Below are 62,205 nucleotides of genomic sequence, written 5' to 3'. Positions count from 1 at the left end.
GATTATGTCGGGCAGTGAGGTTTCATTATGTTTGTCCCGTAAATCCACCCTTCTTTGTTATGACCTGAAACTTAGCATCATTGGGAAATGCAGCTTAAGTGAGATGTAAGACCTGATGCATTTTTTTCAGCAAGTTTCTGTTGTGGTGTCTGCATGAATCTCAGTAAGTCAAGGAACCTCTGTCTAACTTTCTTGGTGATTCTATTTGGATCAAAATGTATCTCTCAGTAAAGTCAGGTAGGACATTAATCTGATCTCTGCTCATTCCATAATCAGCCAAGGGCTCAGCTATAAAGTGAGCATCATACCAATTTAAATTTTAGATGAAAATAGGTATGTATCCTGGGAGTTGGTAATTCAGTTTGCATGCAGTGTGTGCAGCACCATGGAATTTGCCAATTACGTGGCAATGATCCCTACATGATGCTTCCATTTCTTTATCTAGCGGCTGCCCATATATACAACAATCAACTGCATACTTGTACAGTAATTTATCCTCCTGCATTTCAGTCAAAGGAACAAATTTGTCATAAATACCATCAACCCTACTTGCAAGGCTTCAAGATCAGAGAGCAACCAATCCACAGGTTTATCCCCAATGCACAAATCAAAACGATTAAGATTTCCATCATACATGCATACAGCTTGATAAGTAGATGTAAAAGGTACATGTTGTTCTGTGAGAGTGGTATGAGAGGCAGTTGGATCACCCACACAGCGCACCATAGCAGTGAGAAGACATTCAGTGTCTGCATGAAAAGTGAAGGGTACTTGTTCCTTATGGAGGAAATTCTTAAACTTCAAGATTTTATTCTCCTCAGTATGCATTACAACACATACCAGGTCCATTGTAGAGCAATCTTCCAGCTGTTTTGTTGAGCTCTCACCCATTTTAAATGAGTTCAGTCACCTAGTGTGAAACTACAATGCCCCCTTATTTTTAGACATTTTGGAGGAGAGAAGACGGGACATGCTTTTAATCCAGCAGTAATGTTCTCTGCCACCTTCGGTGATTAACAACAAATCAGCATGTGTCGCATGCTGACTAGCGGCTTTAGGAAAGTAAGTGGGTCCAACAACTGTTTGTGTAACAACACTGTCATCTAACTTGCATTCCTTCAGGCTATAGACATGAGCAGATATATGGGGGTTCTGCCTCTCGCATTTACCGATCTCCTGAGATCTCATGGGAATTTAATACCATTGTGTTTATAACAGCCCCTAATATGCACACAGTATTGTTCTGGATGCTCATTATTCTGTTCCTTTTTTCTTTTTCAAGCAAGAAGGGACCACAGAAAGCAGTGCTGCTCTTTATTTTGGACATTAATAATTGCCTTTTTATTAGCTACATCCTCTGGAAGGTGAATATACGAGGACCGCCCACGTATTTAGTCATACACACGAATGTGAATGTCCAAATATAAAACTGTACAGGAAGTTTTACCCTAATATTTTTGCTGGAAGTCAGAGAGCTGGACCTGATCGACTTCAGGGTAAATTCATCAAACCATTTAGTGATTGAGGTGCCCTGCATTATTTGTGGGTTATGTATGACACTGTCCTTTGAGTCATTCTCCTTTGGTGGGAGGGTGAACTCGCAGAATATTGTAGTGAAGCGCTTATTGGCGGGATGCCACAGATCCATCAAGATCTTGGAAAATTCCCTTTCAAAACACCTATTTATGAGAAAAATTGAATCTTGGTACACAACTGTGTTACTGAAGTGAGCGAGCAAGATCCTGTCTCCAAGTGCACCTTGAATCTCACAAAATGTTAATTCTGTGCACCATATCTGAACATCCCCATCCTCACTGTCGAAATGGGTAGAGGTCTGCTGCTAGCTGATATCTGACACCACTGTTACCACAGACACCCCAGTCCAATGGCCCATGTGTTGGTGATGGTGATGGTGCTCACGACAGTCCAGCTGTCAGTGCAGGTGCTGCTGCCTGCAGTGATCTGGCCATCTGCACTGCTCCTTGTGGTGCAGACATTACCGCTATGGTTCTGGCTGCTGCCACTGCTGGTTGCAAGGACCCAGGTGCTGGGGACAGGAACCACGTGCTGGGGACAGGAACAAGCTCCAAATCATCAGGCATTTATGAAACAACTGAGAGCAACAGCCTATAAGTATCAGAAAAAAATTTAGACAACCGGTCAAGCAATTCTGAAACATTCTGTAAGTATCCAAAAATTTATACACACAGAAAGATACTTACTTAAGAATTCTGCATCGCTCAACTGATTCGTGACTGGAAATCCTGATAGACCACTTACAAAATAAAAAAAATAATAAACAGTGCAACCCCCTTCCTGTGAAGTTTTAAATGAGTGGTCTTTTGCCAGAATGAACTAAGTGACAGTTTTGAGGAATAAAGGACTGAAGTTATGAGTTTGCAGCAACTTACGTATTCAAAAATGTTGATGGTTATTTGTGAGGTATGGTGTATAATGGGTATGAAAAATTTTTACAAGCATTTTGAGCCTTGCAACACATTATTTAATTACAGTATGGAACTTAATGCAACAGAGAAACAACGTAAAATATCCATGTATGTCAGGTTATTTTGTTTTCACACCACATTAATGCACTTCAGATACAAAATATAAAGTAAAGTTTTTTTGTTTTGTTTTTGTATTATATTCATACATAGATCTATTTGGCAACTGAAACACACACAAATAATTTAAGTATTTATGTAATACAGCATTATTAAACAATTTCTGTAATTAGGAAAGAACATTGGAATATACTTAAGGCAATTCTTATGCTTCCCTATTACCCATATGAGTACTGTGTTACTCATCTTCTACATTACTGTCACTGCTAATTTCTGTTACTTCAGCCATTTTGAGACCCTTATAGAATTCGTGATACATTGGGGTACATACATTAGGAGGCTCTGAAAATCTCTCAGGTTCTCAGGGCAGAGAGTGTGCACTGATGGACACAGTGTAGGCAGAACAGTTTGACTGAGAGAACAGTGGTGAGCGTTTAGTCGTTTATTGAAATTCACTGAAGAATATTCTTCCATGTCATTGTGAATGCATTTGTACTCGATTATCCCCAGCTTCTCTTTTGAAAATCTCATTTCCTTAATCCTAAGCCACTCAGCCTTTTCTCCAGAAAGATTTACTTTTCTGTTAGTCACTGCTTTTCCAGTACCATGGTACTTTTGAAGTCACTGCAATCCATTTTTACAACTTCAAATTTACCTTTCTTCACTCTGGCATTCTCAGTAATACACTAAAGCTGTTGTGAGGCAAATATTTCTGGATAATGCTGTAGTTTCCTCTCTATATCCCCAAAATCACCATACTAACATCCCTGGACCAATATCATGTGATTTTATATAGTTCAATACACAATAACTGACCTCTTGAGCTTCTCTTGAAGCAATACTTTCATTCCAGCAATGATTTTCTGCCTTTCCTCTTTTAAAGTCATGAATTCCAAGATTATTGCAGGAGAGTTGACATTTATAGTATGCAACACCTATTGCCAATTTCGGCAGCAATAATGCTTTCTACTAATCAAAAGAAAAAACTGTAAAATTACCTTCTGTCTTAGAGTTCTCCATATCCCTGTTCAGACAATCTCTTGCAGCTTCAGCCTCCCTGTGGTGCAATTCCTGTTCCTTTCTTAATCTTTGTAGCTTCTCAGTGTCTACCACACCAGACGTAAGTGTCTGTTCTGCTGTAATTATTGTGTTTAGCCTCTCGCATGTTTGACATGTATCCTTTTGAGGAGGCTTGAAACTGAGATTGAAGTCTCGTCTAAATACTCTTTTGTACAGTGACTGACTGGAAGGTTTAACATTGGGATCTTCTTCTTTCAGCTTAGCAATTAATAATCTGTACATCAAACCAAGATTCAGTCTACTGTCCAAGTACTTTTTTGACAAATCTTTTCTGTAATGGGTGACACGATGTAGTGGGAAAACTATTAATGTGATTATGCATGTGAATAATCATTGAGTCAGCACTTTTATGTGAGGTATGTGTTTTCTGCACTGGTCACATAAAGAGCTTGTCTTTGCTTTGGCTATGGCTTGATGCACCCTGCTGCCAGAAATCTGCAGGGTCTTTAGATAAGTTTCTTTGCATACCTCCACATTGTTTCCATCCACACTAGAAATATTATAGTTCCTAGAAAACTTCTTGTCACTTTTAGAATGCTTCCTTTTGGTGGGAGCATTTTTAAATGAACCATATATTATTGATGTCTGCACATGCTGAGACCAACTTCCATAAAATGTATCAAAAAACATTCTTTTCTCTTCACGATTTATTTTTTTTCCAGCATTTTCCTCTATGTGAACAATTAAAATCAACAAATGTCTTTCCTGGGACAGTCTCCCCTTCACTGTTAACATAAGCTACCCCACTATTTTGGTTCTACTTCCTTACAGTTTTCTTCCTCTGTTCCTTGTTTCCTTTTTTTCTGTTATTGCCAGAAATTTTATCTTCATTTGAAAAACAAATTACTTAGATCTACAAATTAGTTTTAAAAATTGATTTATTAAGAATGCCAGTTATGAGACCAAGTTAAGATATTCCATTCCATTATTTTTGAGGCTGACGAATATGCAAGATGCAATTCTTTAAGGAACTCTTTTGTCAGAGTGAACCATCTCCACATTAAATCATATTTCTTGCCCTAAATAAAGAGCTATTTCTATCCCCTCATTACTGTGTGGCAGCACTGGCCGAAGTATTGACGTACACTCCTATCAATTGTGCAGTGACCATAGATGTACCACTTATGGTCATGGTTCATTCTGGCATGTGAGATAAACAATATAACCTCAAATAAACGAGTTTTTTTTCTACAAACGAAAGTATAACTAGTTATTAAAATCCACTTACCATCAGATGATTGACAGGGGCCATCACTAGCTTCATATACATCAGAAGAACCAAAACTAAATGGCTCGTCTTCACAATTAGCATCATTTTCTGCCATTGTGTGGGAATGTGTGACCGAGCTATGTACAGCACTAGCCATTTTGTGATGTCACATGGTTCACTTTGGAATAAGAGAATGAGTAGCACCGACCTTCTGCCAAAAAAACCCCTCGCTGCAGCAGCAAAATGAGGTGAGTTGTCAGATAGTTTGTTTTGGCATAAGACAAAATGAAACCCCATCGTTTTAAAACTGTGAATAACTCAATTTTTTTTTTTTAAAAGTCACTTATTTCAATCTCACATAAGACCACTCAAATGTAGTCCTTTCCCAAAAGCCACAGATTCCATGAATTTATTATGCCTCATTGCTTTGTCAAGTTGCTGCCTTGTGTTTTCCACATTCTTCACTGTTCTGGTGATAGCTACCACACCTCCAGCCATGGAATCAACCACTGAAAGACATGCCAAGGCTGGAACCAAGAACAGAAGAAATCCACCTGATGTACTTGGCAGTGGTGGGACTGTAGGTGTTTAAATCAGTTTTCCTTTTGAGGCTCTTTTAGCTGCAGCCAATGAAAACTCAATACACTTTTTAAATGTTTTTGCTTTTTCTTTTTCTTTGTCTTCTCCTTATTCTGGAGCAGGTGATGATCAGGGTTTGGAATCTGACAAATCTAACCCCTTACCCAATTTCAGTTTTCCATGCATTGCTTTATCTACTAAAACTGCAGCCAGATGCTGATCAATACCAATATCCCTTCTTGAATGTATTTTCTTGGTTTGGTTGGCTAATATTGTATCTACTGCATGACATCCTGGGAGATCCTTATTTGCTGCCTGCATGATTCCATGACATCAACAGGCTTTGTGTAAAAGACTGACCCCTTTGCCACCATGTGCGAGTTGTTTCTCAAGTTTAGTTCCAGGTCCACAGAAGTAATATTTAGGGATATGAAGTTTCATTGGCAGGTTATTGAAAATACCACTACCTCTGCTGAGTTGCTTCCTGTCATGTTATGCTACTGTGCTGTTTGCGATTTACATGCATTGTTACATAGCAAATCAGCACCATTCATCCACCTGTTATGTGGTGGAGGGAATCCTAACCATGCATTGTTATATGGAAAATTAGTGTCATCCACCCATTTGTTATGTGATGAAGAGAATCCTAACCATTTAACACGATTTTTTTTTTTTTTTTGCCTATCGCCTTATGACATTTCTAATGTGTAAAAACTGCCAGCAGTTTCACTACCACTGTCATCCTTTAAGATGTAAGTTCTAGGGTTTGTTCATTGCACCTTGGGAAATGTAAAAATCTCTGTTGACCAGTATAGAATGTATTATTTTTCAAATGCTGTCTCATGTTTTTAAATATGTACAAAATCATTTACATTAAATTTCTGTTTGTGTTTCTCTGTTTTAATACAACTGTAAACAGCTTTTAGAAGCTCATTATCATGTATGTTAACAGGCCTGATTTTTATTGCCCTGTGATTTTTAGGAGGATATCAGTCCATTTAAAGGAACTGTGAAGGTTAAAATGCATCCACATTTTCCCTTTTATTGTCCAGTCTAAATGCTCCACAATGGATGCTTTCATTTGAGAGAATATTGAATAGTGATGTATTCCATACCATTTCATTAATGCCTTGAAATATATGTTAGAGTACTTGCCACAATTATCTGTTTGTAGATTGTGTGGGGTGCGTTGGTTCCTGTCTGTAGCAGTTGTTTAAACAACCATGCAACAGCCTTCCTCTTCTTTGTTTTCACAGGTAGAGCCCAAGCAAATTTCATGTATGTATCAATGACCATTAAAATATATTTTAAATCTTTGTTCTCCCAAGAATACTTGTATTGTCTCATATCTACAGGGTCTGTCTGCCATAAGTCATTCAAATCTTGAATTATGACCTGCCTACATGGAAAAGTCTTGAATGCTGGTTTATGGAGTTCTTGAACAATTGTCTTCATAATTATTCAGTGATATGTGTTTCTCTTAGCTCAGAAATTATAGAAATAATTTCATTCAAATGTGCTGCAGAGAATGCTGTGGGCAACCATAATTGTTCAACTAGTTTGTTGGGGTCATCTCAATTGATGTATTGGGGTGGTCTGTTGTTAATTTTCTTATTCTGAATATCAATAATTTTACTGACAAGTACTTCCGCTAATGCATGTTTTATATTTTTGTATTTCAAGCTGGTGGTAGACTTTTCTCCCACTCCATCGTCTTTCTTGTATACCTCTGTTGTAGGTAATATCTGACCATAATTTTCAATAGCTTTTGGTGAGTAGTTGTCTAGTTTTGTAGTTTTCATGCATATTGCATTCAGCAAATTGGGCATTTATTTGTATGCTCTGTCTCCAATCTGTATTCCATTCTTAGCTAAACTTATAGGTTGAGTGCACAGCATATATCGTTTTCCCTTGCTTACCCCGTAAGTTCTGTCTCTCTGACTATTGCTGTAATGTTAAATGAAATCACAAATAGCATCTTCTTCATGAGCTTTATTGAGCATATCTTGGATGCCTTACAACATGCTGTTCAGAAGAAATCTCCACCCCCTCATACTCTTACAGATTTACAGACAGCCCTGCAGGATTCATGGTGTCAGTTCTCTCCAGCACTGTTTCAGACTTTAGTTGAGTCCATGCCACATTATGTTGTGGCACTTCTGTGTGCTCACGGGGGCCCTACATGATTTTAGGCAAGTGTACCAGTTTCTTTGGCTCTTCAGTGTATTTATGGATGTGATTGCTGCCAGTGAATGTTCTGCAATTGCATAATAATAAAATAATGGCTCTTTCTGTCTATTTATGCACAATACATTACATTAGTTTATGTTGAAGGTCAGGTGCCAATCACTGAACCAGGCATTGATGCTTTGCAGTCCGTCCTGCATTTTGCTACAATTTTCTAGCGTTACGACTTCTCTGTGTACAGTAGCATTGGGGAGGGGTGGTTAGTGCTTGACATGTCAGTGGTATTTGATAAGCCACATATATCCCTGGGGTCATGCCAAATGATGGGCACCTCTAGCAGCTCAGTCTTTGTTGACTCAGTATGGGTTTGGCAGTTCTGAGTTTTCTGAGCTGGGGAGTGGTGAACACCACCAGTTCTCTGTAGCTATAAGGTCTGGGCATGCTTCAGTGACCACTGCGTGTTATGGCAGTGGAACATTGTGTATCACAGGGATCTTTGCTTAATTGCCTGGATCACGATGATGGGAAAAAACTCTACAAAAAGCCCTCAACCCCAGGGTCCTTCACACTAATGAGATGCACAGCTGTTGAGGCAAAACATTCTTTAGTGGGAAACCTCTGGGGAGCCTGCCACACTTCAGCTCTATGAATACAGCAATATTTGACCACAATACCATTACTGTCGACATTGCTCCATTGTAGCTGCAATACAAGGTGATGTTGTGGTATAGCTGGGCAGTATTGCTGACGTTACAGGTAGTTGTTGAAATACTGCCCAGAGATTGCCGGTGTCAGCCAATAAATGTGAAAAATATTTCATATTGCTGGGCAGAATCTGTCTCTTTCCCTGTCTGTAATTGGTTCCCTCTTGGTCTTGCCTTTGTTTCCTGCTTTTCTCACTGCAGCCATATGCTGAGCAAAAACAATTTCATTGAGCTTTTGTTCAGACGTTTTACCACCTGTTTTGCAGTTGTTTGTTGCGTACTCACAAACAATGAATGTCATAAATGTGATTCATCTATGGCCAGAGAGATGGGATGTCGAAAGCAGTGTATACAAAATCCTCAGTTAGGAAAACAACAGTTGGCAAGTTGTTGCCATGAGCTTGGAATCACACTTGAGGAAACATACAAACAACTCTGAAGTCTTTTAACCTATGCTAAATGCAAGGCAAAAAAGCTGCATAGGGAGTATGGAAGTGGAGTATGCTCTTCTTCCACATGGTTTGCATCTGATACCATGGGTTTGTCTTGAGATGCTCCTGAAGCAGGAAATAAATTTTGTTGTGAGCTTCATCATGTATGCTTCTGTGTGCTTGTGAAATAGAAATCAAGATTGTATTCTCATTTCAAACTTACTTTAACAAAATCCCTCACTCCTTCTGCCAAAACATTGCATATTTTGATACTGAAGTGGCTGATCTCTGTATGTTTGGTGCAACATGTCCCTATCAATCTGTTCGAAAATACTGTTGATGTGAGCTCACAGTTCTGGTAAGTTTGTTGCCAGAGGAGGCATAAACACTGAATCTTTCATACAACCTCATACCAAAAAGTTGCATGGGGTTAGGTCATGAGAGTATGGAGGCCATAACATAAATTGCTGATCATCAAACACACCATGACTGATCCATTGGTTTCTCAATTTCCTGTTGTAGAATTCATGAAAATCTCAATGGAAGTAGGGTGGGGCACCATGAAGTCCACACTGTCAATCTCCAATTGTGGTGAGAGCCAATGTTCTGGCAATTCAGACACATGTATCCTGTAACAGTCTTTTCACAGAAGAAAAAAGAACTCTAACTATAAAACCATGAGACTGCACAGAATACATTAATTTTTGGTGAATCCTGAATATCCTGTGCAATAGCATGGGAATTCTCTCTCTCCTGGATTCACACATTGTGCCTGTTCACTGTCCATTCACAAAAGTGTCACTTCATCATTGAGGATGAATTTCTCACAAAACCCATCCTCTTCCGTAAGCTGTTGCAACTTTGCCGAGAATCCAAAGCATGTGACTTTGTCATTAGGAGTCAGGACTTGTAGCAAATGCAAGTAGTAAGGCTTGAGATTTAGTCATTTCCTTAAGATCTTCCAAACAATCGGTTGTGGTATGTTCAGCTCCCTGCTTACTCTGTTCATTGACTTCTGTATGTGGTCAACTGTTTCTTCACTTATTGCAGGCCGATCATGGATTTCCCCTAGCAGAGGCATCCTGAAGCTTTAAAGAGTGCATACCATCACCAAATGGACTTGGCAGTTGGTGGATCTTTGTTGAACTTCATTCTGAAGTGTCATTGCACTGTTACAATGGACTGGCATGAATACATTTCAAGCACAGCATATGCTTTCTCAGTAGCCGTCGCCATCTAGCCTAACTGCACACCGCTGCTCTGTCACGGCAGGAATCTGAAGTGTGGCTACAACAATAGAATACTGTCTGAGTTTTTCTATATGAATGCTGAATTTTATGAGAATATGTCAAGTAATGTAGCAACAGTAAATTTATGAAATCACTTCAATGATTTATAATATCCATATTTTTTCTTTTTTTTTACTGAGTGGGAAAACTAAACTAGTAAGAAACTCTTGTGTTATTTGATGCTTTTGGATTCAGCTGTTAGTTGCTAGATACGTACTGTTACAAAATGCAGCTGAGAACCATGGGCTGCACACATACTTGCTCTGGGCCACATGTGGCCTGTGGGCTGCAGTTTGACAACCACTGGTCTACAGCCACAGGCCTCTCCTTCTGCTCACCTGCCTTTGCAAACACTGTTTAGTGAGAAGTGGATGATGATCTTCATGAAAGCAACCACGGCCTGGATCTATCTGCCAGATGGAGCAGATCCCAAAAGGAGGCCACTTGAGATGGATGTTCAGAGAGGCTAACTGGATGCATTATAGCCAGTTAGCTGTTTTTGAGCGATATGAATACGTCCAGGATTGGATGGATCACATTATAGCAATGGTTCACCAAGCTCTGCTGCTATCAGAAACACCTAGGAGGTAGCCTGTCCCTTGGTGGAATGATGAGTGTCATTCGGCAGTCAGGGATAGGAGGATGACTATGGAAAGTCCAGTCAGTGCCCTACAGGTGAGAATCTTCCAACGAGGGCAAAGGCAAGGAGAATAATTCAAGAGAGTAAGATGAAGTCTTGACAGGAGTTCCTGAACTCTAGCAGTAAGTCCGCTTCTGCAAGTAAAGTATGGAGAAATTAGAAGGATTTCCATATTATGAAAACATTATAGCCAGGGTCTAGGTTTCTGTCGTTATTAGGTGACACAGGATATGATTGATTTTGATGTTCATTCCAACAACATGGAGGAATACATCTGATCTTTCTCTCTGTCAGAGTTGGATTCCGCATAATCCATAGCTCATGATACCACACTGAATCACAACCTAATAACGTACATCATGCTAAAGCAGTTGGACCAGCAGTCGAATGAAGTCCTCCTTCAGTTTTTTAATGAAATATGAATGACAGGAGTATTTTCCAACTTGTGGAAGGAAGCTATTTTAATACCAGGTAAGGATCACACTAACCCCAGTAGTTATAATAGTATCAGTCTCACAAGCTGTGTAGGTAAGAAACTGGAGCATATGATCAACTGGTGCCTATGGGTAGTGTGGTTTCTCAAAACCAGGTCAGTACTAAGTTGCTCCCATCGCAGTTTCGCAAGGGATCACTTCACACTCTATAACCTGATCCTGTTAGAAGATGCAATTCAACAAGCTTTCCTGCATAGGCAATACCTTGTCGGTGTATTCCTTGATTTGGAAAAGAACTATGATACTACTTGAAGGCATAACATTTTGTTGCAGCTCTACCAGTGCAGTTTCTGTGGACGTCTCCTCACTATCCTACAGTCCTTTCTCTCAGAAAGGTATTTTAGGTACATGGTTGGGAATTTTCTGTCTGTTTTAAGCAGGAGGGTGGCATCCCTTAAGCGAGTCTTTTAAGTGTAATGATGTTCGCCATAGTGATAAACGTTATTACATCCACAGTAAGGAGTCCCATACACTGTTCCTTATTGATGGATGAATTCTTCATCTTCTGTGCCTCCTTCAACATTGAAACAGCTACTTTACAATAGAGTATTTGACTTTTTGCTGGTACTTGTATTAAATATTTAATTATGTCGTTTTATGGTAATAAAATGCTTTTTTCCTCATGAATTTCAGTATTTAAGAAAAAAAATAGTTTGGAAGCCCACTAAAATGTTCCATTTGACTCATGTGAGGCCTGTGACATCACTGGCTAGCATGCTGTTCCTATTGTCATAAAACTCATTCACAGTGATACCTTATTTTGGAGTTTATGTTTTGGAAAATGGAATACAAATGGTGTGTAGTACCACATTGTACAAATAAACACTCCTGAAAAAATTTTTTTTGATCATTCCAAAGAATGAGAAGATACATAAATTATGGTTGCAACTTGCTTACAGGGATCCAAATGATATGGTGATCACTGTGTGTGTTTATTCTAGGATGATTCTGAAGTTAGTAAACACATCATGTGAACAAATTTTCACATGTAGCAGCATGATAGACAGTGTGCAGAACTTCGAATACAATGTTTGCAAGAATGGTACTCATTCATGGCATTCATTTTTTTCCCACTTAATACTACTGTCCTCTTAAGTTTACTTTATTTGTAATACTATTATGTAAGAGCCTTAAATTCTATATCATATGACATTCTAATATCTGTTTTCATTTATTAGCTTCATTATACATCTGATCAATTTAACATGATCCCAAACAATCTGAGAAACCATTTAACAATTTACAACCACATTATTCTTCCCAAAAAGTCATCAAAGACAATAATTTATCATTTTCAACTGTCTCCACTGACCCTGTGTTGTGAATCTGTGTGATTTAACAAAGAAAAAATTGAACATTGCATGGAACCTACGAGGAAATGAAATAAGATCAGAGCATTTTGATACAATGAAAGTTGGTCCTCCTTCAGCAATTTTAAATCATAGTGTTTCATCAGCAGTTAAGTACAGTATGTAGTAGAACACTAGATAATTTAAGATTCTTCTGTGTCAACTGCATATTTCATTGACATAATATTGCGGTGGCTAAAATTACTGATTTGGACAAAAAGAAAAACTGCAATGTGTAAAGCTGTTGAAGGCAAACATGATGTTCCCCACAAGTTCATTAAACTATCTGAAAATTGAGAAAAGAAGTACCTGTAAAACAGTGGTGGTTCTGACAACAACCATGGAAATTAACAGTCAGAGTTATCTTCTGAATGGAAAAGTTTCCACTGTGTTTTATTGTTCAGGCTTTTACAGGTTGGCTTGGAAAACTTTTTCGGCATGCTCCAAGCAAATAATCCAGTTCCAGTTTCCCCTCTGTTTTAAGACAATTCTGCGACTTACTGCTGAGTCACAATACTTTCATCCTATTTGCCATGCAATACAGGTTTCATGTTTCTATTTCTGGAACATAAAAATCTGGAAGAGACCATAAATACATCAGCTTTCAGAAGGTTTCCACTATCAGTCTTCACAAAATTACTTTCCATCGTTATTTAAAAGTTGTAAATGTGTTTTTCATCTCCAAATAGCTCATTGGATTGCAGAAAAAGTACATAAAAATATTAGTAACTTTGGTTAACACTCCTATAATACAGATATAGCTTCATCTTCCTGTTAGCTTGTGACATCACCAGAGTTTCAGTCAATAAGAACATTTTCAATCATTTGACCAAATCCTGAAATGTAATGATTTTTAAGCTTTGAGTACATAAAAACGACACATATTTTGTGGGAATATTGACTGAAAATGCTATTTGAATGTTATAATCATTCAGAGTAACAACAATCTGAACCATGTTTTTAACATAGAAAAATAGCCTCTTGGTTTGACAATCAGGCAATTAGAGGAATGAGAAAAGGCCACAGGTTTTAAGTTCACTTTGGAGAAAAGGGTTTGTTTTGACTTTAATCACTCCTAGTCACTTTTTAATTTACCTGTTTTGAAACTGGAGGATACTATTATCACTTTGAAGGAAAAGCTGAAATGTCTGGGCATCACTGTTGATGAATGGCTAACATAGCTGCCACACCTTAATGAACAAAAATTAACAATGTCTCAAAGCTATAATCATCCTCATATGTGTCTGTCATTGGTCTTAGGGAGCAGACAGAGCACATGTGCTCCAATTTTATAAAGCCTTCAGGGTAGCCCAGCTCCAGTACAGATGCCAGTTGTATGGCTCAGCAAGGCCTTCATACCTCAAAATGCTCGCTGCCATTAGGAGTATAAACGAGTTTCAATGCAGAATACATTGTTGCAACGAGTCCCCTTCCTCACTTCATCTCCCTCTTCCCTTCTATGCCAGTCGGGTGAGGTATAAATTGCAAAAAATAAAAAATGTGGTATGGGTCACTATACTATTGGCTGGGGGTATCAAAGCAGCCTGCATGGTTTACATGTTTTCCAAGATGGTGGATACCATATGACCTAATAATCAAACATGGCGGGTCCAAGATGGTAGAAGGTCAAAGGGTCACCAAGGTATCAGATATGTAAAGTGTTATGCTAGTCCGACACTATGATGTTACATGTAAAATTGGTGGGAAATTAAAAAATCCATTGTTTCTGTACCAACATCATGTTGAAAACCATGTGATAGGTCACACACAATTATTGTAATTTATGACATACTATGTCTGCCACAATCACACGTGGCTACTTCTATATTTATGCCAGTCTTATATTTATTACTATAATTTATGATGCAATATAGATGTCAGCTGTTTTTCTGAGATAGCATTCTCTTGAATTAGTATAATTTAAGACATACTATGACGACACTGTCAAACACTGCTGCTCAAAATCAAACACTATGACACATAGGTCAGTGTAAAAATGGTGGGTAAAAAATCACTTACCCCAAGTTTAAAATGGATGAAGCCCTCTGATACAACCTTCATAGTTGTCTGAACTAGACCACTTGACCTAATTTTAAACCTATATGTCTCACTTGTGCAACGTGCATGGTTCTCAAATGACTGCAACTGCCGAGCAAATGTAGGAAAGAATAGGAAATGTGGGAGGTATACACTTGCATTTCTTTATTTGTTTAAAAATTGCCACTCATGCTGGTCCATTTGCAGAACACATGCTGCACTGGACAGTGTCCTGCACTGCCCTGTTCACCGTGGCCTTGGACTAACTGCTGACAGGTGCACAGCATGCCTCCACCATGCATCACTCAATACCCTGTCATGACAAGCCCCTTGCCCACTGTGGTCTGCTGGCTTCATCACCCCACCCACCACTGTCACATGACCCCCACCCCTGTGTGCTGAAGCAGCTGGCTTATATCACTTCCTAATCATCCTCCCACAATATGGTAGCACCAAGCAGAGATAACCTTACAAGCAAAATGATTTTTAAAGTGGAATTTTGTCTGCCCATTCAATAGAGTGGTTCCAAATTAGTCTAGTGCAATATTCGTTTAGTCAGTATGTATTATCAGGGGCAATAAACTGTATGTTGGTTCCCTGGTTCTACTTCTAGTCGATGGTAACCACTCTTTAGGTCTATCGTGGAAACGTACTTTGACTGCCGTAAAATATTCACAGTTCCTGTAATGTTAGGTAAGCAATGTGCACCTGTCATTATTCTGCTATTTAATAGTGATAAACAAAACAGAAAGTATACTTTTTAACTGTGTGATGACCTCTTTGGTAGGAGATGTCAGCAGCTCCCAGTGGACTAGTAGTTTTCTCTTTTATGCCATCAGTAATTCCAGGGCCATAAATCCTTTCACAATCAGTTGTAAGTGCTGGCAGGCTCTACACAGTTTTCAATACACAGGAGTTTATCTCCAGTCAGAATTCTGTATTGTGCCATGAGGATTAAACAGATCCTGAAATTCCAACAACAGCTTCTCCATAGCTACCCTCTCAGCTCCCTTCAAAGCCTCCACTTTTTACACATAATGCAGCTGTACTAGTGGCTTGCTTCTGGCAATGCTATATTCTTGACTTGTCCAGGTTATCTCTGTCTAGCACATTTAAATTAACAACTAATAACCCCTATTCAAAATGTACTGATGGGAACTGCACTCTCACTGTCTATATCCTCTTTGTGTGTGATACTTCAATGCATAAAACATCATGGTGCATCCAATACATCGTTCCCCTTTAGTGGTTCTACTACACATAACATGTGAGCAGGTCGTTATGTTCCCATGCACACCCAACATAGTTGTTTGATGCCATATGGCACTTTATCATGTGATTTTTCCTGCAGTTTAATTGGTTTGTCTTTCATGAGGAACTAACATTATGACATTATGTCAGTAGTGATAGTTTCCCCCAGCTGGAACAATGTTCCACTGAATTCTAATGTGCATCACCAAAGGTCAGTTTTAGAATCCTAAGATTGTGCAGTACCCTTCCTCTATATGGGACACAACTTCCACATTCTCCCAGAACCATTCCACTCCTGCTTGGAAACTCAATAATGCTAAACTTGGTAACTCCACATCACCATCCTCAGGCCTGGGGGCCAACCTTTGAGAGCCTCCCAATGCTGTAGTGAAGTACCACCGAAAACTCCAGTGTTGAAATGAGCTAATTGTGTAGGCAGCAGCTATATGAATTAAACTCACTGTTGACATAACCAAAGTGATACACGTTTAGTCCTGCATTCCTTCCCTCCACCACACTCCCACGCCCCTAATTGCTATTCATCAAGAGGAAATGTTGCAAACAGCAGACAGCGCCATCTCTCAGGAGTGTTTTGTATTAGGCCTATATTTATAATTGGATAATTATCATATTTACTACTTTTCTAGTATTTTTAAGGTGCATGACATAAATAAAGGTTATACAACAATCAATTTGGAGCAATTCCATTACAAAGTCTATTGACTTTTTATCTGGTCCCCACCAACAGAAGTAAGCAACAGCTGCTGCTGGTTCTCACTGTCAGCACTCATGACTTGATAATATGCAGAGAGTAATGTTATAGAATAATTCCTCCCATTGAAATCATAAGTATATAAACTTAATTTAATATCGATATCCCTGTAATTAATATAGCTATCAAAAGAGGCTATATACCTTTTAGTGAAAAATTTTCTTACAATTCATTTAGGTGGAAATTACTATATCTTAAATGGTTCAGGAGATTTCTGAGGTGACCAACTTCACTGAATCACTCTCAATAACACATAATGCAGGGATCCCAAAACACATCTCTGGGTATGCCAGAAGATGCTATCTGTCAATGATTTTCCATCCAAGATAACATGCTGCTTCCTCTCTGTTGAAAGTGTTAAAGAGATGGTAAAACACAATGTTTTGCTGTACAGCTTGTAAGATTTGCAACCAGATTAATAAGACAATGCAAGTTATTTGAGGGTATGTGTAGTGTCTGTGTCTGTTTTCTGCTGTTGTATGAAGATAGCACTGAAATAAGTGATGTAGTTTAGTTCAGCAATTCAGCATGTGCATCTTACAATATTCATAATACACCATGTGATGAAACATATCCGGACACGTGGCTGAAAATGACTTACAAGTTTTTGGCGCCCTCCATCAGTAATGCTGGAATTCAGCACGGTGTTGGCCCACCCTTAGCCTTGATAACAGTTTCTGCTCTCGCAGGCATATGTTCAATCAGGTGCTGGGAGGTTTCTTGGGGAATGGCAGCCCATTCTTCATGGAGTGCTGCACTGAGAAGAGGTATTGATGTTGGTCGGTGAGGCCTGGCATGAAGTCGGTGTTCCAAAACATCCCAAAGGTGTTATATAGGATTCAGGTAAGTACTCTGTGCAGGCCAGTCCATTACTGGGATATTATTATCGTGTAACCACTCCGCCACAGGCCGTCACTATGAACAAGTGTTCAATCATGTTGAAAGATGCAATCGCCATCCCTGAATTGCTCTTCAACAGTGGGAAGCAAGAATGTGCTTAAAACATCAGTGTAGGCCTGTGCTGTGATAGTGCCATGCAAAACAAGAGGTGCAAGCCTCCTCCATGAAAAACACGACCACACCATAACACCACTGCCTCCAAATTTTACTGTTGTCATTATACACACTGGCAAATGACGTTTACTGGGCATTCATGATACCCACACCCTTTCATTAGATCGCCACATTGTGTTCCATGATTCATCACTCCACACAACGTTTTTCCACTGTTCAATTGTCCAATGTTTACGCTCCTTACACCAAGTGAGGTGTCATTTAGCATTTGTCGATGTGATGTGTGGCTTATGAGCAGCCACTTGACCATGAAATCCAAGTTTTCTCACCTCCCACCTAACTGTCACAGTACTTGCAGTGGATCCTGATGCAGTTTGGAATTCCTGTTTGATGGTCTGGATAGATGTCTGCCTATTACACATTACGACCCCCTTAAATTGTCGGCAGTCTCTGTCAATCAACAGGCAAGGTCAGTTTGTACGCTTTTGTGCTGTACATGTCACTTCATGTTTCCACTTCACTATCACATTGGAAGCAATGGACCTAGGGATGTTTATGAGTGTGGAAATATCACATACAGACGTATGATACAAGTGACACCCATTCATCTGACCATGTTCGATGTCTAACGACTACTGAGGTTGCTGATATGGAGTACCTCACAGTAGGTGGCAGCACAATGCACCTAATATGAAAAACATGTGTTTTTAGAGGTGTTCACATACTTTTGATCACATAGTGTAAATAGTCACTAAAAAAGTAAAAATAGTAGCGTTTATGAGCCCATAACTCTTAAAAATAAAGAGGTAAAAAACAGTGGACATGATTATATGACTGATTGATATGTTTACTTATCTGTAGTACAATAAAAATTGTATGGATGTCATCAATTGTTGGTAAAGTGTTTCTTATTAAAGAAACATACATGGATTCATACAACTTTTTTTTGGTTCTTATAATTAGTCTTACCTTATTTATAATTTTGCCATATACTGTAGCTTAATTCATGGGGTATTTATGAATTATAGGTGCCTATCTATAATCATTTCAAATATCCATTTACATTGTAATAGCTTTACTTAATAAATATGTTTTTAGCTTTTGGGTAAAGGTATAAAGTTCATTTACACCTTTAATTTTGCATAGCAACCTGTTGTACAGTTTTAGGCCATTATATAGCATACAGTTGTGTGTTTTTGACTTGTTTTTCCTGTCTATGTTTAAGTTGTGACTAAATCTAGTTTCATTGTCATGTGTTGAGCTGTTTGCAGTACACAGATGAATATTTTTTCTTATGTTCATTATAGTTTGGAAAATGTATTCACTTGGGAGAGTCAGAATTTCTAGCTTTTTGAATAAATCAGTCCTGCAGGCCCTATTGCTAAATTTTTTATTATCCTTATAGTTCTTTTCTGCATCTTAAATACAGTCTGAATGTTCCCAGCACTTGTTACCCACAACATGATTCCATAAGAGAAGATTGAATGTATGTATCCAAAATGTATCACTTTGATGCATGAAATATTGCAAATTGGTGCACATATTCACAAAGTTGTTGTTGTTGTGGTCTTCATCCTGAGACTGGTTTGATGCAGCTCTCCATGTTACTCTATCCTGTGCAAGCTTTTTCATCTCCCAGTACCTACTGCAACCTACATCCTTCTGAATCTGCTTAGTGTATTCATCTCTTGGTCTCCCTCTACGATTTTTACCCTCCACGCTGCCCTCCAATACTAAATTGGTGATCCCTTGATGCCTCAGAACATGTCCTACCAACCGATCCCTTCTTCTGGTCAAGTTGTGCCACAAACTTCTCTCCTCCCCAATCCTATTCAATACTTCCTCATTAGTTATGTGATCTACCCATCTAATCTTCAGCGTTCTTCTGTAGCACCACATTTCGAAAGCTTCTATTCTCTTCTTGTCCAAACTATTTATCGTCCATGTTTCACTTCCATACATGGCTACACTCCATACAAATACTTTCAGAAATGTCTTCCTGACACTTAAATCTATACTCGATGTTAACAAATTTCTCTTCTTCAGAAACGCTTTCCTTGCCATTGCCAGTCTACATTTTATATCCTCTCTACTTCGACCATCATCAGTTATTTTGCACCCCAAATAGCAAAACTCCCTTACTACTTTAAGTGTCTCATTTGCTAATCTAATTCCCTCAGCATCACCCGACTTATTTCGACTACATTCCATTATCCTTGTTTTGCTTTTGTTGATGTTCATCTTATATCCTCCTTTCAAGACACTGTCCATTCCATTCAACTGCTCTTCCAAGTCCTTTGCTGTTTCTGACAGAATTACAATGTCATCGGCGAACCTCAAAGTTTTTATTTCTTCTCCATGAATTTTAATACCTACTCCGAATATTTCTTTTGTTTCCTTTACTGCTTGCTCAATATACAGATTGACCAACATCGGGGAGAGGCTACAACCATGTCTTACTCCCTTCCCAACCACTGCTTCCCTTTGATGTCCCTCGACTCTTATAACTGCCATCTGGTTTCTGTACAAATTGTAAATAGCCTTTCGCTTCCTGTATTTTACCCCTGTCACCTTTAGAATTTGAAAGAGAGTATTCCAGTCAACATTGTCAAAAGCTTTCTCTAAGTCTACAAATGCTAGAAATGTAGGTTTACCTTTCCTTAATCTTTCTTCTAAGATAAGTCGTAAGGTCAGTATTGCCTCACGTGTTCCAGTGTTTCTACGGAATCCAAACTGATCTTCCCCGAGGTTGGCTTCTACTAGTTTTTCCATTCGTCTGTAAAGAATTCGTGTTAGTAGTTTGCAGCTGTGACTTATTAAACTGATAGTTCGGTAATTTTCACATCTGTCAACACCTGCTTTCTTTGGGATTGGAATTATTATATTCTTCTTGAAGTCTGAGGGTATTTCGCCTGTTTCATACATCTTGCCACCAGATGGTAGAGTTTTGTCTGGACTGGCTCTCCCAAGGCCGTCAGTAGTTCCAATGGAATGTTGTCTACTCCGGGGGCCTTGTTTTGACTCAGGTCTTTCAGTGCTCTGTCAAACTCTTCACGCAGTATCATATCTCCCATTTCACTTTCATCTACATCCTCTTCCATTTCCATAATATTGTCCTCAAGTACATCACCTTTTATAGACCCTCTATTTACTCCTTCCAGCTTTCTGCTTTCCTTTCTTTGCTTAGAACTGGGTTTCCATCTGAGCTCTTGATATTCATACAAGTCGTTCTCTTATCTCCAAAGGTCTCTTTAATTTTCCTGTAGGCAGTATCTATCTTACCCCTAGTGAGATAGGCCTCTACATCCTTACATTTGTCCTCTAGCCATCCCTGCTTAGCCATTTGCACTTCCTGTCGATCTCATTTTTGAGAGGTTTGTATTCCCTTTTGCCTGCTTCATTTACTGCATTTTTATATTTTCTCCTTTCATCAATTAAATTCAATATTTCTTCTGTTACCCAAGGATTTCTACTAGTCCTCGTCTTTTTACCTACTTGATCCTCTGCTGCCTTCGCTACTTCGTCCCTCAAAGCTACCCATTCTTCTTCTACTGTATTTCTTTCCCCCATTCCTGTCAACTGTTCCCTTATGCTCTCCCTGAAACTCGGTACAACCTCTGGTTCTTTCAGTTTATCCAGGTCCCATCTCCTTAAATTCCCACCTTTTTGCAGTTTCTTCAGTTTTAATCTAAAGGTCATAACCAATAGATTGTGGTCAGAGTCCACATCTGCCCCTGGAAATGTCTTACAATTTAAAACCTGGTTCCTAAATCTCTGTCTTACCATTATATAATCTATGTGATACCTTTTAGTATCTCCAGGGTTCTTCCATGTATACAACCTTCTTTCATGATTCTTAAACCAAGTGTTAGCTATGATTATGTTGTGCTCTGTGCAAAATTCTACCAGGCGGCTTCCTCTTTCATTTCTTAGCCCCAATCCATATTCACCTACTATGTTTCCTTCTCTCCCTTTTCCTATGCTCGAATTCCAGTCACCCATCACTATTAAATTTTCGTCTCCCTTTACAATCTGAATAATTTCTTTTATTTCATCATACATTTCTTCAATTTCTTCGTCATCTGCAGATCTAGTTGGCATATAAACTTGTACTACTGTAGTAGGTGTGGGCTTCGTATCTATCTTGGCCACAATAATGCATTCACTATGCTGTTTGTAGTAGCATACCCGCATTCCTATTTTCCTATTCATTATTAAACCTACTCCTGCATTACCCCTATTTGATTTTGTGTTTATAACCCTGTAGTCACCTGACCAGAAGTCTTGTTCCTCCTGCCACCGAACTTCACTAATTCCCACTATATCTAACTTCAACCTATCCATTTCCCTTTTTAAATTTTCTAACCTACCTGCCCAATTAAGGGATCTGACATTCCACGCTCCGATCCGTAGAACGCCAGTTTTCTTTCTCCTGATAACGACATCCTCTTGAGTAGTCCCCGCCCGGAGATCCGAATGGGGGACTATTTTACCTCCGGAATATTTTACCCATGAGGACGCCATCATCATTTAATCATACAGTAAAGCTGCATGCCCTCGGGAAAAATTACGGCTGTAGTTTCCCCTTGCTTTCAGCCATTCGCAGTACCAGCACAGCAAGGCCGTTTTGGTTATTGTTACAAGGCCAGATCAGTCAATCATCCAGACTGTTGCCCTTGCAGCTACTGAAAAGGCTGCTGCCCCTCTTCAGGAACCACACGTTTGTCTGGCCTCTCAACAGATATCCCTCCGTTGTGGTTGCACCTACGGTACGGCTATCTGTATCGCTGAGGCACGCAAGCCTCCCCACCAACAGCAAGGTCCATGGTTCATGGGGGGGGATTCAAAAAGTATAACATGCTATATGTAGCTTCTATGCAAAAGTTGTGCGTGTTATACCTATTTCAATTGTCAGTCTACACTCAATCCCGAGAATTTGGTGCCATTACAGGTTATAATATATCATCATTAATTTTTAATCTAGCACCATTGTGTTGTTTCTTCACCCAGAAGTCCATACAACTAGTTTTATTTTCATTTAGAGTTACTTTATTTTTCAGTGACCCATTGTGGACATCTTTGAGGATAGCATTAGCCTATTTTGTCACCTGTGTTGGAGTTTTAGCTGCGATCGCTATGTTGCGATACATCTCGGTCACCTCTTGTTCGCATTGATGGCACTTTGAACAGTGGATGTTACATTTCAGATGTGTTACAATCCGTGGCTCTACCCTTCATTCGATCCCTGCGAAACCGTACACTTCAGCAGGATAATGCACGACCGCATGCTGCAGGTCCTGTATGGGCATTTCTGCATACAGAAAATGTTCGACTGCTGCCCTGGTCAGCACATTCTCCAGATCTCTCACCAACTGAAAACATCTGGTCAATGGTGGCCGAGCAACTGGCTCGTCACAATACGCCAGTCACTACTCTTGATGAACTGTGGTATCGTGTTGAAGCTGCATAGGCAGCTGTACCTGTACACGCCATCCAAGCTCTGTTTGATTCAATGCCCAGGCATATCAAGGGCGCTATTACGGCCAGAGGTGGTTGTTCTGGGTACTGATTTCTCAGGATCTATGCACCCAAATTGCGTGAAATTGTAAACACATGTCAGTTCTAGCATAATATATTTGTCCAATGAATACCTGTTTATCATCTGCATTTCTTCTTGGTGTAGCAATTTTAATGGGCAGTAGTGTATAATATTCTTCAAGGAACTATTGAGTTTATTGAGAAGCGTCTCTTTTGCATATTGCTTCAAGTTTATTGTACATAGCCCTGGATGTTTCACAACAGAACACATGTGACTTTATGTTTTTGCCATATCTCCTCATTATGTAATGGTTCACCTTGCTTTACCGCTACTGCCATTTATTTTATTTTATTTTTTTTTCCTCCTATGCAGCATTTACTTCTTCTTTCAAATGATTACATTGTGTCCGCAGTATCACATAGTTCTTGTGTAGTAAACACTATTGATTTCAACGTGCCACAATGTACTGTTACCCTTGAGCACTTGATTATCAAGCATGAAATTCTCTGTTTTCCTCAGCCATTTTGAAGCGTTTTTCTTCTTTTTCTGCATTTATTTGTTGATTAAGCGACATTCTAGACTTTTACTTTCAAATGTGGCTGTTTTCCCGAGTTGTAAAATGTAAACTTTCACGGCCGGAATCATCACAATTAATAAAATACTCCAGGCTATTATGCTATTTTGCTGTTTTCACTTCAAAACCCAACGTTTCGTCCCCATCTGTGGAGGACATTTTCAAGGGGGTTGTAGCTCTGTTGAATGTCTGATTCACACCATGGCTTGCTACTGACTACAGCAAAATTCCGCTTCCACGAGCTTCCGCGCAATGGCGTAATGTCACATGTTTTGAATACCCAAGCGCAACTCACCGTTGTCGGCTGCTGTAGTTCACTGTTGCTATCATCCCATGGTGGAGGACTGGTACACATCTTCTTCAGCACCAGAATCTGAATTTCACGCCCTCCCCCTTCCTATTAAAATTCCTGGGGTGCTTCACAATATCTATGGTCTCCCTTTATAGCCTTTCATGGTACCTGTTTGTGCCTTCCAGCACGTGAGTCCAGTCAAAATGAATGTACTGGTCTCCTGGTTGTATAGCATGTTCTGCAACAGATGATCTGTCAATCTCCCCTCTTCTGCAAATGCCCTTGTGCTCATCAAGTCGTTTTTTGACAGTTCTTATTGTAGTACCCACATACACCTCCTCACAACTAGACAGAATCCTATAAATTCCAGCTTTTTCCAGCGGTTGGTGAGCATTCTTGGCCAATTTTAGATGATCTTGTATCTTCCATGTGGGTGAGTAAATTACTGTGATGTTCCACTTTCTCAAGATTTTTCCTATGCGGTCAGTCACATCCTTAATGAATGGGAGGAAAACTTTTGATTTCACCGGCGCTTGAGCATCACTATGACTTTCGCGTGGTGTCTTAACGCTCTTTTCACCTCAGCAAATAAATAACCATTCTTGAGCAATGCAGTGGCGAGAAATTTTAATTCTGCATAAAGCAGCTCTGCTTCAAAGCCTCGCTTTTGTTGTGGGTGGTGGTTCGAATACTGGTGTAGGTAACAGTCTGTGTGCGTGGGTTTCGGTAAACTGTGTGGCCCACTTACCATGTTCTTTCTTGAAAACTAGAACAGCTTGAAAATTTAATCTTCTGCTTGCCTCCTCCCCCTTTGTAAACTGAATCTTCAGATTGATCCCATTCAGATGTTTGTGAAAATGATCCAGTTCCTTCCTATCATGCAGCCACAAAACAAACGTATCATCCACGTAATGGAGCCAGATATTCGGTTTCTTGTTTGCAGTTTCCAATGCTTGCTTCTCGAATTTTTCCGCAGAGAAGTTCGCTGTAACCAAGCTTAAGAGGTGCCCCATAGAGACACCATCCATCTGTTCATCGATCTCTTCATTCCATTTGACATACATAGCTGTGAGGCAATATTTCAAATGGAACAAAGAGTTCTATGAACAGATGGATGGTGTCACTATGGGAAGCCCCTTAAGCCCAGTTATAGATAACTTATTTATGGAAAAATTTGAGGAGCAGGCACTGGCAAGAGCAAGCAAGAAACCGAATATTTGGTTCCGTTACATGGATGATATGTTTGTTTTGTGGTGGCATGGCAGGGAGGAACTGGATCATTTTCACAAACATCTGAACGGGATCGGTCCGAAGATTCAGTTTACGAAGGCGGAGGAGGCAGGCAGAAGATTAAATTTTCTTGATGTACTAGTTTTCAAGAAAGAAGATGGTAGCTTGGACCACACAGTTTACAGAAAACCCACACTCACAGACCGTTACCTACACCAGGATTTGAACCACCACCCACAACAAATGCAAGGCATCATAAAAACGTTGGTGGATAGAGCAACAAAAAGCTGTGAACCAGAGCTGCTTGACACAGAATTAAAACATCTCACCACTGCATTGCTCAAGAATGGTTATTCATTCACTGAGGTGAAAAGAGTGTTAAGACCACCACATAGAAATAATAGTGATGCTCAAGCACTAGTGAAATCGAATGTTATCTGCCATTCATTAAGGATGTTACTGACTGCATAGGAAAAATCTTGAGAAAGTGAAACATCGCAGTAATTAGCACACCCACATGGAAGATACAAGATCATCTAAATTGGCCAAGGATGCTCGCCATCCACTGGAAGAAGCTGAAATTTACACGATTTCGTGTACTTGTGAGAAGGTGTACGTGGGTACTACAAAAGAACTGTCAAAAAACAACTCGAAGAGCACAAGGGTAACTGCAGAATCAGGAGATTGACAGATCAGCTGTTGCGGAACATGCTATACAGCCAGGAGACCACCACATTCATTTTGACTGGTCTCATGTGCTGGCAGCCACAAACAGATACCGCAAAAGGCTATACAGAGAGGCCATAGGGATTGTGAAGCACCCCATGAACTTTAATAGGAAGGAGGAGGGCGTGGAATTGAATGAAATTTGGATTCCAGTGCTGAAGAAGACATGTACCAGTCTTCCATCATGGGATGATAGTGTCAGTGGATTACGGCAGTCGACAATGGCCAGTTGCACTCATGTATTCAAAATATGTGACATCACACCACTGTGTGGAAGTGGAATTTTGCTGTAGCCAGTAGCGAGCCAGGGTGTGAATTGGACATTCCATAAAGCAATTATCCCCCTTGAAAATGTCCGAATGAGGACGAAATGCCAGGTTTGGGAGTGAAATCCCTTAGACCATGGCATAATAGGCTGGAATATTTTATTAATTGTGTTTTCCCAAGTATCTACAGCAAGCAAAACTAATACCCATACTTAAAAATGGTGGTGTGGAAAATGTTGAAAACTATGGACCAATCTCTGTATTATCAATCATTTGCAAAATTATTGAAAAACTAATGAAAAATTGATTAATAAGGTACATAAATAACTTTAATCTTCTCTGCAATGAACAACATGGATTCAGGATCAGAAGAGGTAAAGAATCTGCTACAGCACAGTTTACAAAAGACATTCTTGAGGCACGGCAAAAAGGTTATCATGTGAATGGAACTTTCTTGGACTTACCGAAGGAATCTGTAAGCTGACCAAAGAATATTATTATAAATTAGAATTATGAGGAATAAGGGTGGTGGCTAAGAAGTGGTTCTACATCTACATCTACATCCATACTCCGCAAGCCACCTGACGGTGTGTGGCGGAGGGTACTTTGAGTACCTCTATCGGTTCTCCCTTCTATTCCATTCTCGTATTGTTCATGGAAAGAAGGATTGTCGGTATACCTCTGTGTGGGCTCTAATCTCTCTGATTTTATCCTCATGGTCTCTTCGCGAGATATACGTAGGAGGGAGCAATATACTGCTTGACTCTTCGGTGAAGGTATGTTCTCGAAACTTTGACAAAAGCCCATACCGAGCTACTGAGCGTCTCTCCTGCAGATTCTTCCACTGGAGTTTATCTATCATCTCCGTAACGCTTTCGCGATTACTAAATGATCCTGTAACGAAGCGCGCTGCTCTCCGTTGGATCTTCTCTATATCTTCTATCAACCCTATCTGGTACGGATCCCACACTGCTGAGCAGTATTCAAGCAGTGGGCGAACAAGCGTACTGTAACCCACTTCCTTTGTTTTCGGATTGCATTTCCTTAGGATTCTTCCAATGAATCTCAGTCTGGCATCTGCTTTACTGACGATCAACATTATATGATCATTCCATTTTAAATCACTCCTAATGCGTACTCCCAGATAATTTATGGTATTAACTGCTTCCAGTTGCTGACCTGCTATTTTGTAGCTAAATGATAAAGGATCTATCTTTCTGTATATTCGCAGCACATTACACTTGTCTACATTGAGATTCAATTGCCATTCCCTGCACCATGCGTCAATTCGCTGCAGATCCTCCTGCATTTCAGTACAATTTTCCATTGTTACAACCTCTCGATACACCACAGCATCATCCACAAAAAGCCTCAGTGAACTTCCAATGTCATCCACAAGGTCATTTATGTATATTGTGAATAGCAATGGTCCTATGACACTCCCCTGCGGCACACCTGAAATCACTCTTACTTCGGAAGACTTCTCTCCATTGAGAATGACATGCTGCGTCCTGTTATCTAGGAACTCCTCAATCCAATCACACAATTGGTCTGATAGTCCATATGCTCTTACTCTGTTCATTAAACGACTGTGGGGAACTGTATCGAACGCCTTGCGGAAGTCAAGAAACACGGCATCTACCTGTGAACCCGTATCTATGGCCCTCTGAGTCTCGTGGACGAATAGCGCGAGCTGGGTTTCACATGACCGTCTTTTTCGAAACCCATGCTGATTCCTACAGAGTAGATTTCTAGTCTCCAGAAAAGTCATTATACTCGAACACAATATGTGTTCCAAAATTCTACAACTGATCGACGTTAGAGATATAGGTCTATAGTTCTGCACATCTGCTTGACGTCCCTTCTTGAAAACGGGGATGACCTGTGCCCTTTTCCAATCCTTTGGAACGCTACGCTCTTCTAGAGACCTATGGTACACCGCTGCAAGAAGGGGGGCAAGTTCCTTCACATACTCTGTGTAAAATTGAACTGGTATCCCATCAGGTCCAGAGGCCTTTCCTCTTTTGAGCGATTTTAATTGTTTCTCCATCCCTCTGTCGTCTATTTCGATATTTACCATTTTGTCATCTGTGTGACAATCTAGAGAAGGAACTACAGTGCAATCTTCCTCTGTGAAACAAGTTTGGAAAAAGACATTTAGTATTTCGGCCTTTAGTCTGTCATCCTCTGTTTCAGTACCATTTTGGTCACAGAGTGTCTGGACATTTTGTTTTGATCCACCTACCGCTTTGACATAAGACCAAAATTTCTTAGGATTTTCTGCCAAGTCAGTACATAGAACTTTACTTTCGAATTCATTGAATGCCTCTCGCATAGCCCTCCTCACACTACATTTCGCATCGCGTAATTTTTGTTTGTCTGCAAGGCTTTGGCTATGTTTATGTTTGCTGTGAAGTTCCCTTTGCTTCCGCAGTAGTTTTCTAACTCGGTTGTTGTACCACGGTGGCTCTTTTCCATCTCTTACGATCTTGCTTGGCACATACTCATCTAACGCATTATGTACGACGGTTTTGAACTTTGTCCACTGATCCTCAACACTATCTGTACTTGAGACAAAACTTTTGTGTTGAGCCAACAGGTACTCTGAAATCTGCTTTTTGTCCCTTTTTCTAAACAGAAAAATCTTCCTACCCTTTTTAATATTCCTATTTATGGCTGAAATCATCGATGCCGTAACCGCTTTATGATCGCTGATTCCCTGTTCTGCGTTAACTTTTTCAAATAGTTCGGGTGGTTTTAGTGGTACCTAAATAAACTGTGTGGAATGAGCTGAGGTCTTGTCAAAAGGATTTCTAGTAAAACACTTATCAGATTCAAAATACAATAATATAGGCACCCCAGAGGGGACTGTATTGGGCCTAGTCCTTTTTCTTATTTATGTTAATGATCTTCCACAGAGTGTCAGATGTGGACTAAAAATACATTCTGTTCTTTTCGCGGGAATTGCGATCTTTACAAGATGTGTTTCAACTATTTTTTTACATGCGAAGTGCACACATACAATGTTGTAGCTTGTATGCATGGATGCTGGAGTCTAAATTTGTACGAAAATGACATTTATTGGACTCAAATGGTTTGCAGCTTGCAGGGGTAGCTTGGATTTTAGAGAAGGGAGACAGAAGTGCGAAACCACACAAAGAAAGTGCGTGGGTTGATTTTTATACACTATACAAGGAGATTGATGGGAAGGAATCTGCATTTTAAATTTTGGAAAGTGTGAGCATCAGATTTTTCTTTTGTTACGTCAGATTGCTCTCAGAATTACTAAACAGAACACAGTGTTACGAGCTGCCATAATATCACGTGAAAATTTGGTTTAAGGTTAGCTTTAGTTGCTAGTCCAGTGCAAATTTTTGTGCATCAGTCATGTCTCCCTCAGTATCTTTCCCTTCAGGAGATATAGGTTTCCTTTACATGTTGTATTTGTGTTTTAGTAGTTCATGTGCCTTATTTGTACTGGGGTTAGTCAGTGAAACCACATAAATATTGTCCACTGAAGCTTGCAAAACTGTTTCATACACAATCCAGAGTGTTACTTACCAATAAATAAGCCTGCTACAAACACATATTTAAACAAACAACTCTGATACATTACTTCATGTATACTTCACAAAAAAGTTTATGCTACTGTTGCAGTGCCTTAAGGTTTCAGTCCATTCCTTTATGAAACATAAATACCTGACAACATACAGATAAATTCCACTTACTAATCAGTGTGATTATACCCACACAACTTCTTTCACTTCAAGTTGGAGCCATATTGCAATCCATGTCACTGTGAAATACTAAATATGGTACCAGTAGGGTAAAGTGAGGTTAACTGGTCATGGAGGTTAACTGAAGCACTCTATTAAAAATTAACAAGGAGAGAAGTTTTAGTCAAATGAATATTTGGTTATCTAAAGTTGACAGCCCTCCATCACTTCATGTGATGTTTTGGTGCCTAAAGCTGGTTAGTGCAGTGTTAGTAACCACAAGATTTGAGGTAAATATTTTGCTATTAGTGTTTTTCTTCTGCCTGCACTCATTGAGCATCAAATAAGTTGGTGATGCTTTCATTTAAAAGTATGTTTTTAAAGGCCTCATTACATATCTTATTTCCAAATGTTCTTTTGGTTGAGGTTATGCTGTTGCACAATATATTTCATGAGTGCATGTGGGGTTAAGTGCCCACACATTTTGAGGTTAACTGATCAGTGGTCCAGTTAACCCCACTGAAAACTTGCGTTATAATTACCCTTATACTTACTACTGTATATAAACAGAAGCATTATTAAGCATAATAATTACACATTCTGTGAATTGCAGGGTTTATAATGCCAAGAATTAGGCAGCGAACTACCAATCACAGAGATTATCCACCAGAACTGCTGAAAGACACAGTCAGTCAACATACCCATTAATAAGTGTCTTTACGAAAATTAGAAAGAAGTGTGGGTATTCCTAGTCCAATTCTTAAACAATTCATAGAAAAGGCTGTTTGCCTAGGAGTTGACAATATAAATTTTAGGCTATCAAATGAACATCTACGAATTTTCACAGTAGAGGAGGAAGAAACACTCGCTGTAGATATTACTACTGCAGGCAATATCCATTATGGCTTAACCTCCAAAACTGCAAGGATTGTGGCTTATGAATATGCTACGAGGAATGGAAAATCTGTACCACAGAACTGGGAAAGAGAGAAAATGGCAGGACTGGAATGGCTCAGGGCATTTATGAAACGAAACAGACTTTCATTACGAACACCAGAACAGACAACACTTGTGACAATGGTTGCAATAATCAGTGCTTCTGGAACAGCTGTACCAACATTCCTTGTGTTTCCTAGGGTGCATTTTAAAGATCACATGCTGCATAATGTCCTACCAGGCTCTGGGGATGGAGCCACTGCCTCAGGTTGGATGAACAGTGAACTATTTTTACCAGTCCTGCAGCACTTTGTAAAACATGAAAGGACTACAAAGGAACATCCTAAGCTTATGATTCTTGACAATCATGAAAGCCACACAAGCATAGCAGGAATATCATATGCAAAAGAAAATGCAGTTATTTTGCTTGCTTTGCCTCCTCACACAAGCCATACGCTCCAGCCTCTGGATGTGGGAGTTCTTGCATCTTTCAAGAAGTTCTGTAATACAGAATGTTGTGATCTTATGGCAGATACAGGAAGATCTATCACAATCTATGATGTTGCTGGACTGGTTGGCAGAGTTTTTCCCCTTGCATTCACCAGCCGAAACATATGCAGTGGTTTTTGGGCATGTGGTATTGAACCACTAAACAGTGGTTTATTTAACTAATCAGCCTTTGCCCACTGATTCTAACCAGAGAAATGATATGCCATCTACTTTCACTGTTGCTGTTTCTGACAAGACCATAAGTACAGATTTAAATATTCCTCAGCCTTGTAAAGAAGTCAAGATGAATGTCAAAAGAACTGAACCAATCTCTCCAGAAGGCATTCGGCTTCATCCCAAAGCCCCTCTTCTAAGAAGAAAACAAACCAAGAAATCAAAATCAGTGATTCTGACAGACGCACCCGTGTAAAATATTCTTGAAGATGAAACTAGATCAACAGAAGAAAAGAAAATTAAGAAATCTAATACGATGGTAAGAAAGAAGTCTGATCAGAATAAGAGACCAAAGAGAAAGCTCTTTAAGTTGGAAGAATCAAAAGAGTCTGAAGGATCTCTTCTTTATGATGAGTCTTCTTCAGCAGTGAGTCTGTCTTCAGATGAAGACAGTATGGTGTATTCTTCAGGAAAGTTTTTGATTGTGAAAGTTTGTGGTAAAGACTCTACTACTTTCAGACATTATGTTGCTAAGGTTCTTAAAGTCCTAAAAGATGGAGCTGAAGTGTCATTTTACAAATGCTTGACTGGAACAATGAAATTTATGACAACAGATGAAAGAAGTTTTGTACCAGAGACTGATGTTGTACTGAAATTACCTAATCCATTTAAATTAAAATCTGCTTGATATGCAAATATGTGTTCTTTCAATTGTGATTTGTGTAACTTCACATTTTATTAGCTGTTTATCAGTCTTTTGTTGACTGTTTTGCATATATAACTAATTGTTTGCATTTCTTTATCCTGTATTACATAGTACGAAGTACCGAGTATTGTAATATATACTGTGTTTTTTCAGTGAATACCAATAAAAGTCAGTGGTCCAGTTAACCACATTGAATGGCTTAGTTAACCTCCTCCAGGGGGTTAAGTGGAACTTGCAACTGTGTTACATTTTGGTCTCTGCTTTTCAAAATATTTTGGTTGAGCTCTTAATATTTTTTAAAAACATTCAGTAAATATCAACAAAAATAATGCTGTACTAAATGTTTATTTATTGTGTAAAATATAGATACAAAAAATTAAAATGTAAAAGTGGTCGAATTAACCTTACTTTACCCTACATTTAAAAATGAACTTTATAAATTTGGTAGAGGGCAAGTAATTTAGTACACTGAAGTCATATAATTCAGACCGCTGCGTCATTGCTTCAATTAATCTTTCGTTATTATTTATAAAATTATAATTTTCACAAAAAAATAACCAAACAAAACAATTTATAACAAATAACAAACAATCAACAACTGAGATCAACAACGAAAATCACAATGAAACGAAGTGTCGAGATGTGTACAAGGCCATGTATTGGATGGAAATGAGCTTTGGGCTCATGTGATCAGCAACAAATGGATAATGTCAGCCATCAACATTTTCTTCGCGAGAAACCTGGATGGTGCTGTGACGTAACGTGATGGGATAGGACAGCCAGTGTGAATGCCACCATTTGAAATGCATTTCAGAATGCTTTGATGGGACATGGTGTGATGTGACATGACATAATGGACATTGTGAATCAGTCTTATGTGCTCTACAGTATATAGCATGTAAGTTGAATCATCTTCAGTCAGAAAAAATCTCAGACACTATGCTCAAACTCAAAATACTCAAAAAAATACTATCTGTTTAGCGAGATGAATTGTAACATTATTTTCCGGCATGGGATTTGACACCCAATTGCAAGACAACTGCAAGTTCCATAAGAGGAGTGGAACCATTGAAAAGTACTAATCAAGTATTATTGAGTGATTAGTGAAAGGTTATTTGTAGTTGCACGGCACCTTACTTAATTTTTGAAATGATCAGAATTAATGCAATGCTGACAGAACATTCAGATTCTTGTATACTAACATCTTCAACGCTCTCAAACACTTGCACAGTGGATTTGAGAATGGAAGTAACAAGGTTTCTGCTAGAGGTAAAATTTCAAATTGAGTGCAGCTCTTAATAAGGAAAATCAACAATGTTACAGTGTCTTTTAGTGCCTTTGCATGGTGCACAGCTCCAAAATTCAGTATAGAATACCTTTAATATTTCGAGGTATTTAAATGCTGTGCAGTGCAAAAATGAAAATATATTAGCTTTCAAATCGGTCTTCAGGTCATTGTAAATAACATCCAGCACATCAAAGAAGAACACTGATATTATAATTTTGGTGGCATGGTACAAATATTGGAGAGATAACAGGTAATTAGCAGATGTCAAATATCAAAATGTCACTTGCAATTTCACTTGATCAAGTACTGTGTGTCTAATATGAGAACCGGATCAGATTTTTTAATAGAGCTCAATATGCAAATCAACAGTTACTCAAAATTTACATTTGATATCCGAAAGTGGTTCAACAATGGATTTCGTTTATGAATGCTATTCTGATCATAAGTGTGTTTGATGCCCCTGTGTTATTTCTGCGCAAAACCCTCTTGTAAATCCAACAATTATGGTTTGTCTTCTTCTTATTGGACTCTTGGTACAATTATAATGTGATAATCGTAATGATAAACACCAGTGTGTATTCGAATACCATAATCTAAGTTAAGACCAAAGTGTAAACTATGCAATTAGCATTTTGACAGGAAAATGTGGAAATATGGTGGAACTGCCATATTGGCAGTTGTGACTTAACTGTGGTTTCATATTAGTTACATCTAGCTTAAGAAGAAAGAACACTTTTCTACATGCAAGCATAATAATAAAAAAGAAAAAGAGTGCTACTTTAAAAATTAAATTCAAGGAGCACAACTTATTCTCATCAAGCCCTGCCCTTACTACGAAAAGACATACCATAAAGAAGAAGAATCCAATAAGTATTAAAACCAAAACACAAAAACAGCATTTTTCACATTAGAAAACATCAAAGAAAATCCAATCATTCAAGAAAACAAGAAAGAAGTTACCACTAAAGAGAAGAAGAAAGAAGTCATCACTAACGAGAATAAGAAATAAGCCATCAGTTAAAAAAGAAGACACTCCTATTTTTTACATACAACTGTGACAAAGAAAAGATTTCATTAGAAGTTGATGAAAAAGTAGTAAATTCTTAGGTAAAAAGGTTCTTCATTTAAATAAGTTAGGATCCAAAATCCTTATTAAGATGTTTGCTGATATATGTGAAATTATAAATAATAGGAGAAACTTATATGGAACAGTGGGGATGATAAACAGCATTTGATAATAAAATGGCAAGACCAAAATGCTACATAAGAAAGAGTATTCTTGAAACAGTAAATTAGAAAGAATGCTCTAACTAATGCATTGTTAATAATAGCTGCTGACTTCAATGTGAATGCAATGATGCATAATAACTCACAGACATAATAAAAAGCTTTGGCTTCAACGTAAACATCATGCAAGCCACTAGAGTACATCCAAAGTCAGCGACCTGTGTTGATAATATTTTAACAAATTATATCTTTGAAGATAACTAGAAGTTCCACTTGAATTTAGGAATCTCTGACCAATCTGCATTATTCATTGAACTACTAGAAATAATCTTTACATATGCTTGTGTGCATAAAATAAAAAAAATGAGAACTATCATGTACAAGTTTCTAGAAACAATCAGGATAGATATGGTGATAAGTGTGAAAGTAATACATCATATTACCACAGTGACAACTAATAATAAAATAGAGAAACTGCCAATGTGTTGAGGCATGGTACAAGACAAGAACCAGTAAACTTACATCACGTGCTGCAATCCTGAGTGCCACAAGACTGGGGAGGGCAATGACCAATTACCATGAGCAAATGCAGAGCATTGAGTGAGACACACGAAGGAGTAAATTAAGCACTTGCTTGTGGTGGTTGGCCTATACCCTACCCAGTCTCGTGGCACTTAGGATTGCAGCACATGATGTAAGTGTTGTGGTTCTTCTGTTGTACCATGCCTCTATGCCTAGGCAGTTTCTCTGTTGTCTTATTAGTTGTCACCATTGTAATATGACGTATTTCTTTCACACTTTTCACTGTTTCTAGCCTGACTGCTATTAGAATTATGTAAATGATAGTTCTCATTTGTCTTAGTGTACACATACTGGCATATGTAAAGATCATTTTTTAACGCACTTATCTTGTTTCTTTTCAGTAATTACACCCGATGATGGGCATTTTAGCCAAAAACCGATCATGAATTTTTAAAAAAAAACCTTCCAACTGAAATGGTGATTTCCATGTCAATTACAATGCTCAATTGTGGATGCTCCCCCAACAGGATTGTTCCTTTCGACATGCATGAGTTGTAATTCAGCATAACACAGGCACTGCAATATTGTATTTATCCACTGACACCAGGCAAGTGACTTGCAAGTAAAATTTCTCAGTCATATGGTAATACATGTAATGGATGTACGAGTACAGGTTGTAGGCACATGGTTGCCGACATGTGGAAATTTGGGTCTAGCTGTGTCAAGTTTCAAGAACTGGCTTTAAATGATTACTATAGGAAATATAGTGCATCTTCCCACGTATTGCTCATGTAGGGATCATGACAATAAGATTAGAATAGTTACTGCATGCACAGATGCATTCAAGCAATCATTCTTCCCACACTTCATACGTGAATGGAACAGAAAGAAACCCTAATAACTGGTACAGTGGAACGTACCCTCTGCCATGCATCTCACAGTGGTTGTCGGAGTATAAGTGTAGATGTACTCATGCCTGGACAGCCAAATGGTAAAGTGACTGCTCATGGTAAATGGGAAATCCGGAATCGAGTCCTGGTCTAGCCCAAATTTTCTTTGTCTTCATTCCACTCTACAGGTGATGGTTTTCCATATTTGCAATTGCAAATACATTTAATTTATTTCATGATGGCTATAGTCACTGCAGTGCATGTTCCTTTGGGCATGCTTGTATGTCTAAAGGAACACTGCATTGTGATGTGAAATAACACAGGCACTGCAATATCATATTGTATGAAGTAAATCTCTTTGGACACCATCAAGAAACTGAATACTTCACAGATTTTAAAAAGTCTCAGTAAAGGCTGTGGAAATTATTACATTATCATTAAAAATAAAAAAAATTCTGGATGGGATGGGATACTCACTAAAGTGATTAAAACAGTGTATCATATAATAGCACACCCGCTAACTTAAGGAATCAACTAATCTTTTGAAGAGGGATCCTTTTCAGATGTTTTGAAGTATGCAAAAGTCAGCCTCTATTCAAGAAAGGATCGAGGGTGGACATAGCGAACAATTGCCCTATTTATACTTTTCCAGTCTTGTCGAAACTGTCAGAAAAAGTAGCTGCAAACCATATCCAGAATTTTATTGTAAAAAATAATATTATTGTACATAATTAAATTGGATTTCAACAAGCAAAACACATTCTAGATGTAGTGGTTCAAATGGCTCTGAGCACTATGGGACTTAACTGCTGTGGTCATCAGTCCCCTAGAACTTAGAACTACTTAAACCTAACTAACCTAAGGACATCACACACATCCATGCCCGAGGCAGGATTCGAAACTGCGACCGTCGCAGTCGCACGGTTCCAGACTGTAGCGCCTAGAACAACGTGGCCACTCCTGCCGGCTCTAGATGCAGTAAATAACTTTATTGGAAAGATATACAAAGCATCAAAAAATGGTTCAAATGGCTCTGAGCATTATGAGACTTAACATCTGAGGTCATCAGTCCCCTAGAACTTAGAACTACTTAAGCCTAACTAACCTAAGGACATCACACACACCCATGCCCGAGGCAGGATTCGAACCTGCGACTGTAGCGGTTGTGCAGTTCCAGACTGAAGTGTCTAGAACCGCTCGGCCATACCGGCTGGCTGCAAAGCATACTCAGAGGAGTGAAGTTGCAGGTATGTTCTGTGACCTTACAAAAGCCTTCGACTCCATAAACTGTGCCTTGTTCCTCTAGAGATTATTTGTATTTGTATTTCTTGATTCATCCTGAAAATTGCGATTAAGTACATAATTTGTAAAAACGCTGTAGGATAAGTCACATTTGATACAGTACATAGAAATTTATACATACTGTCATTTAGAAAACAACAATTGATACATGCTGAATACCAATAACATAATTATAAGAACAATAAGTAAATTTAAGAGGTAATATGGTTAGGAATAACTATGTGATCAATCACACTATATTTCTTGGTGTTCCGAAAACTCAGAAACAGAATAGAAGCAGTGATTGAACAAATACTCTTTTAGTTTCATTTTAAACATAGATAAATGTTGTATCTGTTTAGATAGGATGGCATGTGCTTATACAACATAATGCATGTATAATAGATTCCTCCACTATAAATGTCCATACTTGCTGTATTGACATGCAAGTAATGCATTTTCCTAGTATCAGGAGAGAGGAAATCACAATTATACTTGAAGATATTTTCTGCTTTTAATATGCTTACTGTTATGAAGATTAGCACTTCATAAATATATAAACAAGGAAGTATCAGAGACTTTTAAAAATTGGCCTACAAGAGTTTCTGTATGTAGCATGTGTTGTTGTTACAACAGTCTTTTATTGTAGCCTAAATGTTTTTCTGCTACATACGAGCCTCCCCCAAAAGAAAATTCCATACATCAGTAGTGAATGGATAGTGCAGTGGTCCCTTGTGACTACTGATACGTGACTTGTATTATGTGAGAGTATTCTTAAAGTATATGTAAGTGTGTTTAACTTTTAATTTACATTATTCTTGTGTCTCCATTTCATTTTATTCTGGCTACATATACCCAAAAATTTTATCACCTTCACAGATGAGACTGTTTTTCAGTCAATGTTAAAAATTGATGTTTGTCCACAACTGGTCATTAAAAAATAAAGTAACCCTAAATGTAAAGAAAACTAACTATATTAACTTCCAATTGAACAAAAAACACAATGCCACTAGAATAAAAGTTAATAATAATGAATTAGAATGTGTTACAAGTACCAAATTCTTAGGGATGAATGTAGACAGCCAACTGAAATGGACAAACCATGTCAACATTTTGGCAAAGAAATTATCCACAGCATGCTATGCTCTTAGAATCCTTGCACCAGTATGCAATAATACCTGTCTTAAAATAACATATTACGGATATCTACACTCAGTCCTCAGCTATGGGATCATGTTTTGGGGAACAAGTGCCAGTAACATACAAAGTACAAAAAAGAGCCATAAGGATAATAACAAATAGCAACAACAGGGCCCACTGTCTAGAATTATTTAGAAAGCTAGGAATTCTAACTGTTTCTTGTGAGTATATCTTTCAGAACATAATATTCATTAAGAAAAATCTCAACATGTACAACACAAACAGCCTAATACATGACCATGAAACAAGAGCTTGTCACCACCTCCATCTAGATAGAAAGAACAAGGCAAAGACGCAAAAAAGTATATTTTACAATGGGATAAAACTGTACAACAAATTACCACAAGAAATTAAAGAAATAAATGAGCCCCTCACTTTCAGACAAAAGCTTAAAACCTTTTTAGTAAGTAAAAGTTGTTATACTGTAAAAGAATATTTAACATAGATGTAGATTATTAGCAACATATGACATTATCACCAAAATATTATGTAATTATAAATATATGTATGACTAGTTATAAAAACTACACAAAATATGAGAAACCTGTTTAATTGTAAATTTAAATGTGTGCTCATGTGTTGTAATCTGACGACATCCATACAATATTTATTGTTCCATGGATGAATAAATAAATAAATAAATAAATAAATAAAATAAATAGATGTTGTTTGGTGGAGTTCCTGTGAAGTGTGGAAATTTACGGATACAGGTTTCTTTCAGAATTTATTATTAGCTTATTTGTTCTGAACTAGTGTGTTAAATCTTGTATTACAGCTGCAGCTGTTTTCAGTAGACTGTGTTCATCACATTACTTAATTAGGATATTTGTGTCATCTGCAAAAAGTATTGTTGTCCCTTTAGTTAATTTTTCTGATAAATCGTTAACATAAAGAATGAAAAGACTGGGCACAAGGACTTGCCATTGAGGAACTCCACATCTGATCTTTTATTTTGCATTAATACTAAAACTAGAAATTTAGTGCATTTTTATATCTTTGTATTTGATTTGAGTGATGTGCTGACAATTTTGCAGGAAAGAGTGGATCCACCTGTTTGATAAACCTCATATTCCATAATTTCTTAGCTTCTGCAACTGAATGTCATTATTAGTTACATGGAAACTTTTACTAAGGAGTTTGCCAGAAACACGTTGCTTATTATCTACTGCAGTTAGGATTTCATCTGGAAAGGTAAAAACAGCTGACTGTGTTGATCTGCCACTTGTGAATCCATGTTGCAAATAACTTATTATCATTTTTTTATTGAGGAAACCTGTTAGTCTCCTAAGAAACAGTTTTTCAATAATCCCGCCAAAACCTGACAATATTGATACAGTCTTATAGTTTGCAGCCTCACATTTGTTTCCTTTCTTGTACAGTGGTGTTACTTTTGCCGTTTTCAGATTTGTCGGGAATGTACCAGTCATGATGGATGATTGAAAATATCTATTAATGCATCTATGATAAATACTACACTTGCTTTGATGATAATATGTGTTATTTCATCAGCACTCGCTGAATATTTATTGGGTACTAGAAAGTGTATCGTTGCAAGAAGTGTGTTTTTGTGTGTTTTGGTCTTCAATCCATATCCAGGATTTTATAGTAAAAAATAATATTATTGTACGTAATCGATCTGGATTTTAACAATGAAAACACACTCCAGATGTAGTCAATAACGTTATTGGAAAGATATGCAAAGCATAAAAAAATGGTTCAAATGGCTCTAAGCACTATGGGACTTAACATCTGAGGTCTTCAGTTCCCTAGACTTAGAACTACTTAATTCTAACTAACCTAAGGACATCACACACATCCGTGCCCGAGGCAGGATTCGAACCTGCGACCGTAGCAGCAGCGCGGTTCTAGACTGAACCACTCGGCCACAGCGGCTTGCTATTCGACAGGAACAAAACGTTTTCCTGGCTTCTCAACAGATACTCCACCATTTCGGTCACTGCTGTGGTACTGCTATCTGTATCACTATGGCATGAAAGCCACCACACCAACACCAAGGTCTATGGGTTCATGGGGTGGGGGTGGGGGGTGGGGGGATGAGAGGGAGAAGTAGTCAGTCCGTAATCAGTATTAAAGTAAGAACTGGAACTCTTAGCAGTGTATTGTGACTGATAAAACAATAAGTAGTTTTTATATAAACATAGTTTTAAGGAGTGTTTTCTGAGGAAATGTAAGGGTAACTTCTGTTTCAAAGACAAATTTCCAGTTGATATACGAAAACATCAGATTAAGAAACCACCTGATAAACAAGGAGAAACGCTAGGCATGAGAGGGAACTGAGTGGGACTCTTCAGTGTTAAGTGACTGTTGGGAAATTGGTCAAGAAAGAGAATTTGATGATGTTATAATACTAGTCTGTAAGTGATGGTTGAGTGGAATCATGTATGTGAAGGAAACCAGAAGAGAATGCAGTAGAGTAATTATGCTGGGTGGTTATAATTAAAGTGCAGTTACTCACAGAGGATCAGTGTGGGCTGTAATTATCATATGGCAATGAAACTTCGTAGGTAAATGCTAATGCGGGGGCAGAAGTAGCACTGCTGAACATTCCAGCAGCTTTTGACTGGAGAAGTGGGGAAGGCTCCCTCGTGTTTAAGTTGGCCATTCTGCAGTGGTACCAGGAGGGCGATTTCCTGCGAAAGGATCCTCACCTTCCATGGTAGTGTATCTGCATCATGAATTTGACCACGATGGGTCTGTGTTTTGCTGATTTACGCCTTCTTCTCACTTCATTCAAATTAATTATTCAAGTGATATTAAGATTATATTGCCCCTCCCCCACCCCATCCAATGGTCTGGCATCTTGCGACACACCGTAGAGTGCAGCAGACTGAAGACAATTGATGTTGTTACTGGTATTTGCCTGTTAAGTTTTCCAGCTTGTTCAATATTCACTTCGTTGGCTCTTGACAGCTGTCGTTGGATTCATAATTTTGCTTGCTGTATGAATCCTTGATTGATAATATTATTAGCGAATTAATTAACTGCAATTACTTTGTAAGGACTGGACTATAAAGCCACTGAGTCCTCTCCATGTGTAGGAGGCATATGGCAGGAAAGCCTCAGAAACTACAATTTATGAACTCTAGTTTAGAGTTGAAACAGCATGGAATGACATACTCTCATCTGTCATCCACACTCAGTTCCATTTAGTGCCCAGGTTAGACTCTTTTTTCCTGCCAGGGATAACGGCTTTATGTATTAAATTCCACATTCTATATACCTTCAATTCACCTAGAAGTTTATCGTAAGTGTGTGAAATCTTATGGGACTTAACTGCTAAGGTCATCAGTCCCTAAGCTTACACACTACTTAACCTAAATTATTCTAAGGACAAACACACACACAGGACTCGAACCTCCGCCGGGATCAGCCGCACAGTCCATGACTGCAGCGCCTTATACTGCTCGGCTAATCCCACGCGGCCCTAGAAGTTTAATCATCAATTGTTTATACCACACTGTATACACAACAATAAGCAAACATTCATTATTTGCAGTCATTCCTGTCCGTGCTATTTTGATGTGCAACATTTCAATTAATAACGTTGAGTGGTCACTTGAATCGGCTGTCTCACTCTAAAGGCTGCTCTTATAGCTTCATTTATGTATTAATTCAGCTTTGTGACCATATAGGTTTGCATCAGCACACTGGTATTCTTTCTTGGCCTGAGAATGGTGAACATTTTCAGCAACAGCTTGTAATGATAGATATGTTCTACGATTGGGTCTTATGTTCAACTGTCAGTTGTAGTCTACATTAGCCTGGCATTATTTAATATGTTAGATGATGTATAGTGGATGCTGTGGTTGTGGCCTTCATATCCCAATCTACTACATTGGTAAACTCTCGTTTTTTGTTGTGGAACCTCAATATGTTGGTCTTTGCTATAATACTTAGATGATTTACCCAACATTGCATGTTGGAATTGTGTATTTCCCTAAAAGTTTTAGTCCCTATCCGTTCCCACTGCCATTGTAATTTTTATCCATTAATTTTTTCCTTTCTTTCCTTTTGTGAGTACGTTCGTGTCTCCTGTACAGGGAATGAGTAATTTTGTGATGGTGTTGCCTATGCATCTGATTCATTTTTCTGTTGGGACCATTTTGCCTTAGGACTTTAGTTCCTCACTCTGCCCACAAGGCAGTAGCTTTTGTCTCATCTGCTTCTTTGGCAGTTGGGATAGAACAGCATCCACTTCCACTTTTCACACCAATGACTTTGTTGTAAAATACTCTACATCTGGCTTCAACCACAAAGCATGTCCTGTTAGGGCAGCCTTACCAATACCTATACTACCAATGGTAAAGCACTTAGCTTCATTGGAACACATATATCTCCTTGCCTGGTACTGAAGCTGGTATCAACTGGGATGCTCAGCAATTATGTGCTACAAAAATATTTCTACAACACAGGGAATATACTGCAGTGAAAATAAAAATATTGTCACATAGAAGAAGGTGTAATTAGATGAATGATGGACACTAACTTCACTTAACAAAGGTTTATTCAGCACTTGCACATCCACAAGTGCTTAGCAAACTGCCTCCTGCTAGAACACATACGTTATATATACAGTTACAAAACATTACAGTACAATGATTCTTGACATATGTGGATACTTCTAGAATGTACTCGAATCGAATATACAAATTAAAATTCGTAATTCAGGTGAGTTTTGAACTCACGACCCTCCATGCAACAGTCTCGTTTCATAAATACCACACCACGGTGATTATACTATTCAGCATCTTTTGCGACATTGCTCCCTCCTTAAGAGAACAGCGTCTCGGTGTGACGTCCTCCTAGTCTGGGAACAAGTCATCGGTCCCGCATACTCCGACTCCTGATGACTGATGTTCGCCCTGGTGGTGATCTTCTTAGAACTTCCTTTGCCGCTATGCCCTTCTGCTTGTTGCCTGTCGCTGGAGGTTCGAATTTACCCTGGGTTGCAGGATCCTTATAGGGATTCATTCGAACGAAGTGGACCGTATCTCTGATCTTTTGTCGTCTTGTGTCGGGGACGAAATCTTCAACTTCATAAGTAACATCAGACAATTGTTTTACAACCCTATAAGGTCCAAAGTAGTGCCTGAGGAGCTTCTCAGAGATACCAACCTTCCGAACAGGAGTGAAAGTCCAGACGAGGTCGCCAGGCTGGTAGACAACAGGGCGGTGGCTCACGTCTTACCTTCAGTGATCGTTTTCTTGTGCCTGCAGTGAGCGGTGTCGAGCTAACTGCCGAGCTTCCTCAGCTCTGTTTAACACCTGGCCAATGTAGTCGTCATCCACGTCATCAGTATGTGTCCATGTCGTCGTAGTCGCCTCACGCCCATGCACCGGGAAAAATAGCGTAAATCCTGTGGTGTCTTGTTTGGTGGTGTTGTAGGCAAACGTCTCGAAAGGTGCCACCTCATCGCAGTTGCTCTGCTCAACATTGACGAACATTGATAGCGTGTCGGCCAAGGTCTTATTAAGGCGTTCAGTAAGCCCGTTAGTTTGCCGATGGTAGGCAGTCGTCATATGATGAGTAATGTTGCGCTGACGGTTTATCTCTGTCACAAGATTCGATTGAAAAATTTTCCCTCGATCCGTAATTAACGACCTTGGTGCACTGTGTTATAATACAATGTCTTTCACGATGAATTTGGCTACCTCGAATGCTTCGGCTGGTTTCACGGCTTTTGTAATGGCATAGCGTGTCAGATAATCAGTGCAAACAATAATCCATCTATTGCCACCAGCAGACGTTGGAAATCGTACGAGGAGGTCAATCCCAACACGCTGGAAAGGCGTTTGGGCTGGTGAAATTGGTATGAGCCGGCCAGGTGGTTTCTGAGGAACTGCCTTTCTCCTCTGGTACTCTCGACAGTGTGAAGGACACTCATCAATAAAATTGGCCAGAAAAATCTCTTGCGAGTCCTATTGTATGTCTTAATAAATCCTAAATGTCCGGCCTCAGGTGTGTCATGGAATTTCTGTATAACATCTAAGCGCATGTGTTTAGGAATCACTGGCGGCAACCTCTTTCCAAACGGATCAAAGTTTTTCTTGCAAAGTAATCCATTAACTACCTTAAATTGTCCTTTCACATCCTCTGACCGATTTTTGGCAAGCATAATTTGAGATATCTTGGCGTCCTTCTTCTGCTCAGCATAGAGATCCTAGAGTGTAGCGAGACAATCACTATCTCCACCAGAGTCTTGATGGTCTTGCACAGGGTTTCTTGAGAGACAGTCAGCATCTTGGTGTTTTTTTCCACTTTTGTACACTATGAAATGTCATACTCTTGAAGACGTAGTGCCCACCTGTCGAGTCGTCCTGTTAGATCCTTAAGACCTGTCAATCAACAAAGTGAATGATGGTCTGTAACAACTGTGAATGGCCTTCCATAGAGATACTGTCGAAATCACAGCAAGACATTCTCTTTCTGTAGTTGAGTAGTTTGTCTCGGCTTTTTTAAGTGTCCTAGAAGCATAGGCTATAACCTTCTCTTTTCCATCCGAAATTTGCACCACGACAGCACCGATCCCATACCCAGTGGCATCTGTGTGTAGTTCTGTAGGTGCTCTCTCATCATACAGACCAAGTACAGGGTCAGTCGACAGAGGTTTTCGCAGCACATCAAAAGAATCTTGTTGAGCACCACCCCAGATAAATTTAGCATCGGCTTTTAACAACTTTTGAAGTAGCCTGGCTTTGATGCAAAAATCTTTGATAAAACGACAGCAATAAGAACATAATCCGAGGAAATTCCGTTACAGGTCTCACCTTTTCTGGGTCTGACCGCACACCTTCGTTTGATACAAGGTGTCCAAGTATTTTTATGTCTTTTGTTCCAAAGAGACACTTTCTTGAATTAAGTTTCAGTCTGCCTTTTTGGAGACACTTAAGAACGGCCCTCAGTCGTTTTACGTGTTCATCAAATGTCTCTGAGAACACTATAATGTCATCTAAATAACAAAGACACGTCGTAAACTTCAGGTGACTTAGAAGATTATCCATCATTCGTTCAAATTTGCTTGTGCATTACACAAACCAAACGGCGTTACCTTAAACTCATAGAGGACCTCAGGGGTGATGAACGCAGTTTTCTCACGATCAGCCTCATCTACTTCGATTTGCCAGTATCCCGATTACATGCCCATGGTTGAGAAAAACTTAGCCCCCTTCAGACAATCTAGTGTATCGTCAATTCGTGGAAGGGGGTAAACGTTCTTTTTAGTTATCTTGTTAAGCTTCCTGTAATCAACACAAAAGCGCCAAGTGCCATCCTTCTTCCTGACGAGAACCACTGGTAATGACAATGGGCTCTGCGAAGGCTCAATGATTTCATTCTTCATCATTGGTGCTTTGTCTAATTTGCTCTTCACCTGTGGATTGAAGCATTCAGAGAACTCTTGAAGAATGGCAAGTAGCTTCTTCCATTGTTCCTTTGTGAGATCTGATGATAGTCGAGCTAGATGATCTTGACTCGTAGTGGTAGTGCCAGTTTCGCCCACAGACTCGGCATGGGAGGTTTCTATGACGCTCAGCTGTTCGGCAATTAACGGTCCAGAGCTTGCCATGCACATGCGTCTTGGAAGGATCTGCAGTTCTCAGCGACAGTTAACTATCCACAATTCACTGAATCCGTTCTTGAACGAGACGGCAGAGGCTGGGATGACCCAGTTATTCTTCAGTGATATGCTTCTCTTACATTCCACTACATGATCCATGGGTCGATACATGGCATGACACATGACAGCTACCTTTTTAGCGCTGACTGCAGGAATGATCACTTCATCCAGCACACACAGTCTCCACACACTTGGATGTGCATCTTCCTGTCCACAGTATCTCATCTCGTCTAGCATAATCTTCGAGAGATCTCAATCTATAATTGCCTGAGAAGCTTTCAAAAAGGCCCATCCGAGAATGACGTCATGACTACATTCTTGTAAGACGATGAATTATAAGGGCTGTGTATGGCCACTATACCCACACGAATGACACGTCTTCCTGTAGGTTTTACATATTTCCCATTAGCCACCTTCAGCAGAGATGTTTTGCTGTCGGTAAATATGGTTGTCTGAAACTGGCGATGGTACTTCTCCAAAATGACTGAATATGATGCTCCAGAGTCCACAAGAGCTTGGGCTGGTCAGCCATCCATGAGGATGTCGACGTAGTTTCCTATCATTTTTGTAGTGATTGACGGTGGAGAATTTTTCTCTTCGGCGGTCTCACCTCCAAGGAAGGTCACACCCTTTAGTTTTCCAGGTTGTAGTGGCTAGGTGATCGGCTGGAGCTTCTAAACGGTGATGGAGACCTTGATAGGCGTGTTGGGGAGCGTCCTCTCCAGCGGCTAGCTTGCGGCAATGGTGACCTATGTCGTCCTGCACCCACATCTTCTTGTTCATCCTCGTCGTCCCGGAGTTGGCGTCGGCTAAGATCGGTCTGCTGTCTTCTGGCGCGGGCGTCATCAAATATCCGCCGCCTTTCTCGACAATAGCGCACCACATGTCCCGGTCGCCTGCAGTGGAAACATACTAGTTGTTTATCCTGGGTCCTCCAGATGTCAGTCTTCCTTGGTGCCCAGGCAGGTCATGCGGCATTGTAGGAACGTTACTTCGCCTGGGACTCAACTTTTTCGCTGTTTTAAAGGGAAATGAAGGACGAGAGATTGGGTTCAATGTCTGTTCCACTTCCTCCCTTATGACCTCTTGAAGCGTCTCGGTTTTTTGCTCGCCGTGCAATTCAAGTGCCTTCTGAACTTCCTATCTCACTATCTGATGACGAACACTTGTGAAATCTGTTCCTTTCTCCATCACAGACATCGATACGACGTTTGGAAGCCATTCAAACATCTTCTGTATAATTCTTTTTGGATGTATTGTCTCGATATACTGGCATCATTTTATGAAGTCGTCTGCTGTTGAAACCTCCTGCAGGAGTAGGGCTTGATACATGTCCTCAGCAACACTCTTCATGAGATGTGCAACCTTATCTTCCTCCTTCATTTTGGGATCCACTATTTTACACAGCTCCAAGACGTCTTGAATGTAGGATGCTGTAGTTTCTCCTGGACGCTGTGCCCTGCACTTTAATTTATCTTCAGCCTTGCACTTCTGTCGTTGTGTGTCGCCGAAATACTTGCGCAGTTCCGCCTGTAATACTTCCCAGCTTGTGAACTTCTCCTCGATGTTCTCATACCATTGCTTGGCAGTGCCCTCCAAGTAGAAAAATATGTTAGCCAAATACACGGTGTCATCCCATTTGTTAAATTTGGCTATACTCTCATATACCTTCAGCCACTTGTTTGGATCTTGGCCATCGTCATCAGAGGACCCCGTAGGATGTCTCATGTGGTGTCACACAGTTGCTGTCATCGTAATATCCTCTTCTTCATCTGTTTGCGATAGATTGCGATCTGTTGAATATGGCTCGAACTCGGGTTTCTCCCCACGTAAACGGCGGCTCTGTCGTTGCCTGATTAGAGTCACTGTGTCGTCGATAATGTGCCCTATCACAAGTTCCAATACTCATTATCTCCACCACAATAATGGCGCGTAGAAGAAGGTGTAATTAGATGAATGACGAACACTAACTTCACTTAACGAAGGTTTATTCAGCACTTGCACATACAAGTGATTCTTGACCTTTGGGGTACTTTTAGAATGTACTCGAACCAAATATAGAAATTAAAATTTTACGGTGCAGGTGAGTACTAAACTCATGACCCTCCATCCCACAACCTAACGTTAGTACCACTACACCACACTGATTGCACTACCCAACTTTTTCTGCGACAGTATATACTTTATCAACTTAACCTTAAGCAAAAATAGAGCACTGTAGCGCAATTTAAAAATAGAACAATGTGAATTGTAAGTGAACATATTCTGTCAAAATGAAATAACTGTGAGATGCTTATGTACAAACAGTAGTGTTAAATATAGGAATGTTCTGTAAGACATAATTGATGGAAGTACTACGTTGCCTGGGGTCAGAGTCGACGTGGCTAATTAGGTGTGCTACATATACGATCGTCCAACAGGCGGGGAAGGAACTGGAATCTACGTCAGATGAAGTCTGAGACACTTTCAAATACAACTACCGCCACTAACAGCAACAGAGGCAACAGCTATAACTGTGGACACCTCTCAAGGCCGAAGAACCTTTGTTGCCGTATACACAACGCCAAGAGGTCACATTGGTCTAGAAGACATCCGCGTACTGCTTGCACTCCAGGTCAAGTGCTGCTGAAAGGCGATTTTAAATGGAAGATTACTCCATGGAACTTGCTGCAGACTAACATTAGTGGCCGCTGTCTACGGAGCCTTGCAGAGCGACGTGAGGCAGTAGTTATCGGCCCATACGAACCTATGATGCATCCGTCACGCGCCCAGCCCAATGTGTTGGAATAAGAAGGAACGTAAGTGCCAACACCAGGTCGGCGATGTTATTAGACCATCTTCCAGTGATGTTTAACCTTGAAGCAGGCGTCGCGCCACCAAACTGCAGAGGACTTGATTTGCAGAAAATAGCCTGGCCGCAGTACAAAGAGTTAATCTCTGAAACTTTAGCGGAAACACTTGACCCAACGCATCTTGGTGCTGAAGCTGCCATATAACACATCACGTACAGCATCATCCAAGATGCTACAGCTGCCATACGAGCAAGGAGGCGAGATGATGGCAACATCAGACACCCACAGCAGCTCTCACCACACTTGTGAACGAAATTACTGCCAAAAATCGATTACACCGAGAGTGGATAAGGGCGCGCAACCCGGAGATAAAGAGGACACTAAACCGGATGCGACGTCATATTAATGCGGCTGTAGCTGCCCTTAGGCAGCAGGAGTGGACGGACAAAATCGCTCAGCTAAACATCTAAACATCGAAGATGGCACCACCTGGAAGGTAATCGAAGCCTACCTGCGTCGATCGATGAAAATACCACCCTTACAGGACGGCGCTGACTACGTTAGCGAGATGAATGCAAAGGCAAACGCCTTTGCAGACGCATTCGCCGCTAACTTCACACCGATCGAAGGTCACATACAGATCATCTTCCTGGCAGGGTGAGAAGATGACCGAGTAATCACTCCGATCGGCCCAGTCGAAGTCGCCCTGCAACTTATCTTTGCAGTCTCAACAGTGGAAAGGCAGGAGACTCCCATTCAGTGACAAATACCTTGCTGATACAAATACCAGATGCAGCAATGGATGTTCTAGCCAACGTATTCAGTGTGATTCTACCATCGGGAACATTCCCATCCTGCTTTAAGCATGCAGAGGTGGTAGCTCTTCCCAAGCTAGGGAAAGACATCTGCTTCGCGAAGAACTACTACCCAATCGATCTACTGTCAACACTCTCAAAGGTGTTTGAGAGACTCTACATCCAGCGCCTCCACCAGCGTATTGAAGACTAGGGCCTCCTGCTGAATGAACAGTTTGGTTTCCGCTAGAGCCACTCGACGGTCCACCATCTGCTACGTTTGATGGAAGAGGCGTTCGGATCCATTGACCGACGCTAATATTTCGGCGCTCTTGTGTTCGATGTGTCTCGTGCCTTTGACTCTACATCTACATCTACATCTACATTTATACTCCGCAAGCCACCCAACGGTGTGTGGCGGAGGGCACTTCACGTGCCACTGTCATTACCTCCCTTTCCTGTTCCAGTCGCGTATGGTTCGCGGGAAGAACGACTGTCTGAAAGCCTCCGTGCGCGCTCTAATCTCTCTAATTTTACATTCGTGATCTCCTCGGGAGGTATAAGTAGAGGGAAGCAATATATTCGATACCTCATCCAAAAACGGACCCTCTCGAAACCTGGCGAGCAAGCTACACCGCGATACAGAGCGCCTCTCTTGCAGAGTCTGCCACTTGAGTATATTAAACATCTCCGTAACGCTATCACGGTTACCAAATAACCCTGTGACGAAACGCGCCGCTCTTCTTTGGATCTTCTCTATCTCCTCCGTCAGACCGATCTGGTACGGATCCCACACTGATGAGCAATACTCGAGTATAGGTCAAACGAGTGTTTTGTAAGCCACCTCCTTTGTTGATGGACTACATTTTCTAAGCACTCTCCCAATGAATCTCAACCTGGTACCCGCCTTACCAACAATTAATTTTATATGATCATTCCACTTCAAATCGTTCCGCACGCATACTCCCAGATATTTTACAGAAGTAACTGCTACCAGTGTTTGTTCCGCTATCATATAATCATACAATAAAGGATCCTTCTTTCTATGTATTCGCAATACATTACATTTGTCTATGTTAAGGGTCAGTTGCCACTCCCTGCACCAAGTGCCTATCCGCTGCAGATCTTCCTGCATTTCGCTACAATTTTCTAATGCTGCTCTGTGTGGCAAGACGGCGTGCTTTACAAACATTTTTGTACTTTGGATTCCGACGCCGCACATGAGTCTCCTCCTGAGCTCTCTGCGAGAGAGGTCATTTGATGTTCGGACTGTCAGTGGAATTTCCATGGAGCATCGAATACTTATAGATACACCACAAGGCTCGATCGTTGTCCAGCTCTCTTCTCATTGCACACAGCGGATCTGCCACGCACCGAGCCCAGTTGCTCTGAATATGGATGACACCATACTTTACAGCCGCAGTAGAAGCGCAGCAATCCTACAAAGGGGGCAGCAGATGGCCACAGACGACCTGACCGAGTGGACAAACCACATGCCGTCGTGGGTGGCGAGGGCGAAAGCACAAGGTTGGCTGCGGCTGCTATAACCTGTGATAAACCCAACATCATTACTACCTGCCCACTAAGATCTCACGCTTTAAAACGGTAGAATACGACCCCTGCTGGAATAGGCAGCAGTGGTGCAGGGAAACACAGCTCAGACAAACCTTCGCTGTCATCAGACCATAAAAACAAAGCTCTGAAACTGGCACTCCACCTTCCATGAGGTTTCCCCTCGGAGGACCTATACGTCATTACCGACATCCTGCCACTGAGAAGACGGTTTAAGAAAACTGCCAAGTATTTTTATGAAACGACAGAGCAAGCGAAAAATTCATTAATCTGTGAGCTCAGCCAAAGGCCACACAGGTTATCTTCAACATAGTGGCCAGACTTGTTACGACTCTAGTAAATATGTCATAGCATAAAATCATCAGAAAGTTCCTGTGCAGAGCAGCGCAGCCAATCAAACGACTTTCACTACGAAGAGCTGCCCAGCTCTCAGAAGGAACAATACCAAAAGGCTATTTCCCACTTTTATGAAACGTTTGAAGACACAGAACAATTAAACTGCTATGAACCAAGAGTGATGCACAAAAGTACTGTGTTACAAAATATGTGGAGTTATGTCTGTCCATTTTATGCCACGTCTCCATTTTGATCCAGACCATAATCTTTATCACATCACCAGACATAGTCCATAATGTAGTATGGTCTACAGCAGTCCACTCACCCCACCACCGCCCCACACCGAACCCAGTGTTATTGTGTGGCTTGGCCCCCAGTGGACCCCCAGGAACGTTTCACACCAGATGAGTGTAACCCCAAATGTATGAGTGGTAGAGTAATTATGGTGTAAGCGTACATGGAGATGGTGTTTGCTCAGCAATCACCAACATAGTGTAACTGAGGCGGAATAAGGGGAACTAGCCCGTATTCGCCGAGGTAGATGGAAAACCGCCTTAAAAACCATCCACGGACTGCCCTGCACATCGAACCTCGATGCGTTAGACCACACAGCAAACTGGGTGGCTAAGTATAATATAGTACACAATAAGTTATTGCAGTTGCATATTTTGTTTGTAGTAAGAAGTGGAGGAAGGTGTAAATTTAAAAGTTGATGTACCTGCACATAGAATACAGTAAAGAAATGTAAAGCATCAATTTCACCTGCAGACTGCGTCTCAAGTATTGGTCACTTAGAGTTGAACAGAAATGTAGAAGTCAGTTGAAAATATGCCCTGTGGACATATATACACCAACTTATGTCACTCAGTGGAGCAGTGCCATGTCTGACTTTGAAAGTTTTAATATATTATAGTTATTATAATAAGGTGTCAGTCTGCTCCTTCCTAAATGTTTTGATGCTGACAGTAACAACAGTGGCCATTAGCTGTCAAACCTATCTATATACAATTTCTGGAGAGGAAGTTTTGACACAGATTATTTGTGTTTGTCTAGGAAAAGACCTTCATGGAAACATGTTTTATATTTAAAAAACTGTATTATCCCACTCAGTGTCTAATTATAGCCATGTGGGAGACTGCTGTTTAGTAACTTGAACTAATCTGCTGTTTGCCTCCAAAGGCATACACTCTGTGGTTTCCTTATATTATCATTCCCTAAAATACAGTAGTTCTCTGTATGCCTGAGTGTGGGAGTGAGCTTCTGATTCAGTTTACCTGTAGCAACAATAAACTACACTGTTCATCTTTTCTGTAATCAACCACCATACTGCTTACCTTTGCATATGAATACCTGATGGAATGCATTTTATGATTAAACAGTGACTTCAGTATCTCATCAGTACTATTTTGAAATCACCAAAATTGTAATTGTTATAATTGTATCTAAATCTTAAGGAAGACCAAAAAATCGAGAAGAGTTTAATGCAAGCCAGTTACAGAAAATGGTTCCTTGAAATGTCTGAGGAAGGAATTTGAGCCGGCCGCGGTGGTCTAGTGGTTCTAGGTGCGCAGTCCGGAACCGCGGGACTGCTACGGTCGCAGGTTCGAATCCTGCCTCGGGCATGGATGTGTGTTATGTCCTTAGGTTAGTTAGGTTTAAGTAGTTCTAAGTTCTAGGGGACTGATGACCACAGAAGTTAAGTCCCATAGTGCTCAGAGCCATTTGAAAGGAATTTGAACTATTAGAGTTATTACTACCTGATCATATGATAAATATAATGTTCTGTAAGTGTAAAATTCTGTATAACTATTGGAACCACAATAATGTTTTATTTTCATATCTTCCACTGAAGTATCGATTCAAAGAGCTGAAGTAAGCAGATTTTCTTCTATGTCATGTAGCTGGACTAATATATACGCTGAAGGAAAATGAAAAGGGAAGATTAAGTTTTATCTTCCCTTTGAACATGAGTGCATTAGAGACAAAGCTCAAGCTGGAATATGATGTAGGGATGTAAATTCGATGTGTCCTTCTAAGGAGCTATCTGTATGTTCATCTTAATCGATTTAGGAGATCCATAGAAAAGCTTAACAGAGGTTTGGATTCCACTTCAACGAATGTGAGTCCTATGCCTCAGCCAGTGCAACACATTGCCTGGTTTTGTCGTCAGTATTTGACCATGAAAGGGAGGAGCCATGGGATGATTAGCCTCACACTTCTGTAATCTTTAGTAAGAGGCAATGAGTCGACAAATTGGAAGCAACCACAGCACCACTGTTCTGAGACTTGTCATACCCGTTGAACTGTAGTGGGATGGAAGGAAACTGGTATATCATTCCATGTAGGCTTTCACGGCCGGCGTCTTCATCAGTAAACACTTCCGGGCTAAGTTTCCGTGTTCGATCTGTAGAACTTCTTCTCCCTGACGTTTCGTTCTCAACTACGGAGAACATCTTCCGAGGTGAGTCAATGACTGGCTGCTAGGAAAAAAGAGAGATGGGGCCCCTCCACGCCCGCACCAAGGTGGTGACCAAACCAAAAGTTCTACTGTCACCTCCGTAAACATGTTAGTTGTCTAGTAAGTGGATCACAGGATGCTGGGCTGTGATGTTGTCCGTGCGTCTGGGTAAGGCTACGCATTAACACGGTCCATCAGGTGATAGATAGTGGATGAAACGCGAGTGAGGGTAGCGATTTGAAGAGCAGAGGGAAAAAAGTGCCATGGCTTGTGCCGTGGGAGAAAAAACCTCTGCGAGAGTGGGATGGGTAGTAAGAGCAGTAGTGGCTTACTAGCTGCGATAGCTCATGCAAGGTTGGATTTGTTAGTATAGGTATCATGCATCATTACCATGACAAGCGATGGCGATGTGTCCCAGTTGCTGCAGCTGCTACATTCCTGGAACAATCAAGATCGTTATACAGTAGTGGGAGATCGGCCATAGATCATCTCACTGTGTGGGGGATGTGTGGAGCTTGTTTGCATGCAGTGTACGGTACGGCTTCCCTGTGTGGTGCCAGTTATTCGACAGTGTATTTCAGCTGGATATCCAGTAATGGCGTCTGATTAACAGGGGCTCGCCTGTGCCGTTATGTTTGCGTATGCTTGGCCATAGATGTTATGTCCTTACAAGTATGTCTTTTGATCTTTTATGTTTCCATCTATGGTTGTGGTCGTAGTTCCCCAGATTCAGAATAAACGGGTTCTGCGAATGTCTGGAGTTTCTGTATAGTCTTGTGGTGAGTTTGTGGATTACCTCCGTGAGAGTCTCAAGTCGGTATTCCCGGTGAAGGTCTGCGATGCGTGTGTATCGTGGAGCATTGCTTATGATTTTGAGTACTTTGTTTTGTATTAGCTGCAGACGACGCAGGCGTGTAGGCGCAGTGTATCCCCAGACAGGAGCTGCGTACGTCATCAGGGGTTGGATAAGTGTCATGTACATGGACCTCGACACCCTTCTGTTCAGTGTGCTACGCCTGTTGAGCATAGGATAGAGCTGTTTGAGCCTCGTGCTAGCTCGGTTGGTCATGTGTTGTATGTGGTCCCCCCAGAGTAATTTCCGGTCCAGCCAGACACCGAGGTATTTGACTTTCTCGCGGAAACGTATTGGACGTGCATGTAGAGTTATTGGTCTGCAGTAGCGGTGTTTGCGCAGTTGCTTCGGTCTTCTAGTGAACAGAACGGCTTCACACTTGTCGACGTTTACTCTAACACGCCATTTCTCCAACGAAGGCTCGGCCACTCTGAGTGTAGTCTGTAGGCGTGACGTAATGTTTGATGGTTTCCAATCTTGCGCAAAGATGGCTGTGTCATCCGCGTAGATTGCCATCATTGTGTTGTGTGTGGTTGGGAGATCGTTTATGTAGAGGTTAAACAGTAGGGGCCCTAGGATGCTTCCCTGGGGTACTCTCGCGTGTATACCATGTCGTGTTGATTGTTTTCCCTGCACGTCAGTGTTGAAACTCCTGTCTGTGAGGTATGAGTGTATTAGACGCAGCAGCCCATCGGGGAATCCCGCGTCGCTGAGTTTGCAGATGAGGCCGTTGTGCCATAGACGGTCGAAAGCCTTTTCGATGTCCAGGAACACTGCCCCTGTAGCTTTGTTTATGTTGAAGCCATGTGTTATATGTTCAATGACCCATAGGAGTTGTTGTGTTGTGGAGTGGTGATTCCTGAAGCCGAATTGCTCCGGTCTCAGGATGTCATTTGTTATGCAGTGCCTAGTGATGCGTTTGAGAATCACCTTCTCAACAATCTTACTGAGCGAGCTCAGAAGGCTGATGGGTCGGTAATTTTGTGGGAGGCTGTGGTCTTTCCCCGGCTTCCTGAACATTAGGACCTTGGTCATCTTCCAAAAGGCGGGGAAGTGTTGGTGTTTTAGTATGGCATTCGTTATGTGTGTTAGGTACTCAGTTGCTTTATCCGTGAACTCCTGGAGGACACGGTTTTGAATGCCATCATGACCAGGGGCTTTCCTAGCAGCGGAATGCATTATAGCCCAGGAGACTTTGGCTGTGCTAGCATGTCGAATGTCGTCGCGCGATGGTTGGGCTAGAATGCGTGTAACCTCTTGGTCAGTAGCAAGTGTGAACACTGGATCTGATGGTACCAGGTTCGGTGTGAATGACGCTGCGAGTGTTCAAGCCATTAGTTCTGCTTTCTCTTCCGGTGAGTATGCAGGTCCGTCAGGCCCTTGAAGCGTTGGGGTGTATATTTTCTCCCTGGTGAAGTGTCGGGCTAGTTGCCACACGCCAGGTCGTACGGTGTCCAGCCCATCGAGTTTTTGATTCCACGGTTGTGTTCTATGTGTTTGTATTTTATCGTGTATGATGCCCTGTAGTCTGTTAATGTGCCGTTTGAAGTACAGACGCCTGGTGCGCTGCCATTGTCTCCTGAGGCGATTCCTGCTGGGGCCGCAGCTTATATGGATATCGTAGGGGGCGCCACCGCACGTCACGTGGCGTCGATGTGCAGCTATCTCTGGCTATCGTCTGTTCTCTCGATTGCAGGCAATCGATTGCCATGTGATTGATGCAACATCGACCGCCATATCTTATCCAATTTTCATCCTTCTTCTTTACGATTAAAATTGTATTGATGTTTGTGGATTTCAATTGCCTCTCTATACATACGTGTATAATAGTGCGACGTCCTTGCTAGCACGCTTGTTTCACCAAATTTTATTTCGTGATCTCCATCCTTAAAAACATGTTCCGCTACTGCCGATTTGTCGATATGTCCTAAGCGACAGTTTCTTTTGTGCTCCGTCAACCGTGTATTGACGCTTCTTTTTGTGGTTCCTATGTAAACCGTGCCACATCTACACGGAATTTTATATACCCCTGGGGTGGCTAGGGGGTGACGAGCATCTTTTGTTGATCTTAGGCATTCACTAACTTTCTTAGTAGGTCTAAAAATGGTCTCTACCTGAAACTTGGTTAGTACTTTCCCAATGCGATCCATGATATTATGAATGAACGGAAGAAATACTTTTCCAGCTGATGGTTGTTGCTGTCTCCTATTTTTAGGCATTTTTCTATTTCGGTGAAGTGCTCGGTTAATCTCGTTTTTCGTATAACCATTTTTCGCAAAGGCCATTTGTAAATGATTTAGTTCTTCTTGTAAGTAGCCTGGTTCACAAATATTATTGGCCCTATCCACTAGTGTTTTTATGACCCCCCTCTTTTGCCTAGGGTGGTGGTTTGAGTTCTTATGAAGGTAGCGATCAGTATGTGTACCTTTCCTGTAGACCTTATGGCCTAAGGTCCCATCCGCCCGTTTGATAACTGATACATCCAAGAAGTTAAGTTGTCCATTCTTCTCCATCTCCATAGTAAATTTAATCTTTGGGTAGATGCTATTTAAGTGTACCAGGAAATCATTCAAGTCTTCTTTCTTGCTCATGATTCCATATTACAAAGGTATCATCCACATACCGATACCACTTCGAGGGGCTTTTTTTGGCCGACTGCAGTGCTTGATGTTCAAAATATTCCATGAATGAATTCGCAATTGCGGGACTTAGGGGGCTTCCCATGGCTACCCCATAGATCTGTTCATAAAATTCACCATTGTACTGAAAATAGGTCGAGGATAGACAGTGTTGGAACAAGGCTACTATATCAGTAGGGAACATATCAGCTATATGGGAGAGAGCTTCATCAACTGGAATCGAGAGAACAGACGATAGCCAGAGATAGCTGCACATCGACGCCACGTGACGTGCGGTGGCGCCCCCTACGATATCCATATAAGCGGCGGCCCCAGCTCCTAGCAGCCAGTCGTTGACTCACCTTGGAAGATGTTCTCCGTAGTTGAGAACGAAACGTCAGGGAGAAGAAGTTCTACAGATCGACCACGGCAACTTAGCCCGGAAGTGTTTACTGATGAAACTGGTATAGTACTGACATAATAAGAATGGCACCTTGAGTTCTAACATGTGCAGCTCTCAACATTAGACTCATACTTGCTCTATCAGTGGGCACCACTGATGATGATGATGTATCCATAGTGTGCACATAACACAAGAGAACCATCCGGTGGAATTAAAGTGTTGTAGCCACAAGTGGCTTTCATCCTTCTTCTGTCTCTCATTATTATTAAAAGATGTTTTAAATTACTCACTTTTATCATAGTCAGTTTTACTAAAGAATTTACATTTAAGACACCTGACACTCAACTCACAATTGACCTGAAGATACATAGAACCATAATAAGCACCACTTGGAATAGTAAAACTAATAACTGTCAGAAAATTGGTTGTTACATGGAAGTTATTGCAAATGACGGAAAAATCTTTCATTATTTGACTGCTGTGTGATGACATGCAACATCTACTAATAGTCCTTATGGTTGGCAATTGATAGAAAATTACTGTTACTTTGACCTTACCAAATAGAGAGGATTTTTAGAGAAATATTCTGAATGAAATACAGCATCTACTTAGAATTTGTATATTGGAAAGTCTTCTTTCTTGGACTGTTTTAGTGACAGAACTAGAACATTATTCAACCTTCAACAGATTGGTGCACTTTATGTAATAGGTTGAATTTGAAATTGAAAAAAAAATAAAATTCGTAAAGTACCGTACTTAACTTGGCCGACTGAGCTGGCGAAATTCGGTATTTATATACCTTCACGGTTTTCTCACTGGGCCTTAATTCAGTGAAATCAAGTTCCATTATGTTCTTGGTTATAATATTTAAAAATAACCTCCTTTATACAATAATCACTACAATCTCTTTTTTGAGATATATATCATCATTAAATAACATGAGAGACATTTTCTTATGCCTTATTTCACTTACGTCTGACCAGCTCTCTTCTCAATGATTGCTACTATGAACTCCTTTGTACAGCCTTGGCAATGACTGCACCAAAATAAGAAATGTATACAATTAAATTTCCATTACAATATTAATTTCTAAAGTTTACAAGCTATCAATATAATTCTATTAAACTTAGAAAATTTTCTTTAATTTACATAAATGTTTGATCATTTTTTACTTTCACAGTCTTAATTTGGTCAACTATGGCTTCTGATCTTTACATAATTCGAATTTCAGTATATGAAATAAAAAAAATTCGAATCTAATATCTTGACATTACAAAACAAATTGTAACATTCCCTACCACAAATAAATGAAAAATAGCGTTATTTCCTTTCAGTTTCACAATATAAATTCATGTTCATCTATATATTATATATACATTTACTTTGCAATTAGAATATGTTAAAGTCATGTTCATCTACTTCTTAAATATACATTTTCTTTGCAATTAGAATGTGTTAATTACAAGTCAACAATGATGAATCACAATACATGTCAGAAGTTTGGCACACAGATCCACATTTCACCATGTATCAATTCCTTAACCAAGTCATCATAATATTGTGACTTTCTAACAACTTACCCAATTGTAATATCTACTAGCATTATTGTGAAGTTTGTAACTTATTAAAATAACGTTAATTGCCCAAAGAAAAGCCTGTGGTCTACTCCTCGGTTTTTTAAACACATTTAGCTTGTCTGACACATCGAACTAGAACAAGCACATACGTGCTTGTGAAAAAGTAAGAGCAGTATGTGGAAATAAAGTGGAAAATTGGTAGTAATAATCTTAGAACATGCTCAAATTTTCTACTAGTAATGTACGGTGTCTCTTTCTACATATGAATGATGTGCCTATACCAGTATATACGTATAAGATAATGTATGTATATGAAAATCTACTCAAAGCAAATAGGAACTCAAGAAAAACTGGAACAAAGAACTTCTCTTAGTATGAAAGTAGGTAATTGATTTGTCAATAAAAATAATTTGTCAGGAATTGCAAAGAAGACTCTGTACTTGTGTGCGTAGTATGATCAGTGAAATGATATCTGGAACAAGTTTGGATACCAAGCTGTAAAGGATGTATTGAAGTACAAAATTCTGAGTATAGATAGGTATATACTAATGATCCAAAACATAATGACCACCATTATGTGGTGGTCGACCTTTGAAATGGAGTACAACAGTGATTTTTCAGTTCATGGGTTCGAAAAATCCTTGGTAGGTTTCAGAGGTATGTGCCACCAGATGTCTATCCAAATGCCACGCAAATCTGGTAAATTATGGGATGGTGGCTTGTGGGTGTTGAGTTGGTAGTCAGCAGCAAAACGGAAGGTTGGGTGTAATGTCTCATCGACATTGAGGTCATTAGAGACAGAGCACAAGCTCAGATTGTGTCAAGAATGAGGAAGGGAATCGGCTGTGGCCTTTCAAAGGAACCATCCCGGCAGTTGTCTGGAGCGATTTAGGGAAATCACGAAAAACCTAAATCTGGATGGCTGGATACAGATTTGAACTATAGTCCTCCCAAATGCGAGTCCAGTGTGCTAACTACTGTGTCACCTCACTCTGTGTGACCAATAGTGTCCCATGTGTGTTCCATTGGGTTCCGATCAGGCAAATTTCGTGGCCAAGTCTTCAACATGAATTCATTATTACTGTCATTGGCATGGTGTTGTGACATGTACAGCTATACTTCTGGATGATGTCATCAATGTTGGGGCAGACATCAAACATAAAGCGGTGCGGGTGCTGAGCTATAAAATTCACTTAAGCCACAGCCGCTGTTGTGCCTTCAATTACAATCACAGGCCAATGGAAGCCCAGGTAAATGTCCCCATAACATAGTACTGCCTTCAACGGCCTGCGCAAGAACTGAATAACAGATTCCAAGCTAGGACAGTAAAACAACAAGAACGGTTATTTTGCTTTAAGATTATGTGCAGAATACCCGATAGGAGTCTTCTCCAAATGTTATGACAACATGATGCCACAACGCACCTGATAACCCAAGAAGATTTGATCAAAGAGCTACAACGTTCAAAAGGAAGCAAGACATAGGAAATGGAATAAAAGAATAGTTCTCAGTGGCACACTTCCTATGCACCAGAGACGTTAGCGAACGAATTAGCAAGATGCCTTAATCATGAGTACACATCAAACCGACTTTCCTGTGCTGCTGAAGCATACTGAGTTTATTAGGGTCTACAAAGGGTACCATGCTCACAGCACTACAGATAAATACGACATATATGGTAAGTGCTGTGCCATCTACAGTAGGGATACTGGTAAGACAATTAGCACACACAGAGCAAAGCACAAACGCTATATTCGATTGGGACTGGATAGCAGATCGCCATTAGTGGAGTACCATCTGGAATCTGGGTAGCGTATAAAATCCAAGGAAGTCGACAATTTGCTAGACAGTCGTAGATAGGAACACGAAAAATAAGAACGGCAAATGAAATCCTGAAGCAGCCTCACAATAGCAATAGACAGTGTGGCGACCAGGTCCCGACATCCTTGTTTTCAGCAAAAATGATTCAAATGGCTCTGAGCAACTTAACTTCTGAGGTCATCAGTCCCCTAGAACTTAGAACTACTTAAACCTAACTAACCTAAGGACATTACACACATCCATGCCCGAGGCAGGATACGAACCTGTGACCGTAGCGGTCGCGCGGTTCCAGACTGAAATGTCTAGAACCGCTCGGCCACCCCGGCCGGCGGTTTTCTGCGATTCTATTACGACAGACTGAATGTAACTGCATGGTAGCCATCTCACCGAACAGTACCATGACTGGTTAAGCAAACAGCACATGGAGAAAGGCATCGTTTTTCTGCGATTAACAGAAGGAGAAAACGATTGCCACAAAGTGGTAGCCAATTCGCAGTGGGCTACCAATTACCAATGCGTGTAGACCACAAATAGACTGCCATATTTCCTTTCTCTCTCTTCTACCCCTGACCAGTGGTATTATAGGACAACTAAAATACTAGTGTTATATTGACACCATTAGATAGGCAATATATTGAAGCATCCTTCCCTCAGCTGAATAATCTGCTACCTAAGGATTGCTGCAGC

At 40.2% G+C, this 62,205-nt stretch overlaps 1 protein-coding gene across 1 annotated transcript; it reads left to right on the top strand.

Annotated features, from left to right (window-relative positions):
* Positions 1–5,097: 5,097 nt before the first annotated feature.
* On the top strand, positions 5,098–31,552 carry LOC124556020 (MFS-type transporter clz9-like). The gene is made up of 2 exons (XM_047130058.1): positions 5,098–5,102; positions 30,760–31,552. Exons 1-2 carry the CDS (start codon positions 5,098–5,100, stop codon positions 31,550–31,552), a joined length of 798 nt encoding a protein of 265 aa, XP_046986014.1.
* Positions 31,553–62,205: the final 30,653 nt, after the last annotated feature.

The sequence above is a fragment of the Schistocerca americana genome, chromosome X (genome assembly GCF_021461395.2).
Source record: "Schistocerca americana isolate TAMUIC-IGC-003095 chromosome X, iqSchAmer2.1, whole genome shotgun sequence".
Taxonomy (NCBI): domain Eukaryota; kingdom Metazoa; phylum Arthropoda; class Insecta; order Orthoptera; family Acrididae; genus Schistocerca; species Schistocerca americana.
Note: the sequence above shows the minus strand (reverse complement) of the source record. Positions and strands in the feature narration are given on the sequence as shown.